The sequence below is a fragment of the Suricata suricatta genome, chromosome X, assembly GCF_006229205.1.
Source record: "Suricata suricatta isolate VVHF042 chromosome X, meerkat_22Aug2017_6uvM2_HiC, whole genome shotgun sequence".
Classification (NCBI taxonomy): Eukaryota; Metazoa; Chordata; class Mammalia; order Carnivora; family Herpestidae; genus Suricata; species Suricata suricatta.
This window is the reverse complement of record NC_043717.1, coordinates 53,666,624-53,738,712: the sequence shown is the minus strand read 5'-3', so window position 1 is coordinate 53,738,712 and position 72,089 is coordinate 53,666,624. Positions and strand designations below refer to the sequence as shown.

At 39.1% G+C, this 72,089-nt stretch overlaps 2 long non-coding RNA genes across 3 annotated transcripts; both read left to right on the top strand.

Annotated features, from left to right (window-relative positions):
• The first annotated feature begins 36,703 nt into the window (after positions 1-36,703).
• On the top strand, positions 36,704-62,536 carry LOC115283304. 2 transcript variants are annotated; one of them, XR_003904999.1, is made up of 7 exons: positions 36,704-50,198; positions 51,624-51,716; positions 56,985-57,028; positions 58,182-58,322; positions 59,695-59,904; positions 60,856-60,984; positions 62,289-62,536. It is a non-coding gene; the product is annotated as an uncharacterized LOC115283304 (long non-coding RNA). The 2 variants fall into 2 exon arrangements; XR_003904998.1 differs by lacking the exon at positions 56,985-57,028.
• Positions 62,537-62,800: 264 nt separating this feature from the next.
• On the top strand, positions 62,801-69,916 carry LOC115283303. Its single transcript, XR_003904997.1, has 2 exons — positions 62,801-64,151; positions 69,482-69,916. It is a non-coding gene; the product is annotated as an uncharacterized LOC115283303 (long non-coding RNA).
• Positions 69,917-72,089: the final 2,173 nt, after the last annotated feature.

The following is a 72,089-nucleotide window of genomic DNA, read 5'->3' as shown; positions in this document are numbered from 1 at the left end:
TTAAGTACCATAGACAATACACATGCAGGTAAGTGTAACTGTATACCAATAAAACTACTTATACACTCTGAAATTTGACCTTCACATGATTTTCATGAGTTAAAGAAACACGATTCTCCTTATAAATTTTTAAACCATTTAAAAATGTGAAACTACTCATAGTTTGCCAGTTATACAAAGTCAGGTAACAGGCCCAATTTCACCCACAAACCATACCTTGAAGAATTTTAGGGCTGAAATCATACTGGGCATATTCTCCAATACAACAGAATTTTGTTTTTAATTTCTTTTTAATGTTTGATTATTTTTTGAGAAACAGAACAAGCAGGGGAGGTGCAGAAAGAGAGGGAGACATAGAATGCAAAGCAGAATTCAGGCTCCAAGATGTCAGCCCAGGGCCTGATGCAGGCTCAAACCCATGAACTCCAAGATCATGACCTGAGCTGAAATCAGATGCCCAGCCAACTGAGCCACCCAGGTACCCCTAACACAATGGAATTTTTAAAAATCAAAATCAAAAGAAAAATTCAAGATTACAAATAGTTGGAAATTAAAAACTCCAATTCTAAATTACCCATGAATCTAAGAAGAAATCACAAGCAAAATTAACGAGTAGAAATTACTGTGAACTGAATTATAATGAAATCACAAATCAAAATGTATGACATGAGAGGATAACACCAAAAATGGTAGAATAGGGAGCTCCTAGGATCCATCCTCCCACTGAAATTACTAACCTGGCAAAAAATATAAGAATCTTTTTTAGAACTCCAGAATCTAATCAGAAACTTCCTATAATCAGGACAGTGGTTAATGAAAAAAAGGGCTGCCATTTTGTCATTTAAAGAAATTTTATCTGGCCACTGCCTGACAACTAAGATAATGGAATGGACACCTTAGTGATCACATATAACAAGGCAAATAGTCTGCAAAAATCATTTAGAAAAGTCATTAAATAAGTGGATGATTGCACCCCACAATAAGGAACAATAAAAACCCTGGGGAGAGGGGAAATACTCTGATTTCCAGAGCCACCATACTACAAAATGCAAAGTACCCACCTTTCAAGAAAATTTTTCATTAAAAAATTATTAGGCATATAAGGAAACAAGTATGGCTCATACACAAAAAGAACAAAAGTTAACAGAAAGAGTCCTTGAAGAAACCCACACATTAGACTTACTAGAAATATTCAACTATCATAAATATGATAAAGAGCTAACAGAAACCGTGGACAAAAACTAAGGGAAACCAGGAAACAGCATAAAATAACAATAAAGAGACAAAAATTACTGGAACACCTGGGTGGCTCAGTCGGTTAGGTGTCCAACTTTGGCTCAGGTCATGATCTCAAAGCTTATGAGTTCTGAGTAAGCCCCATGTCAGGCTCTGTGCTGACAGCTCAGAGCCTGGAGCCTGCTTCAGATTCTGTGTCTCCCTCTCTCTCTGCCCCTTCCCCACTCGCACTATCTCTCTCTCCCCCAAAAATAAATAATAAAAAAAAATTAAAGATGAAAAGAGACAAAAATTACAAAAAGGAAACAAATACAAACCCTGATGCTGAAAAGGACAATAACTGAAATTCAAAATTCACTGAATTTTAGAGGGGTTCAACATAAGATTTCAATAGGCTGAAAAAAAGAATAAAGACCATGAAGATAGGTAAATTAAGATTATCCAATCTGGAGCACCTGGGTGGCTCAGTCAGTTGAGCATCAGACTTCAGCTCAGGTCATGATCTCACAATTCATGAGTTTGGGTCCCACGTCAGGCTCTGTGCTGACAGCTCAGAGGAGCCTAGAGCCCGCTTTGGATTCTGTGTCTCCCTGTCTCTCTGCCCCACCCCCACTCACACTCTGTCTCTTTCCTTTCCCTCCCTCCCTCTCTCTCTCCCCCATCTCAAAAACAGATATTAAAAAAAATTTTTGAAGGTTATCTGGTCTGAGGAGTGGAAAAAGAAAAAAAAATGAAGAAAAATGAAAAGAGTCTAAAAGACAACATCAAGTGTACAAATATATGCAAAATGAGAGGTCCAGAACAAAGTGAAAGATGCATAGAGAATATCTGAACAGGGGCACCTGGGTGGCTCAGTCGGTTAAGCATCAAAGTCTTGATCCTGGCTCAGGTTCTGATCTCAGGGTTTTCAGTTCAAGCCCTGCCTTGGGCCCTGCGCTGGGTTCCACACTGGGCATGAAGCCTACATAAAAAACAAAAACAAAAAAAAATATCTGAACAGTGGCCAATCTACATATCTTAAAAAATTCAATGAACCTCAAAGAGAATAAACCCAGAGAGAAGCACGTCGATATGTAGTATATTCAAACTGTCGAAACTACTCAAAAAAGAAAGAATCCTAAAAGCAAGAAAAGAGAAGTAACCCATCATCAGAAGCCAGAAGGCAGTACAATGACATATTTACAAGTGCTGAAAGAAAAGAGCTGCCAACCAACAAATCTCTGACAAAAATGTCTTTCAAAAAGAAAGGAAAGAGAACAATTTATGGCATGACAGCATGAGGAGCTCAAGTGACCTATTGCTCTCCACTGAAACTGACGAAACCTTCTTTTTTAAAGACATTTAAAGCCTCTGGAAAGTGATCTAAGGACAAAGGGCAAATGAAAAAACCTACATTCAAAACAACTTCAAAAATTCACTAAGAAAGATGAGTCTGTATTTGAACCAAGACCACACCCTCCCTCCCTGTCCCATCCCAGCTCAAGGAAGAGGATTCTCCACTAGAGACTCCTGCAACCAAGAACACAGGATGTGCCCCCGCCCCACACACAGACACACACACACACACACACACACACACACACGTCTCATTCAGAGAGCTTTCTCATCCAACAGAGTTTGTCATCCAACCCCCAGCTGTCATCCAACTTGTCTAGGGCTCAGTCCTAGACAAGTATGGTTGAGAGGAAGGGGTTCCAGCCTTTCCTACCCCCCTGGAAGAATGTATACTTTATTGGGCGCGGTGCATGGAAAAGACTGGGGCCCTATCACCCTTGCCCTGGGTTGTGAGGAGAGAAAAGCAAACCTAGACCACCTATGACTGTACCCTTCCCTCCAAGTACTACTGTCACTCAGAGAAAAACTTACCACTGTTCCTACCCCACCTCAGAGCTTCTGTTTGAAGGAAGAAGCAGACATTAAAACAGATTGCTCTTAATTTCTTCTCAAAGGGACTGACTTCATTTGCAAGAGCTTGGAGAAAGTCAAGCCTAGAAGAGTCCTGAAAAAACACTGAAGTTGTAGCAAAAGCCAAATCGCCCCTTCAAAATATAGAGGCTAAACTGTAGGTAAACTAGTTTGCAGGAGACAACTGGAGACTAAAACAGCTGGGAGGAGCCCTCCTGGGGTCAGAACAAATATCAAACACAAAGCTTAGAAACTATTTCTTCAAAGGACCCACATTTTGACTGGATTTGCTTTCAAAGTAGTTTGTGCCTCAGGGCATTGTGGAAAACAATTAATTAGTTCCCAGTAAGTGGATCTTGGCTGCTGGGTGTAGTCAGGGAAAGACCGTCCAAACAAAACCAGCCATCCCAGGGTGATTGGGGGCATATTCAAATTGCCCCTCCCTAAGGACCAATATCAGAGGACTAACCTTGTGGGAAAGAAGACTACAATGAGACTTCAGGCCCACTAGGATGGCTAGAATTGGATGAAGTCAGATGATGACATGGTTGGTGAGAATGTAGACAAGTTAGAGCCCTCATATACCGCTGCTGTGAATAAAAAACGGTGCAGCCACTTTGGAGAAAAGTCTGGCAGTTTCTCAATTAAACATAGATACCATATGACCCAGCAAAAACACTCTTAAATATAAACCTAGAGAAATGAAAACATATTACCTAGAAAGAACCTTGTGCATGAATATTTCAGCAAAATTATTCTTAATAGCCAAAGGCAGTAACAATCTAAATAGCCATCGATAAATGAATGCATAAACAAAATGAGATATATCCATAACATGGAACATTTTTCAGCCATAAGTGGAATGAAGTATTGATACATGCTACAACATGGATAAACCTTGAAGCATTATGCTAAGTGAAAGAAGTCAATCACAACAGACTACATACTATATGATTCCATCCACAAAGAATGTTCACAACTTGGAAATCTATAGAGATAGAAAGCAGATTAGTGGCTGCCTAGGGCTGAGCAAGTAGGGTTCAAGGGGGCATGGGGTTATGGCTAAAGTGCACAGACTTCCTGGAGGTGATGAAAATATTCTAAAAGAACGTAGTGATGATTGCACATATACTGAAAACCAATGAACTATACACTTTTAAACGGGTAATTGATGTTTGAACTATATTTCAATATACCCATCAAAAGAAATGAAAAGAGAAATTAAGACATTTCCAGATAAAGAAAATATGAAGGAGTTTGTTGCTAATAAATTTACATTAAAGTACTGTCAAAGGGAGTTCTTCAGGCTAAAATGAAAGGATAATAGACTAACTCAAAAGTATATAAAGAAATAAAAGACATGGGTAAAGATAACTACATAGGTAAACATAAAAACCAGTATTATTGAATTTTTGGTTTGCAACTCCTCTTATTTTTTTTTCTATATGACTTAAAAAGAAATGGACAAGCTGATCCTAAAATTCATATGGAATTGCAAGGGGCCCTGAATAGCGAAAACAATCTTGAAAAGGAAGAACAAAGTTGGGAGTGACACTTTGCAATTTTAAAACTTACTGTAATCTATAGTAAGCAAAACAGTGTCGTACTAGCATAAGGAAAGATACAGAGACAAATGGAATAAATATGAAAGACCTGAAATAAGCCTATACATCTATGGCTAATTGATATCAACAAGGGTGCCAATACCATTCAATAGGGAATAAACTAACAGTCTCTTCAACATGTGGTGCTGGGTCAACTGGCTATGTGCATTTAAAAGAATGAAGTTGGACCTCACATCATATACAAAAATTAACTCACTATGGATCAAAGACATAAATACAAGAGCTAAAACCATAGAACATTTAAAAGAATACATAGAGATGTATGACTTCATGACTTTGGATTTGACAAAGAATTCTTAGATTTCACATCAAAAGCACAAACAAGAGAAAAAATAGACAAATTGGACTTTAAATTTTTTTTTTAAATGTACACCAAACGACATTATCAATAAAGTGTGAAAAATACCTATAGAATGGGGGAAATTTTTCAAATTATATATATAACAGTTCAGAATATACAAAGAATTCTTACGACAGCAACAACAACAACAAAATACCAAAATTTAAAAGCGGGCAAAGGACTTGCATAGACATTTCTTCAAAGAAAACATATAAATGTTCAACAAGGACATGAAAACATACCCCAAATCAATCTTTAGAAAACCACAAATCTAATCCATAATGCCATACCACTTCAAACACACTAAGATAGCTGTAATTAAAAAAACAAAACAAAACAAAAAATAACAAGCATTGGCAAGGAAGCACAGTAATTCCATGTTTAACCTAGAGAAATCGCCAATCTATCTTTATTTTCCACAGAGCTGCACCATTTTATATCCCAAAAACAATGTACACCGGTTCCAATTTCTCTACTTCCTTACTAACACTTATTTCCTGTTTTTCTTTTTTTTAAACTAGACTCTACCCTAAACTTAAATTTCAAATGGCCCCTGTTACTGTAATCCAGATAACGAGCACTTTAAAACTCCTCTTTTTTATTGATTTTTCTTTCTAAAATTTCTCTTCAAAATGTATTTAAAAAAACTAATCCATGCTGGAAATTCACATATCACAAAAGTTTAAGAAATTCATGGGAAATATAATCACTGTTTAAATTAATAGTTACCTCTAGGGATGAAGGAAGAGACATTTAGGAATGGGTACACAGAGATCTTCAACTATCATGTTATAATTTTTATGTTTGGATGATAAAAACAGAGGTTCATTGCATTTTTTTTGCATCTCATTGTATTATTCTTTATATGTTTGTATATCTTAAGTATTTCATAACACATGTGGAAAGCCCCCCCAAACAAGACAAAGAAAAGAAAGTTAGTTTTATATTCCCTCATCACCCTTCCAACCAAAAACACAGCATACTAGATATTCTGTAACTTGCTTTTCTCACATAACAATCCATTATAGCATTCTCTAGATCAAAAGTGTGACGAGGTAAATCTGTTTCCACAGCTGCAAAATATTTCATAACATGAATGTCCCACAATTTATTCAAACATTCTATAGATGGATATACAGGTTGTTTTCAGTTACTCCTCATAAAAATAAAGCTGCAGGTGTTTTAGGGTCTTCCCCAAATCCATTACGCTTAACAAACATTTTCACCAAGAGATCTGAACATGAAAAATCTAGCTCTTTTCTTAGTGAATAACCAAGGTAATAATCCACAAAATAATGTTAACAATTCCCCCAAGAGATTACCTATACAAAGATACACACACCTACCTCTGAACAGAAAATGTGCTTCCAGAACAAATGTATGCCCAGAAGTCCTCATCTGAGACCTATACAAAGGAGACAAAAAAATTTTTAATCTAGCCCATAATAAGAATGTTACAAATTGATTAGTTTATCAAAACAACGCTTGCAGGCGAAATACAGCACGAATAAGGAAAGGTAGGTCCAGTAGGTTAGGCTGTTCCAGAAAGCGTTCTGGGGCCGGCGTGGTGTCAATAAAAATCCATGAAAACAAGGAAAAACGAGAAGAAAACGGCTCAGAATCCCTCCCACGAGCTAGTATCAGCAACCGTGTAACTTCGCCAGTGGTGGTAAGGTGTCCAAAGAAAGAGAAATGATTCTCCGATATTTTAAACAGAGGCAAGAGAGTAAAATGAAAAGCAGGCCAGCTCCTCCCCCTCCACTCAGGCAGGCCACGCCATCCCCAAGTGTGCCGCCTTACTAACGGACATTTTTCTGGCTGATGTGAAGCTCAGCACTCACCACAAAACAAAAAAATTAGCGAATATCTGTACTTTCCTTAGTAGATTTGTCCATTGGCCGCTTTCTATACCTGATACTCGAGCAGTACTTCCCATTAGTACGGACGCCGCCATTTTAGGTCTTACATGAGCTCTAGGGGATAGGGCGCTAAAAGCTTGTAGTGGGCGTCCCAGCCAAATAGGTCCCGCGCCAAACCGCGGTGCACTGCTCAAATGGCTCCGCCGGCAACGTGACCTAGCCTCACTGTGGCCCCTCCCCCAGGCTTCCAGACCGCTTGCGAAGCTTCTTCTCTCTCTCTCTCTCTCTCTCTCTCTCTCTCTCTCTCTCTCTCTCTCTCTCTCTCTCTCTCTCTCTCTCTCTCTCTCTCTCTCCCCCCCCCCGCCTTTATCTTCATCGGAATTGCTTCGTTCTTCGTCCTTTTCTTTCTTCTTTTAACTTCCCAGATTTCTTTTACTTTTGCCTCAACTCCTTTCTTCTTTCTGTATTTCTAGATGTCTCGTTTTTCTGGACTTTCAGTTTCCTCACAAGTGTAGGACATTTTATAGTAGACAAAACTGTATTCCTGTTACTTTAACAAATTAGTACAACTGTATAAGGTAAGCTGGGGGACTGAATTTCCCAATTTTATAAATGGGGAAACTAAAGCCCAGACATGGTGAGCCAGTTTACCAAAAGCTGCAACGCCTAGTTAAGAGTAGACAGAACATATTTCTTTTTGCTTCAGTGACCCTCGTGCTACTAGATATCACGGTGTAATTCATCCAACTAATTGAAAAGATGGGAAAATTGAAGACAGAAATGGAAAGGGTTTGGGCCTGAATTCATATATTGAGTCAGTGACAAAACTGGAAGCAACACAACTTGCTTCCTTGTTTAATTCCGTAACAAAACATATTCTTGAAGGGGTTGGAATGCTATTCTCCATCCTAAAAATCCTTCCTCTTCTTTTGACTCAGCTCAAGTGGTTACTCCTTTAAGAAGCCTCACTGTTTATCAAAACCTTTATCTTTTCCTGTCCCTCTCCATGAGGAAAAATACACTAGCTGGATGCCAGCTCCCAAAAATTTTTTTAAAAGGAGGCTAAAGGGGCACCTGGGTGGCTCAGTAGGTTGAGTGTCCAGCTTCAGCACAGGTCATGATCTCACGATTCGTGGGTTTAAGCCCCACGTTGGGATCTGTGCTGACAGCTAGCTCAGAGCCTGGAGCCTGTTTTCAGATTCTATGTCACCCTCTCTCTGTGGCCCTCCCCTGCTCACGCTGTATCTCTCTCTCTCTCTCTCTCTCTCTCTCTCTCTCTCTCTCTCTCAAAAATAAATACAACATTAAAGAAAAGGAGGCTGAAACTTCTTTTGTGAAGCATTGTGTATGAATGGTGTGAAAGGTTAGTAGGAGAAGGTCTGTGCTGCATAAGTAAAGAAAAGACAATTTAGATGTCCTAATCCCTTTCTAAAGGTATAGTTTCTGTCTACATTCTAATGTCATCTCTAGCTTTCTACAAGAATCCAGCATAGAACACCTCTTATTCTATTTATTTGCATCATTACTTTTTCATTCTTCATTTTGATCATTGTTACCTTCAAATAGAGGTTAGTGGTAGAGAATGTGTAAACTTATGGGCCTTGATTTATGGCCATTCTTGTGTAAAACACTATATAGAGCCAATCTGTCTTGTCAGTAATCTGTGTAGTGAAATGAAGAGGTCTTAGCTTAAGCTTACAGTATGTCATTGCCTGGAGTTTAGACAAGTTTGAGCACGTCTTGGAAACTGGTAGGGCAGACACCAGAAGTCAATTGTAGAAGGAGCTGCTGACCTGTTGAGAAATAACTTATTCTAAGAGAGGAGCTAGTCTTGCAGACAACCTAGGGTAAATAGAGAATCAACTCGGAGTATTTCAGGGGATTTGGTTGTACGACAAAGTGTATTTTGAACTAGACACACATCTCTCTGCAGCGACTTAACTGTAAATATAAAAGTAGAAAAAATTGAGTGAAATCTGTTGTAGTTTTGCTCTGATGACTCTCAGGACTTTTTCTGCCTGGAACAAAGGACCATTTCGATTTAGTTTTTTAATAGTTATTTATTTTTGAGAGAGAGAAAGAGAGAGAGCAGGGGAGAGGCAGAGAGGTAGACACAGGATCCGATGCAGACTTCAAGCTCTGAGCTGTCAACACAGAGCCTCACACGGTGCTCGAACTCACGAACCACACAGTGATGACCTGAGCCAAAGTCAGATGCTTAACCTACTGAGCCACCCAAGTGCCCCAGAACCATTTGGGTTGAAAAGAAGTACATATAAATGAATAATCAACAGGAAACACTACTAGAATAATAGGCTTGTGACGTGATAGTCAATTTTAGTAGGAAAAACATAATGAACTGTTTTATTTAGTGGTGTTTCAGATTGAGAGGTGCTGGCCCCGGGGACCTAGGGGGAGAAAAGCTCTATTGACAGCAAAGGTAGAAACTTCACACTCCTGCCTCTACCCCTCACATCTCTCCTAGTCTAGCTGCCTTGATCCCAAGAAAAATGCCTCCAGAAAACACCAGAGACAGAGTTTGGTGGCCAAGCTACAAAATCTGCTCTTCAAGGCTGATCCTGTTGGCTTCCTGGACTCCTGGTCCAGTCAGTACCTGTTCCATTCTCTGTGGGAGCTCACTTTTCCTCTTTCACTGTAATTGTTTCAAAAGCAAGAAAACTGTCTCCTGCAAGAATACAAAATCCAAAGAGGCAAAAGAAGAGTTAGGGCTTCACCATCATTCAGCCATATTTAGCAGACTCTCAGTTGGAGAATTTACAAAGATAATTGCATAAGCAATTATCCCTGGGACAAGAGTTTCTCTTACCTTTGCAGTTACTTTTAAGACAACCAAATGAACCTATAAATGACAGTCCAAATGATAGATGCATGCGTAGTTAGAATACTAGAATGCATTCTTTTGAAACATGAGTTGGGAAAAAGTACAATTTGATGTGGCAAATGGTGGAGCAGATATAACAGAAGTTGTCCATTCATTAAGAACTTACATTTAAATCTATAAAGAATATATCACACTCAACACCCAAAAATAAATAATCCAGTTAAGAAATGGGCAGAAAACATGAATGGACATTTCTCCAGAGACATACAAATGGCTAATAGACACTCATCACTCATCATCAGGGAGATACAAATCCAAACCACAATGAGATACCACCTCACACCTGTCAGAACCTGCTAAAATTAACAACTCAGGAAACATGAGATGTTGGTGAGGATGCAGAGAAAAGGGGAACCCTCTTGTACTGTTGGTGGGGATGCAAACTGGTGCAGTCACTCTGGAAAACAGTATGTAGGTGCCTCAAAAAGTGAAAAATAAAACTACCCCACGGCCCAGCAATTGCATGACTAGGTATTTATCCAAAGGATACAAAAATACTGATTCAAAGGAGCACATATGCCCCAATGTTTATGGCAGCACTACCAACAATAGCCAAATTATGGGAAGAACCCAAATATCCATTGACTGATGAATGGATAAGGAAGAGGTGACATATATGTATATAAAGATATTACCAGCCATCAGAAAGAATGAAATCTTTCCATTTTCAAGGACATTGATGGAACTAGAGTGTATTATGCTAAGTGAAACAAGCCAGAGAAAGACAAATACCATATAATTTGAGTCATATATGGATTTTAAGAAACAAAACGGATTTGGGATGCCTGGGTGTCTCAGTCGGTTAAGCATCCAACTTCAGCTCAAGTCATGATCTTGCAGTTTGTGATTTCGAGTCCCACATTGGGCTCTGTGCTGACAGCTCAGAGCCTGGAGCCTGCTTCAGATTCTGTGTCTCCCTCTCTCTCTCTCTGCCCCTCCCCCGCTTGTGCTCTGTCTCTCTCTCAAACAAAAATAAATATTTTTAAAAATTTAAATAAAAAATGAAATAAAATAAGAATGCTAATTCCTCAAGAAGAAGAGGGAAATATCCCAGTAATTGACATCTTGTAAGTAAAATTATTGGTTATTTTCCCCAGAGAATTTTTTAATAGAAAAAGTGTCAGACAGTAGGGATTTGAAACTGAAAGAAACTGAATTCTGGGAAAAAAAAAATAATTGAGGTCCATAAAAGCAAACTCTACCTTTTTAAATATGAACTTCTTATGATCAACTTAATATTTATTGAATATCTACCTGCCTCGTGTCAGGCTCTGGGCTAGGTGCTGGGGTATAGCAGTGAAAAGGACCAACAAGTTCCATACCTTTACTGACTTCACAATCTGGTAGGTGAGATAGACCAGTAAAGACTTAATTTTGTATAGTGCCAAGTACTATAATAAACACATGAGATAGTGCACAGAGGAGGGGAAGTGTTGAGGTTTGCACAGTGCTTTACAGTTTATAAGCATGTTCGCACCCGTGATTTCATTGGCTGTTCACAACAATCATTTGAGTTTTGTAGAGCAGATATTGGTATTCTCATTTTACACACGAGAAACTAAGGTTATACTAAATGAAAGGACTAGAATCCAGGTTTCGTACTCTTTTCACTACATCCTGCAACCTCTCACATACAGGGGCTTGCCTGGTGTCCTTGGCATACAGTGCTGGAGCAGTAAGGCATAGGTACAATTGGATGGGTTTCATTTTCTGTCTTCCCTCACACCCCTCAAAATCTGCTTTCCTGGATGTTTCCAAAAACACAGTCAACACTCGAAAGGGGTAAAGGAGGCAGGATGCAGGAGGTCCTTCATTAAATGATGTATACACATTGTGCTGGGATATACTAGAGCGTCTTTTCATGAGTTCTTTGCCAGCCTCTTGGTTTTTGTCACGTAGAATAATAGTGCATTATTGGTCACCTCTAAACAAAAACCTCAGTCTATTCAAATGCAAACTGCAGCTCATCGCCTGTTATAGTCTGTGCAATTTCAGGAAATTACAAAACATATGTCTATGATTTATTTGAATTTATCTCATAAAAATGTTTAGAAAAAGCTATATGCTGCGCAATGCCTCTTGTGGCTTCTTTAGCAAACTTTTAAAGTTACCTTTTACTATTTATTTATTTATTTATTTATTTACTTATTTATTTAGATGGGGTGGGGGGAGATCTCACAACTGTGAGATCGTGACCTGAGCTGAAATCAAGAGTCAGATGCTTAACCAACTGAGCCACCCAGGTGCCCCACCTTTTACTATTCTTAAAACTAGGTCCTTCTGTGTCAAGAATGACTATTTGTTTTTGATATTCCAGAGTGTTGCACTTTGGCTCAAATAGGCTGTTATTTTTTTTTTAAGTTTCTTTATTTTGAGAGCGAGAGAGAATGTGAGAGCAAGCGATTGGGGAGGGGCAGAGAGAGAGGGAGAGAATCCCAAGCAGGCTTCGTGCTCTCAGCACAGAGTCCGTGTCGGAGCTCAACACAGGGCTTGACCTCGTAAACTATGAAATCATGACCTGCCAAAACCAAGAGTCGGTCGCTTAACTGATTGGGCCACCCAGGCATCCCTGTGCATTTTGAATTACATTTGAAAGCTTCAACCATGGAGTGAAAAGCAAAATTCTAAATTTAGTCATAATACCTTCACTCAGCTCTCTGGCTTCCCAGTCGGATCACCTTCACACTTTAAATTTTTTTTTAATTTAATGTTTATTTTTGAGAGAGAGAGAGAGAAAGAGAGAGAGAGAGAGAGAGAGAGAGAGAGAGAGAGAGAGAGAGAGAGCACGAGCAGGGGAGTGGCAAAGAGAGAGGGAGACACAGAATCTGAAGCAGGCTTCAGTGTCTGAGTGGTCAGAACAGAGTCCGATGCGGGGCTTGAACTCACAATCCTTGGAGCCATGAAATCATGACCTGAGCTGAAGTCGGCTGCTTCACCAACTGAGCCACCCAGGCGCCCCTCACCTTCACAATTTAAACTTAGATTCTAGGTATACCCTAAAGACTGAGGTCTTAAAAGTCATCTCCAGGTTTGCTCTCCTCACTTTCACACTCTTCTACTTAAAACGAATGAACAAACAAGAATTGCTCTTCTTTGGTGACTTACACAGAAGATATCAGACCTCTACTGAGGTAGATAGGATTTGATTTAGATAAAAGGAACATCCTAACTTGGCCTTAGCTTACAGAAGCTCTAGGTCGACTGGTTTAAAGACAGTCCTAATATTCCAAAACTGTAAATTCCTTGATGCTAAAATAAATAAAGCTTAAAAGATGAACTGATTTAGCTATTTTTATTCCAAGATTTTGTTTTCTCTACACTCAACATGGGACTCGAACTTACAACCTTGAGATCAAGAGCTGCATGCTCCACCCAGGCAGCCCTGAACTTATTTCGATCAACAGGTATGTCTAAAGAAGTTGAGGCAAAAGAGACTATAGAAAAGCTTCTCAGGATTTATAATAGTAATAACTCACATATATGTTGTGTGCTGGATATTAGTCTAAGGGCTTTACATATATCTGCAGACACACGCACACATATACACATATATCCTCCTGGTTTATAGCTTTATATTCTATCAAAATGAGTATAGTTCATTTTTAGAATGAATGAGTTTTGTTCCAAAAACTTGATTTTAAGTTCTTGGGAACTCAGAATGCATTTCCCGGGGTACTTGAGTGGCTCAGTCGGTTATGCATCTGATTCTAGATTTTGGCTCAGGTCAGGATCTCATGGTTTGTGAGTTCAAGCCCTGTGTCCAGCTCTGTGCTAACAGTGTGGAGTCTGCTTGGGATTCTCTCTCTCCCTTTCTCTCTGCCCCTCTTCCGCTTGCATGTGTGTGCGTGCACACGAGTGCTCTCTCTCTCTCTCTCTCTCTCTCTCTCTCTCTCGCTCGCTCGCTCTCTCTGTTTCAAAAAATAAATAAACTTTAAACAGAATGAATTTCCATAGAAACAACATCATACATAGTAATTAAGTTCTTTGGCCAGACTGTAGAAATCTATTTACCTTTTGTAGAACTAAACCATAGTGATAACAGGACTAATCTGAGTCTTGGATCTTAGAAGAAGAAGGTCCTCCTCATGGTATGGAGTACAGATGGAGGGAAGGAAGGGAGTTATCATCCCTTTCTTGAGCTGAAAGCCAGTCCATCAGCAAAATATTCAAATCGGGAAGTTTGCTTTTTGTAGCACATTGCTTTATAGAGCTTCTCTTTCCAGACTCTTAGGTGCCAATATCTTCAGGCTTATCCTAGGAAGATCACATTTGTACCAGTTTCTATTGCTAACATAACAAAAACAACACAAATTTAGTGGCTTAAGGTAGCAGCCATTTATTAGCTCACAGTTCCCATGGATTAGGGGTCTGATATAGCTTAGGTGAATCTTCTGCTCAGGTCTCACAAGGTTAGAATGAAGGTTATTGCCCAGGGCTACAGTTCTCATCGGGGCCTCAGGGTCTTCTTCCAAGTGCAGTCAGGTTGTTAACGAAATTCAGTGCCTTGCATATGTAAAACTGAGGTCCCTATTTTCCTTCAAGCTCAATCAGGGGCCATTCTCCACCCAAGAGGCTGCTCACTTTCTTTTCATTTATCCTCCTCGGTTTTCAAATGAACAACAAAAAACTTCTTATGCATCAAATGCCACTAGTACTTCAAATTTCTGACTTCTTATTCTACCACTAGTTGGAGAAAACTTTCTCCTTTTAAAGAAAGATCTCATTGATTAGATCAGGTGCACTCACATGATCTCTCTATTTTATGGTCAAGCAATTTAGGACTTTAGTTTCATCTGCAAAATCCATTCACAGCAGTACTAGATCAGTGTTTGATCAAATAACTAGGAGAAGGTATTGTGTACACAAGGAACCAAGGAATCTTATGAGGCCATCTTAAATTTCTGCCTACCATACCACTAAAGTCTTCTAGGTCTAACAGAGTGACCTACCCTCTCTATCATAACCCAAACTCCCAGTCCCAGGTATCCTAATATTCATGTGCCATGGGACAAAGTAAGCTAATTATTAGCCTGTAGGCAATGGATCATCATTTGGCATAGTAACACTAATAAGTAAAAGTCTAGTACCCTCTCTAACTCTCCTAGAGGGATTTGTATACACAGAAATAAGGTGCTTATTAATCCAAACATGATTCCATATAGTTTATTTTTAGGCGGTATAACAAATTCATGAAAATAATTCAGGCCATTGATGAAAGATATTTTGGGGATGAAGGCAAGACCTATTTGGGAACTTACTTTAACCTTCTTTATGCCCCCTAAGCTGTTCTTCCTCCCACAGATTTTCTGAACATTCATTTTATTTTCTTCTCAGTGGCTCAACTGGCAGTGGTATCAGGGGCCTTGGAGAAGAGGGAGGTAAGCAATAGTGTGGAAAGGCAGAGATGGCAGTAGATGCATGAAAGTGCCATTTGTTTTTTGCTTTGTTTTTTTTTTAATGTTTGTTTATTCTGAGAGAGAGAGAGAGAAAGCACACGTGCACATGTGTGCACCTGTACACTAGTGGGGAGTGCTGGGAGCTAAACTTCATCACCCACCTGATGGCACGGCCCAGGGAGTTGACAAGAGAAGACCGCAAAGCAGTTCTCCAGAAGTGAAGCTACTGATATCCCTTCTTCTAATCAATCAGCTTATTCAATCAGCTTAAATTTTTCTTACTGAGCCTTTCCCTGTAACTTAGCAGTCAGTTAATCATTAAGGGCACTTTGAAGAAAACATGCCCCTGTAAAATGTTACAGTGATCAGAAACTAAAAAAGCAGTCACGCTCCAATTTCTCTAAAGAATAGGCTCTACCTGTTTCAGTTAAAACAATTGGAGCTATAAATATAAAAAATAACTAGCCCTCTAGCTTGTCAAGCATAGAATTAGTAAGATTAAAGATTAATTCTTTGAAGTAAAAGAGCAGAAACACAAGGAAATAACCAGAAAGTTTTCTCATGGATGAATTCCCTGAGAACTTTCTGAGAGTAAAAACAAAAGCTTGATGCAAACATGTAGAAAGTGTAAAACATATATAAGCTTGCTGAAAAATCAATAAACCATCCAGCTTAGTTCACCTGAGCTGTCTGTGTCCATTCCTTCGTGCTGATGCCAGCTCTCCTTCGGGACACCCCTGGACTGGTCGGAGCGGGACTTCTGCAGGGGAGGGGGCAGAGAGAGAAGGAGAGAGAGAATCCTGAGCAGGCTACACTCAGCACGGAGCCCAGCATGGAGCTCAATCCCATGACAGTGAGATCATGACCTGAGGCGAAATCGAGAGTTGGATGTTCATCCGACTGAGCCACCTGGGCGCCCAAAAGTGTCATTTGTGAATTGAACATTTGTAAGTTAGAGACTGTACAAAATATAATTTTAGAGGTTGTAGGGAGGATACTTACTCTACAAACAACTTTGCATAACAGTTCACAAGTGCTCGAGGAGAACAAATCATTAGACCTCTCTTATTACCTTTAGTTAGGGCCTTGAGAGCAAGAACACTTGCCATTCTCTAAAGAGGCCCTAATTTCATTAAAGGAAGAGGACCTCTTTCTCTCCCTCAAGTTAAACTCAAGTTTTTGGTTGTTTTTTACATATCCTGAATTTTCTTTTCTTTCCCAGTTTTTATTTTTATTTTTAAATATAATTTATTGTCAAATTGGATCCCATACAACACCCAGGGCTCATGCCAACAAGTGCCCTCCACAATGCCCATCACCCATTTTGCCTTCTTCCCAAACCCCATCAATCCTCAGTTTGTTCTCTGTATTTAAGAGTCTCTTCTGGTTTGCCTCCCTCTTTCCTCTCTGTAATATTTCCCCGCCCCTTCCACTCCACATGGTCTTCTGTTAAGTTTCTTAAGATCCACATATGAGTGAAAATATACAGTATCTGTCTTTCTCTAACTGACTTATTTCACTTAGCATAACACCCTCAAGTTCCATCCACATTGCTACAAATGGCCAGATTTCATTCATTCTCATTGCCATGTAGTATTCCATTGGGTGTATAAACCACACCTCTTGATCTATTCATCAGGTGATGGACATGTAAGCTCTTTCCATGATTTGGCTATTGTTGAAAGTGCTGCTATAAACATTGGAGTACATGTGCTCCTATGCATCAGCATTTCTGTCTCTCTTGGGTAAATTCTCAGCAGTGCTATTGCTGGGTCATAGGGAAGTTCTATTGCCACCAACAGTGTAGGAGGGTGTCCATTTCTCCACATCCTCGCCAGCATCTATAGTCTCCTGATTTGTTCATGTTAGCCACTCTGACTGGCGTGAGGTGATGTCTCAGTATGCGTTTGATTTGTATTTCCCTGATGATGAGTGATGCTGAGGATTATTTCATATGTCTGTGGCCATCTGTACGTCTTCTTTGGAAAAGAGTCTATTCATGTCTTCTGTCCATGTCTTCACTGGATTTTTCTTTTTTGGGTGTGGAGTCTGGTGAGTTCCTTATAGATTTTGGATACTAGCCCTTTACCTGATATGTCATTTGCAACTATCTTTTCCCATTCTGTCGGTTGCCTATTCATTTTGTTGATTCTTTTGCAGTGCAAAAGCTTTTTATCCTGATGAGGTTCCAATAGATCATTTTTGTTTTTGTTTCACTTGCGTTTAGAAATGTGTCAAGTAAGAAATTGCTGCAGCTGAGTTTAAAGAGATTGTTTCCTGTTTTCTCCTCTAGCGTTTTGATTTTGATGGTTTTCTGTCTCACATTCAGGTCCTTCATCCATTTTGAGTTTATTTTTGTGTATGATGTAAGAAAGTGGTCTAGATTCATTCTTCTGCATGTTGCTGTCCAGTTCTCCCAGAACCATTTGTTAAAGAGGCAGGTTTTTTTTTTTCCCATTGGATACTCTTTCCTGCTTTGTCAAAGATTAATTTGCCATACATTTGTGGGTCCAATTCTGGGTTCTCTATCCTATTCCATTAGTCTATGTATCTCTTTTTGTACCAATATCATACTGTCTTGATGATTACAGCTTTGTAGTAGAGGCTAAAGTCTGAGCTTGTGATGCCTCCAATTTTGGTTTTCTTCTTCAATATTACTTTGACTCTTCGGGGTCATTTGTGGTTCCATATAAATTTTAGGATTTGACAAAATTCTGTCACAATATTCATTGGGATTGCATTGAATGTGTAGATTACTTTGGGTAGTATTGACATTTTAACAATATTTATTTTTCCGGTCCTTAAGCTTGGAATGTTTTTCCATTTCTTTGTGTCTTCTTCAATTTCCTTCATAAATTTTCATCATACAGATATTTTTCATCATTGTTTAGGTTTATTCCTAGACATTTTATGGTTTTTTGCACAATTGCGAATGAGATGTTTCTTGATTTCTTTCTGTTGCTTCATTATTGGTGTATAAAAATGCAACCAATTTCTGTATGTTGATTTTGTACACTGCAGCTGCGTTGAATTCATGTATCAGTTCTAGCAGACTTGTGGTGGAGTCTCTCAGGTTTTCCATATAGAGAATCATGTTATCTGTGAAAAGTGAAAAATTGACTTCATCTTTGCCAATTCTATGCCTTTCATTTCATTTTGTTGTCTGACTGCTGATGGTAGGACTTCCAACACTATGTTAAATAACAGTGGTGAGGGAGAGTTGGCAAGATGGCGGAGAAGTAGGGAGTTCCATCCTTCCTGTCTGCATCTCTCAAACAAAGAAGGGCTGAAGGCAAAGGATTCTGAAACTGCAAGGGTCTGGGGGAAAAAGAGATGGAGTCCACTAAGAAGACAGCCTCATTGGTGTGTCATTGGGAAATGGGAAAGATAAAAATGAGCCAGGACGTGGAGGCGTGGAGGGGAGGGATCCCCTTCTGTGGAGAGACGAAGGAAAGAGAGAGTGGTTGGGGAATTGTAGAACTGTACCTGGAGAAGAGGAAAACTTAGGCCCCGGATGGAGCGGGATCCTATCATCCCATATCTAACCACAGGGCTTTTGGAGAGAGATCCCATGTCTAACTGTGGAGCTTTCTTTGGGCTGGGTGCCCGGTCACAGAAATTCAAGGTACACAGTTGGCATCAGGAGAAACCGGTCCCCTGCTCGGTCCCTTGCTCCGAGCCCTGCTAGGAAGTGCCCGGGCTTGAGGGATTACATTTCGGGCAGTATCATTAATGCGCAGGGAGTAAGAACTAAAAGTGTGGCTGGGTGTGGGACCTAGAAAGCCGTCCACCTTGGCTGGGCCTGCAGCACAGTGAGATCAGACCCAAAAGAGTGATTTGGAACACCTGATTCGAGAAGGGACTGGGGAGGTCACCATTTTTCTCCCCACATCCACCAAGGTGGGGCCTCAGGGAGTGGCCCCTGGTACCAACAGTGGAGGGGAGACCCACCTACACCAAACCACGCCGAGAACCGACTCCCCTACACCAAACCATGCCAGTCTGCACTGGGGAGCCGCTTTTTTACCGGAGCCAGGATAGATGCTGCAGAAACAGAGAGCCCCTCCCCCAAGACCAGGACTGATGCATTGCTATGATTAAATCTAGATCAGTTCTTGCTATTCAGATATATTCTCCCTTTTCTCATTCTTAGCTTTCCCCTCCTCTGGACTGGTTATTTTGGTTATAGGTTTGTCTTAACAGGCATATTTAATCCATTGTCTTCATGTATGTTCTACACCTCATACATTACCTTCTTTTCTCACTCTCTGAAATAATCGGAGTATACAGTTTCTCAGGGTAACATTATCTTCATTGTTTTTATTTTTTCTTCTCACCTCCTGCCATATTCTGCTTTTTCTCTCTTTGAATTAAGCCTTTTAGTCTCAATGCCTGGTCAATGTTCAATTTCTCTTTCTCCCCACCACTGTCATTTCTCTCTTTGTTGATGCTCTTCTACCAGCACTGCCTCACCCTGCTCTTTATTTGTAGCTGGGATTTCTGGTTTCATGCTTTTAGATTGTCTTTTGTCTTTTACTATTTTTGTTTTGTGGGTTTTTGTTCTTTTTGGATTCCTTGTTTGTTTGGTTTCTTTGTGCATTTGCATGCTTTTGTTCCCCATTTGTCTGTGTCTTTTCCTTTCTAGGGCTACCTCAGGAAACAAACCAAAGTACACATGGTGGAGAGTCCAAAATATCACTACAAATAAGGAAATAAAATGCCAAAGTCTCAACAAGAGAGACCAAGGGACACCATTAAAAGAACAGCTCCTGAATGGACAGGCCCTGGACAGTCTATGACCCTCCTTAAACATAGCAGTATTCACAAGTGCAGAGCACATAACAAACTTTTAAAACATACAAGAAACAGAAAACTAGCCAAAATGACAAAACGGAAGAACAACCCTCAAAGAAAATCCAGGAAGAAGTGAAAGCTTAGGAATTGGCCAAAACAGATATAAGCAACATAACTGACCAAAAATTTAAGACAATAGTCATAAAATTAATCACTGGGCTGTAAAAGGCATAGAAGACAACAGAAACGCTATTGTTACAAAGATTATGGATCTTAAAAATAGTTATGATGAGTTAAAAATGCTATAACTGAGGTGCATAATAAAATGGAAGTGGCCACTGCATGGATTGAAGAGGCAGAGAGAAGAATAGGTGAATTAGAAGTTACAATTACAGAAAAAGAGAAAGCTGAGAAAAAGAGATAAATTGATCCAGGAGCATGAAAGGAGAATTCGAGAACTGAGCGAGGCAATTAAATGGAACAATATCCATATCATAGGAATTCTAGAAGAAGAGAGATAGGGGCTTAAGGAGTACTTGAACAAATTATAGTTGAGAACTTCCCCAATCTGGGGAAGGAAACAGACATTGAAATCCAAGAGGCACAGAAAACTCCCCTCAGATGTAACTTGAATTGATCTTCCACACAAGATATCATAGAGAAACTGAAAAAGTATAAGGATAAAGAGAGAACTCTGAAAGCAGCAGGGATAAAAGTGTCCTAAGATACAAAGGGAGACACATCAGGGTAGTAGCAGACCAATCTACAGAAACGTGGATGGCCAGAAAGGAATGACAGGAAATCTTCGATGTGATGAATAGAAAAAATATGCAGCAAGAATCCTTTATCTAGCAAGCCTGTCATTCATAATAGAAGGAGACATAAAGGTTTTCCCTAATAAACACAAACTGAAGGAATTCAACGCCACTAAACCAGCCCTACAAGAAATCCTAAGGGGGACCCTGTGAGGGAAATGTTACAACAAACACAAAGTACCAGAGAAACCACTACAAGCATGAACCCTACAGAGAACACAGTGACTCTAAACCCATAATTTTCAATAATAACACTGAATGTAAATGGACTAAATGCTCCAATCAAAAGACATAGGGTAGGAGAATGGGCAAAAAACCAAGATCCACATATTTGCTATCTACAAGAGACTCATTTTAGACCTGATGACACCTTCAGATTGAAAGTGAGGGGGTGGAGAATATCTATCATGCTACTGGAAGTCAGAAGAAAGCTGGAGTAGCCATACTTATATTGGACAAACTAGACTTTAAAGACTGTAACAAAAGATGAAGAAAGGGATTATATAATAATTACAGGGTCTATCCATCAGGAAGAGCTAACATTTATAAGTGTCTTTGCACCAAATTCGAGACCACTCAAATATAAAAAATGATTAATCACAAACACAAGCAATCTTATTGATAATGTGCTAATGGCAAGGGACTTTAATACTTCACTTACAGCAATAGATAGATCAACCAGACAGAGAATAACTAAAGAAACAATGGCACTGAATGACATATTGGATCCAATGGACTTGACATATATATTTAGAACTCTACATCCCAAAGCAGTGGAATACCCTTTTGATTTGAGTGCACATTGTATATTCTCCAAGATCACATACTGGGTCATAAAGCAGGTCTCAATAAATATAAAAGAATTGAGACCAAACCATGCACACTTTCAGATCACAATGCTATGAAACTTGAAATCAACCACAGGAAAATGTCTGGAAAACTGCCAAAAGCATGGAGGTTAAAGAATACCCCACTAAAGAACAAATGGGTCAACCAGGTAATTAGAGAAGAAATTAAAAATTATATGGAAACAAATGAAAATGAAAATACAACAATCCACACTCTTTGGGATGCAGCAAAGGCAGTCCTAAGAGGAAAATACATTGCAATCGAGGCCTATTTCAACAAACTAGAATAATCACAAAAACAAAATCTAACAGCACACCTAAAGGAGCAAGGAGGAGACAGCAAGAACACCCCATTCCCAGCAGATGAAGAAAAATAATAAAGATAAGGGCAGAAATAAACAATATATCATCCAAAAAAATAACAGTTGAATAGATCAATAAAGCCAAGAGTTGGTTTTTTGAAAAAATAAACAAAATTGATAAACCTCTAGCCAGGCTTAGCACAAAGAAAAGATAGAGCACCCAAATAGAGAAAATAACGAATGAAAATAAATTTATTACAACCAGTCCCTCAGAAATGCATGCAATTACCAGATAATACTATGAAAAATTATATGCCAACAAACTGGACAACCAAGAAGAAATGGACAAATTCCTAAACACACATGCCCTACCAAAATTCAAATGGGAAGAGATAGAAAATCTGAACAGACCCATAACTTGTGAAGACATTGAATCAGTTATCAAAAGTCTTTCAACAAATAAGAGCCTGGGGCCAGATGGCTTCCCTGGGGAATTCTACTAGACATTTAAACCAGAGTTAATACCCATTCTTCTCAAGCTATTCCAAAGAGTAGAAATGGAAAGAAAACTTCCAAACTCATCCTATGAAGCCAGCATCCCTTTGATTCCCAAATCAGACAGAGACCCAGCAAAAAAGAGAACTACAGGCCAATATCCTTGATGAATACAGATGCAAAAATCCTCAAAAGGATACTAGCAAATCAAATACAACAGCATATAAAAAGAATTATCCACCATGATCAAGTGGGATTCATTCTTGGGTTACATGGCTGGTTCAATATTCACAAATCCACCAATGTGATACATCACATTAACAAAAGAAAGATAAAAACCCTGTTGACAGATGCAGAAAAAGTATTTGACAAAATTCAGCATCTGTTCTCAATAAAAACCCTCGAGAAAGTTGGGATGGAAGGAGCTTACTTAAACATCATAAAAGCCATTTATGAAAAGCCCACAGCTAATAATCATCTCAATGGGGAAAAACTGAGAGCTTTCTCCCTGTGATCAGGAACACGACACCGATGTTCACTCTCATGACTGTTGTTTAACACAGAGCTGGAAGTCCTAGCATCAGTAATCAGACAACAAAAGGAAATAAAAGGCATTAGAATAGGCAAAGATGAAGTCAATCTTTCATTTTCCACAGATGACATGATACTCTACATGGAAAAGCCGACAGACTCCACCAAAAGTCTACTAGAACTGATCCATGAATTCAGCAAAGTTGCAGGATACGAAATCAATGTACAGAAATTGGTTGCATTTTTATACACCAATAATGAAGCAACAGAAAGAGAAATCAAGAACTGATCATATTAACAATTGCACAAAAAACCATAAAATACCTAGGAATAAACCTAAACAAAGATGTAAAAGATTTGTATGCCAAAAACTATAAAAAATTTATGAAGGAAATTGAAGAAGACGCAAAGAAATGGAGAAATATTCCATGCTCATGGATCGGAAAATTAAGTATTGTTAAAATGTCATTGCTACCCAGAACAATCCACACATTCAATGCAATTCCAATCAATATTGCACCAGTATTCTTCTCAAAGGTAGAACAAACAATCTTAAAATTTGTATGGAACCACAAAAGACCCCAAATAACCAAAGAAATATTGAAGAAGAAAACCAAAGGGGCACCTGGATGGTTCAGTCGGTTAAGCTGCCAACTTCAGCTCAGGTCATGAACTCGTGGTTCATTAGTTTGAACCCCGCACTGGGCTCTGTGCTGACAGCTCAGAGCCTGGAGCCTGCTTTGTATTCTGTGTCTCCTTCTCTCTCTGCTCTTCTCCTGTTCATGCTCTGTCTTTCTGTCTCTCAAAATTAAACATTAAAAAAAATTAAAAAAGGAAACCAATATGGGAAGCGTCATCATCCCAGACATTAGCCTCTACTACAAAGCTGTCATCATCAAGACAGTATGGTATTGGGGCGCCTGGGTGGCTCAGTCGGTTGGGCTTCCGGCTTCGGCTCAGGTCAGATCTCACGGTTGTGGGTTCGAGCCCCGCATCGGGCTCTGTGCTGACAGCTAGCTCAGAGCCTGGAGCCTGCTTCCAGTTCTGTGTCTCCTTCCCTCTCTGCCCCTCCCCCTCTCATGCTCTGTCTCTCTCAGTATCAAAAATAAATAAAACAAAAAAAATTTAAAAAAATAAATAAAACAAGACAGTATGGTATTGTCACAAAAACAGAGACAGAGACCAATGGAATAGGATAGAGAACCCAGAACTGGACCCAAAAATGAATAGCCAATTAATCTTTGACAAAGCAGGAAAGAGTATTCAATGGAAAAAAAGACAGCCTCTTTATAGATGGTGCTGGAAGAACTGGACGACAACATGAAGAAGAATAAAACTAGACAACTTTCTTACACCATACACAAAAATAAACTCAAAATGGATGAAGGACCTGAATGTGAGACAGGAAACCATCAAAATTTTAGAGGAGAAAGCTGGAAACAACCTCCTTGACCTCAGCCACAGCAATTTCTTACTTAACACATTTCCAAAGGCAAGGAATCAAAAGCAAAAATGATCTATTGGAAGCTCATTAAGATGAAAAGCTTCTGCACTGCAAAAGAGACAGTCAACAAAATGAATAGGCAAATGACATATTGGATAAAGGGCTAGTATCCAAAATCTATAAGGAACTCACCAAACTCCACACCCGAAAAACAAATAATCCAGCAAAGAAATGGGCAGCAGACATGAATACACACTTCTCTAAAGAGGACATGCAGATGGCCAACAGGCACATGAAACAATGCTCAGCATCACTCATCATTAGGGAAATGCAGATCAAAACCACAATAAGATATCACTGCACACTGGTCAGAGTGGCTAAAATGAACAAATCAGGAGACTATAGATGCTGGTGAGGATGTGGAGAAATGGGCACTCTCTTACACTGTTGGTGGGAATGTAAACTGGTGCAGCCGCTCTGGAAAACAGTGTGAAGGTTCCTCAAAACATTAACAGAACTCCCCTATGACCCAGCAATAGTACTGCTAGAAATTTACCCTAGGGATACAGGAGTGCTGATGCATAGTGGCATATGTACCCCAGTGTTTATAGCAGCAGTTTTTTTTAATGTTTTATTTATTTTTGAGACAGAGAGATTCAGAGCATGAGCAGGGAGGAGCAGAAGAGAGACGGAGGCACAGAATCGGAAGCAGGCTCCAGGCTCTGAGCTAGCTGTCAGCCCAGAGCCTGATGCGAGGTTTGAATCCATGAATGTGAGATCATGACCTGAGCTTTAGTCGGAGGCTTAACCGACTGAGCCACCCATAGCAGCCCCATAGCAGCACTTTCAACAATATTTTCAACAATTTCCATAGCCGAACTATGGAAAGAACCTCAATGTCCATCAACTGATGAATGGATCAGGAAGATGTAGTTTATCTATACAATGGAATACTATACGGCACTGAGAAAGAATGAAATTTGGCCATTTGTAGAAATGTGAGTGAACCTCAAGGGTGTTATGCTAAGTGAAATAAGTCAGGCAGAGAAGGACAGATACCATACATTTGCACTCATATGTAGAACAGGAGAAATTTAACAGAGGACAATGCGGGAGGGGAAGGGGAAGAAACTGTTGGGGAGAGGGAGAGACACAAACCATGAGAGACTCTTGAATACTGAGATGAAACTGAGGGCTGATGGGGGTGGGGGAGAGGGGAAGGTGGGTGATGGGCATGGAGGAAGGCACCTGTACGGATGAGCACTGGGTGTTATATGGAAACCAACTTGACAATAAACTATATATATATAAAAAAAAAGACAAATCAGGTTCAAATGTCAGTCCTTTCCACTTCTAGTTTGTGTGATCCTAGGCAAATCACCTCAGATCTCTGAGATTGATTTCTACATCGGTATGATGAAGACTATTTATATAGCCTTTTGTAAGCATCAAGTAGAATAATATATTTACAGCTTTTGCTTTTACAGCATTTTCAATATATGGTGGTAATTATTATCATTGCAGAGAAAGGAATACAACATCAACAACTTGGAGTAATTCTGATGCTGCTGGTTTGCTGGACCTACTGCTCTTTTGAGAACCACTGACCTAGCCTATTAGCTTATTAGACTGGTAGATATCAACCGCCCCCTTCAAAAAACCCCACAACTATGTGAAACAGTCCAATATCTCAATTTGAATATAATTAATCTGAGAGGTGATGAGAAAGAAACTGTATGTGGCTCTGAGTGACATGTATAGCCATTCTTCTTTTACTACTGATTGCCTATGCAACTCAGAACTGCGACCAGGTCAATTTCTGGTGGGTTATTTTATTCAAGGTTATGCTTAATTGTTGAATTCCTTTCTATGAGGTGAGCTACAATCTCTTCTTATTTCATTCTTTCTGGAGGAGTAAACTTTGATGTGCTGTTGACTCACTTGCAGCTAAGCTATATTTCTATTTTTTTTTGGCTTAAAACATCATCAATTTATTAGTTCTCATGATTCTGTGGGTTGGTTGGGCTTAGCTAGGCTGTTCTGATTTACATGCCACTGTCTGGAGTCACTCATGTAGTTTCTTTCAGCTGGGAGCTTGACTATGGCTGGAAAACCCAAGGTAGCTTTGGTCACTGGTTTGGTACCTTAGCTAGGGTAGCTGGAATGACTGGAAGTAGCTGGATTTCTCTCTACCAGGGTAATCAAACTATTTAAATGGTGGGTCAGGGCCCCAATATCTCCATGACCTCTCCCAGTTTTTTGCCAACATTTTCTTTTTTTGTTGTTATAAAACACATAATGTAAAACTTACCACTTAAGGCATTTGAAGTGTACAAGTCAGTGACAGTACATTTGAATGTTGTGCAACCATGTCCACTATCTAGTTCCAGAACATATTCATGACCTTAAAAGGAAACCTCTTCCATTAAGCAGCTTCCCATCCCTCCCACTCTCTCCAGCCCCTGGCAACCACATATCTCTTTTCTGACTTTATGGATTTGCATTGTCTGGATATTTCATGTAAATAAAATCATACAATACGTGGCCTTTTTGTATGTGGCTTCTTTGACTTAGCATAATGTTTAAAATATTTATTTATTTTTGAAGGGGCAGAGGGGCAGAGAGAGAGGGAGACAGAGGATCTGAAGCAGGGTCTGCACTGATAGTAGAGAGTCCAATGTGAGCTTTGAACTCATGAACCATGAGATCATGAACTGAGCTGAAATTGGATGCTTAACCAACTGAGCCCCCCAGGTACTCCTAGCCTGATATTTTTGAGGTTCATCTATCTTGTAGCATATTTCAGTACTTTATTGGTTTTATTGTTCAATAATATTCCATTGTATGGCCATACCACATTTTGTTTACCCATTCATCAGGTGATGGATATTTGAGTTGTTTCCATCTTTTGGCTATTGCACATAATATTCTTAATTTCCTTTTCAAATTATTCATTGCTAATGTATAGAAATACAACTGATTCGGTATCCTGTACTATTTGCTGAATTCATTTATTGCCCCAATAGTATTTTATAGCATCATGTCATCTATAAATAAAAAGAGTTTTACTTCTACTTTTCCAATTTAGATGCCTTTTATATACTTTTCTTGCCTAATTACTTGGGTGAGATCTTCCAGGACAATGTCGAAAGTAATGGTAAAAGTGGAAGTTCTTGTCTTGCTCTTGGTTTTAGGGGAAAAACTTTCAAGAATTCCATCATCGAGTGTAATATTAGCTGTGGGTTGGTTGTTTTCTTTTTACTAATTTATGATGATAAAATGTTGGATTTTATCAAATGGTTTTTCTATATCAATTAAGATGATCATGTTTCCTTCATTCCATCACTGTGATGCATTACATTGCTTGGTATTTATATGTTGAAATACTCTTGCATTACTAAGATAAATTCTGATTGGTCATGGTGTATAAATGTTTTATATGGTGCTTGGTTTGATTTGTTACTGTTTTGCTGAGAATTTCTGCCTCTATGTATAAAAAGAATATGGGTCTGTAGTTTTCCTTTTTTGTGGTGTTTTTGTCTGACTTTGGTGTCATAGAATGAGTTAGGAGGTGTTTCCTACTCCTTTATTTTTTGGAAAGGTTTGAGAATGACTGGTGTTCATTCTTCCTCAAACTTTTGGTAGATTTCCCAGTAAAGCCCTCTAGTCATGGATTTTTCTTTGTTGGGAGGTGTTTTTTTTTTTTTTTGGTCACTGATTCAATTTCCTTACTTGGTATAGGTTTTGTTTAGATTACTATTTCTTCTTGAGGCAAATTTGGTAGTTTGTGCATTTTTTTGGAATTTGTCCCTTTCATCTAGGTTATCTAAATTCTTGGCCTCCTGGGTGTCTCATTTGGTTAAGCGTGAGTCTCTCAGTTTTGGCCCAGGTCATGGTTTCATGAGTTCAAGCCCCATGTTGGGCTCTGTGCTGATGGTGCGGAGCCTGCTTGGGATTCTCTCTCTTTTCCCTCTCTCTCTCTGCCCCTTCCCCACTACTGCTGTCTCTGTCTCTCTCTAAATAAATAAATAAACTTGAAAAATAAGCAAATTTTTGGTCTTCAGTTGATCATAAGAATCACTTATTATATGTGATCATAGTGGTCACTTATTATTCTGTGATAATAGTAATCACTTTTTACAACCTTAGTAAAACTAAAAAAGGTAAGGTCCCATACACAGGATCTTGAGCTAGTTAGAAGATCCTTACAGGGCATAGGGTCCAACATTTCTGTCTAATGATTCTCCTCATTGCACACCCATGAAATCTGTCATTGGTTTTCCTACCTTCAGGGACTGGCATCTCACAGTTATGGGTATAGTTTGTTCCATCTTTGGATAGCTCAGAGTATTCGGACATCTTTTTTACATAAAGCTACACGCAACAAATCTAATCATTTCTTCCCACTGTAGACAGTCCTTATGAATTTTAAAGAGCTCTTTCCCAAGTATTCTCATGTCGATAATATCTCCAAGTTCCTTTAATTGCTTTTCAGTAATTATGGCTTTCAGTGTCCCCACTAGTCTGCTAATTTGACTCTGAATGCTTTATGAAAGTCCTCTTTAAGTGGCACAGCATTGAAGCAAAGGACAAACTTTTGCTCAGGGGACTGTTTAAATAATTGGGATTTTACTTTTTTTTTTTTTTTGCTCTTTCTTCTGTTACTGAACTTTTATGAATAAGATATTTCCCCCTTCAATTCATACCTTAGTTGGAGTTGATAGAAGAACTTGGCTCCTTTTTTGCAGTTAGGCTCATTATTTCTTTGATAATTTCATGCTGCCATCTGCTGGCTAAATCAGGTAGTTCCTGCCGTTATGTTTTTTTTTTTTTTTGTTTTGTTTTGATTTGATTTATAATAGTTTATTGTCAAATTGGTTTCCATATAACACCCAGTGCTTCTCCCCACAAGTGTCCCCCCTCCATGGCCATCACCCCCTTCTCCCCTCCCCCGACCACTTTAGCCCTCGGTTCGTTTTAAGTATTCAATAGTCTCTCATGGTTTGTGTCCCTCTCTCTCCCCAACTCTCTTTCCCTCTTTCCCTCCCCATGGTCCTCTGTTAGGTTTCTTTTGTTAGACCTATGAGTGCAAACATATGGTATCTGTCCTTCTCCGCCTGACTCACTTAGCATGACACTAATTGAGCAGAGGAGAGAAGTATAGGTTAACAAAATGACAAGACTAGAAGTAGTATAGTTGAACTATTAGAAAGAGGTCTTCATTTATTCTCTCCATATAATTACTATTGTATGCCATGCATTTGGGAGTCCAAAGTAAAAGTAATGTGGACACTATGGGAATATGTATAGTCACAGAAAATGCGACTGGAATATTCCCATTTCGGTTTAACTCTGATGAGCTTATTGCATTTGAGCAAGTCACCCCCTTTTTTTTTTTTAGTGTGTCATTTCCCACACCTGTTATCCCAACAAGTTTATATGATAAAGCCAAATAGTAGTAAAGGCAAAGAAAACACATGAAGGACTGAACTCTCAGGGCGGGGGTTGGGGGTGGGGGAAGAATAAGTAAAGCCCAAAGGTGATAAATGACAGAAGAGAGCAGGGCTTCTCCAAAACATGTGGAAGTTTAGGCAAAAAGTTCAGAGAGTCTCTTTCTATTTAAGTAATTTGATTAAAATATATTATAAAAGGGCCGCCTGGGTGGCTCAGTCAGTTAAGTATCGACTCTTGATTTCGGCTTAGGTCATGATCTCATGGTTCATGAGATTGAGCCCCGAGTTGGGCCCTGCACTGACAGCATGGAGCCTACCTGGGATTTTCTCTCTCTTTCTCTCTGCCCCTCCTCCATCAAAATAAATAAATAAACCTTTAAAAAATAATACAAATTATAATATTCATGAGCCCATATGAGGTGTAGTAATTTAACAATGAAGATTTAGAGAAATGGGTAGTGGGGTGCCTGAGTGGCTCAGTTGGTTAAGTGTCTGACTCTTGATTTCAGCTCTGGTCATGATTTTACAGATCATGAAATTGAGCCCAGGATTGGGCTCTGTGTTGAGCATGGAGGCTGCTTAAGATTCTCTCTCTCTCTCTCTCTCTCTCTCTCTCTCACTCTCTCTCTTGCTCTCTCTTACTCTCTCTCACTCTCACTCTATCACTCTGTCATCCCCCTCTGTCCTTCTCCCCCCCAAAAATAAAATATAAATAGAATAATGGGTAGAAAGAGGTAGTTACAGATTCGTTTATTCAACAATTCATGTGAAAATTCTTCATAATGTCCATGTACCATCTCTTCCTTTCCAGGTCCAGAAACCACTTGTTCAAATTCTTTATCGTCCAATGCACTATATCTGGCTAATTAAAAAAAAATTTTTTTTTTACATTTATTATTTATTTTTGAGAGAGACAGACACAGAGTGTGAGCAGGGTTGGGTCAGAAAGAAAGGGAGACACAGAATCTGAAGCAGGCTCCAGGCTCTGAGCTGTCAGGACAGAGCCCAATGCGGGGCTTGAACCCATGAACTGTGAGATCATGACCTGAGCCGAAGTCAGCCGCCCAACCGACTGAGCCACCCAGGCGCCCCATATCTGGCTAATTTTATACCTCATATTAAAAGAAAAGGTAGCAGTACTGTGCCAACTTTCAATGCAATGATCTGTTTGTGTCAAAATAATACAGTTTCTTTCCTCTGTAGTTCTTTTACCTGCATCAATTGTTCTTAGTAGTCTTGAGCCTGAAAATGTCCTGTGTCTGATGTGAGTGAGAGTCATCCAGAATCATTATGTTTTCACCATTTTGGCAGCCTAATTTCATCAAATCCCATGAAATAAATGACTATGAGAGCACATGGCAGTAATTTGCTAGCCTGGCTGCTCTCCCAGAACCAGGGCGTGTCTGCAGAACTCCGGGATAACCAGTTTGTTTGTCTTTTTACATTGTAAGGCGTTTATGTGAAATAAAACATTTTAATTTCAGAAAGTCAAATTTATCAGTCTTTTGTAGTTGATGATCTGACTCTTGTTTAAGAAAAATTTCTTTATTCCAAGGTCTAAAAAGTATAGAATATTACCACAATTGTAGTAAATTCTATCAGACAGAGCCGTATTAGGCAGGCCTAGTTACCCTTATGATTGGTATCCTATGCTGAAGACAAAACAAACTGAAACAGGTAAATTCTAGAGTGGAGTCAGATTCCTGGTGATACTATTAATTCATGGCCTATATAGAAGGAGTTTAAGATTTGTCCAGGTGACCTTATAGCACTGCTGCTGATGGTAGTTGGCTTGCTTTTTATGTCTCACTTGTTAGTCTAGGCTGAGAGCCCAGGTGTTAAGGGAATACTATTCTTATAATTACCTTTTGTCTCTGATGACTGGGTGATACCAAGTGGATGTAGCTACTGACTTTTATAGGTATGGCTCTTATTTTTCAAATATACCATGCTCATTAAAGTGATTTAGAACTCCACACAAATTCCACAATTCTCACTAGAGAGATCTAATACACAAGGCAGTCTTGTCAACAGAATTGTTTTACTAAAGTGCCACCAACGCCATGAGTCTAAGGACCTCTACTCTGGGATCCTCATGCTGTCACTATCTTTTAAACCAAATGCAAAGAAATCAGCATCCCTCAATGTCAATATACTAACCTATAAAATAAGACTCCTTTCCCCCTGTTCCTTTCACTAGAAACTTGTGAAAGCTTAAATTAGAATGAAATCTTAAATACATTCAAAATTATAATCCCACTTCCTGTCTGAAATATGGAAAGCACAGCAGGTTGTGCTTGTAGGCGTTTGCTCCATAGTTAATTTTTGGGTGTCCAGGAAGGATCCTGTGGAAAATTATCTTTCAGACTGAAATTCTGTTACTAGATTCTCTTTGTGTTAAGCATTGTCTTCTCAAGGGTACCACACCTACGATGCAATTTCCCTCATTTTGAGTGACAAGTCAGATACATTTTTGTGTGTGAACCAAGAGCACTTAGAGGATGGAGTATATCCTTTAAGGAAGAAAATTTTACATACTTTATCATTTATCTGGAGACTGGAGGACATGCTTACCTGACAGTATTTGTTTTAATAGTTATCCTTTGACTTTCTAGGACTTATTGTGTGATACTTAGTTTTCATTGTCTCCCTCTGGTTCTCCATTGTTTCTTTGTTAAACAATATAGGAGAGTTTATGAGATTAAATGATTCTCACTGCAATAGCCAGGTTTCTGGGGGCAGCTTTGGCTTTTATACCAACTTTTGCATATCAGATACTGCCAGTGGGTGAACTTCACTTCTGTGCCCTTATCATTGATTCAATGTTAGGGGTCATCAAATTCACGGAAGAAGTAGGAAAATACTAAAGATTAAGGACTCACATTTGAAAAATTACAAACAGATCACAAATAGTATAGCGTCTTGATTAATTAGGGGCCAAAATGACTTTCTGTGAATTACTTTCTATTCTTTCCTTTCTTTTGCTCACCAATTGACTTAAAACTACTTCTAATCTCTATGATCAAGGGCCATACAAAGGCAAGGCCAAGTGCTGGAGCAGAAAATACACTGGCTCAAAATCGTGCTGTGAGCTCATGCATTATGTAACAGCTTCATTATCTATAAAACAGGAAAAAACCGGTATTATCTCATTAGATAATGGAAGGGAAAGTCCCTTGGAGAGGGTTCTAACCTTAATGTAGTGCTCTTCCTAGCTTCCTTGGTTCAAAAGTTTGGTGGGGTAGTTATACATCCTGGCTGAAAGAGGTATTGGGATTCTTTATCAACATATCAAAGCTTTACTTCCTCCTTCTTCCCATTTCAAAAAGAAGTAAACTAAAATCCTTTCATTTGCTATGCTTTTTGTGGAGAATTTTAGCATCAGTTACCTAATTTGATTTACTTAACGTCCCTAATTATAGATAAGAACCCATTGAAAACCCATTGAAGTTGTGGTCAGGAAATGAAGCCTACTTCCAACCTAGTGTTCTTTCTAATAGGTTGTTGTTTTCTCTAAATCTCCCTTTTTTTTCTTGTTACTGGTTAAATTTTGAACCAGTTAAACCACAAAGATGTCTGTCTTTCAATCTTCTAGGCCACTCCTCTTCTACTTCCTCCGCCCCCAGGTCCCCTCCCCCTCACTTCTTAAAGCACTGCAATTTGCTGCTGCCGCCATATTTCTTCCTTTCCCGGGGTGGAAGCTTGCTAACAGTGGATGTCTTTGCCCGTGTGGTTCTTTCTGGAACATTTTCCAGCCCCAACCACCCCTTATGGCGTATTTCTTTTAAAAAATTCACAAAAATTCCATAAAATATTTTAACAATTCTAAACTTTCCCTGAGTGTTCTCTTGACACCTCCTCCCTATTTTTCAGGTATTTGGAATATTTTTAGGTAATTTTCCACTTTAAGGGAATTTTTCACTGGAATGGTTTTTGGTTGATGTCTCTGCTTTTTCGTGGTTTAATTTTTGACTCCTTCTCTTTTCTATATTTTGCCCATCGGGGCTGCGGATACCTGGTTTTATTATCATTATTTTCACCCAACGGGGCTGTGGATACCTGCATTTTAACTATTTTCTTTTCTTTTTTTTAATTTGCCCATCGGGGCTGCGGATACCTGCTTTTAATTTTTTTTTTTTCACTTTAGCCCATCGGGGCCTCGGATACCTGCTGTGTCCCTCTCCCTCTCCCTAACCCTCTGGCCCATCGGGGCTATGGATACCTGCTTTAAAAAAAAAAAGTTAATTTATGGCTCATCGGGGCCTCGGATACCTGCTTTATTTATTTTTTTCCCCCTTGCCCATCGGGGCCTCGGATACCTGCTTTAATTTTTTTTTCCTTGCCCATCGGGGCTGTGGATACCTGCTTAGATTTTTTTTTTCTCATGGCCCATCGGGGCCTTTTATGGATGGAAATGTTGGCTTTTGTGGTTCGTTGTACTATCTGGAATGTCTGCAAATTTATGCTGCTAATCAATCGTTTGGTGTTGTGTGAGTGGACCTACGGCTTTGGCTGGGAGATGACTTAGCAGTTAGGCTAAGGGGTTAGGCTGGGGAGGAAAGATGGCGGCCACTTCAGCTGCTTGCCTGAGGGTTAGTTGTGCCAAGTATAAATTAGGGAGCTAAGATGGATAGCGGGACAGGCAGAGGTAGTCACATGTGTTGCATTAGCTACATGTTTTCAATGAGAGCTGATTTGGGGCTTGTTAGGAGCTTTACATGAACTATGGTATCATGAGGTATAATAACAGGATGGTCTTCTGTCATGTTACAAGAGGGTGGTCGAAAATGAGAGGGAGAAGGTTTAGGCACGGGGTTCAAAATGGCGATTTTGGGTTTGTGGTATTGCTCAGCATGGCTCTCTGCTTTGTTAGAGTGTCCAAAATGGCGGACCCAATTTTGCCGCAGTGTTCATGAGGCGGGAAGGCCACATCATGGTGGTGTCTTTGTTCTAGTGCACAGCATGGCGGCGCAATATTCTGTTACACAGGAAAAGATGGCGGCTGGAGTACTTGCCGCAGTGTAAAAGATGGCGGGCTTTTGTCTTTGCAGTGTGCATTTCCTAACAGGTTTTGCTTCAGGGACAATATGGCAGATCTTGTCATTTGGATATCATGGCAGTTTGTCACGTGGTCGTCTTTGCGGGGATTTTTGCTCGGTACATTCTTGGCGGGCTTTGCACTAGGTGGACCTGCCGCATTGTTAAAGATGGCGGGCTTTGTCGTGTTTGCCGCGAAAAGTGAGAGAAAGGTGGGATGGACAATGTTGGATTGCCGCATGACCCACCCAATCAGAAAGGGTGGAAGGATTTGGCACAGCCAATTACTGGAGGATGGAATTAGACTCTGTGAGTTAGCATAGCACTTCATCGCGGTCTTTATTCAGCCAGTCAGGAGGAAGCTGAGGAGCCATGTTTGTACGTCTTCTCCCAGTGGGTGGTACCCAAGGTCTTTCCAAGGACACTTCCCTTTTACACTTCCCTCCCCTCTGACTTGCTCCCTCCCCTCGAATTTGCTCCCTCCCCTCCAGCATTGCCTCTTGCTGTGTTGGGTATTTGGATCTGTAGGCTGAACCTAACCTCCATTTCTCTGCATTGGCGCCATGGCCTAAGGCTAGGCTACTGCCTCCCCCCCCCCCCCCCCCCCCCCCCCCCCCCCCCCCCCCCCCCCCCCCCCCCCCCCCCCCCCCCCCCCCCCCCCCCCCCCGCGCTCGCCCCAGGCTTTGATCTTTTGCAATTTGGCCAGGGGCAGTGCTCCATGCCTGCCGGGTGTGAACATGGTGGTGAGTCTTGGCAAGAACCAGAATGGATCACAGATGATCATTGGCCAACAGGTGGCAGAAGAGGAATCCTTGCCTTCCTCAAGAGGAACACCTACCCCGTGGCTAACGCTGGGGTCGGATTTTGGTTTATATTTATTTCTTGGATGTCAGTCTTAACAAAGTTTGATTATGTGGTCTGCTAGCATTAGTTTTAAGCGTTAAGTGACTATTTTGGAAATGTCTTTAGGGGCTTTGCTTATTTGTAGAATTCAATTACATTTAGTGAATTTTTATTTTCATGTTCCTTAAAATTTAAGGTAGAGTTTTCAATTTGTCTTACAAATTGTTTAGTTTTTTTTTTCTGGCTTTAGAGATGCAAAGTCAAATTGGCATTAAAAATATTTTTACTACTTTTTTACTTTGAAATTGACTTAATAAACTACATCCTTTTGGATTTTGGAAGAGTCTTATAGCACAGAAGTAGTTAATTAAAATCTTAACTTTATGATCAAATAAAATAAGAATATTTGAAGGTCCACTCCAGTCCAGGCTTTGCTTTGTTCCCATCCTAAATGCTGCATAATTGAGTAAAAACCTATCATGCAGGAAACTTGACTTAACTGTGGACTTGTTTCCTCTAGTGAAACGTTATATTTGAGTGTCAGTGCCCACAGTTTCAATTTTCTGTGGTGCCTTGCCTCCATAGCTCCCAGCTCCTCCCAGCCCTGCTCCCAGCAACTGCCCTCCCCCCAGCAGCCACCCTTCCCGACTCCATCTAGCACAAGTCCTTCCCCTGCCCGGTGTCCAGCTCTGCCCCTGCCCTGTGTTCAGCCCTGCCCCAGCCCTAGCTCCAGCTGCCCAGTCCTAGCCCCAGCCCCAGCCCCAGCCCCAGCCCCAGCCCCAGCCCCAGTCCTAGCCCCAGCCCCAGCCCCAGCCCCAGCCCGAGCTCCAGCCCCAGCCCCAGCCCCAGCCCCAGCCCCAGCCCCAACCCCAGCCCCAGACCCAGGCCTAGCCCCAGCCCCAGGCCCAGACGAAGTCCCAGCCCCAGCCCCAGCCCCAGCCATCACCCCAGCCCTGCTTCTCCCTAAAGTCACTCCAGTCTGCATCGATTTGGTGCTAAAAGTTGTCCATTGCTCATCCATAAGACTGGAATGCCCACCCTGTGTGCCTCTAGCATTGCTGACTTTCTGAGTTGACTACCTGAGTCATCATTTTCAACTAAATGTACACAATCCCATTTGTCCACTGTCCCATGTTAGAACAATCAATCCATGCGCCTTTGTGTCAATGTTAGAAAATGTTAGTTGAGTTTCATATCAGATAACTATTGTTCAGAATTTTAGTTACTCATCATCTTCTGTATCCCCTGCCCTTAAGGAAGAGAAACCATTCTTCTGTCATTGCTGCAGTAGTCACAGTCCCAGTTTTCTGGGCAGTGTTCATATATTGTGCTGGTCACCTGAACTCTACCCTGAGTGAAATTTTAATTGTCCATTATCTTGCCCACTGGGATTAGATCCCAGTCCAAAACCCTTTTGCTGAATTCAGGACTGGGTGCAGAAAACACAAATATTTTGTTCAATAGTTAACATGCTCAGTCCCAATTGTATTAGCCTTGTCCGTTAAACAAAGGCACCCTACCATTTTTGCCCTGCTTCTGGGATGGCCTGCTGTTCTTTGACAATTAAGGTACCAAATTGTAATTATACATTGTCTTGCCCCAGAATCGATGACCCTTCATCCCCTTTGCTTTGCCACTAGGCAGTGCTGACTACCTGGGACCATGTTCCTTGAATGATTAATGAGTATAATCCCAATTTTCCACCCCCCTGTTCATTACACAAGTCCTTGCAACTTCTTTGCACTATAGCAAAGGGGCTCATCTTCAAAGTCCTTTACTTTTGGATATTAATTAAATACAATCATTAATGTTCAAGATCCTACCTAAAAGGTAAGACCCACCCATGCTCTTGTCTTTACTTCTAAGTAGTGCAGACTACTTACTACCTTGCATTAATATGTAAAATCCTCATTGCGCACTGTCCCAACAGTTAGTCTAGGATATAACCTTATCTTTATGCCATTGCTTATGAGGAGTTCTGATTACCCAAGGTCACTTAAACAGTTGATGTGCATAATTGCATATGTCCATGGTGCTGTGCAATAAAAAATGGAATCCCACCCTATCCTACCCTTTTTGGGATATTGCTAGGGAGCGCAGATTATTCAAGAACTCATGCACAGTTGAAATTGTACAGAATCCTGTCCATTTGAAAGGGCCACTATATCCCACTTGCATACTATAATGTGGGCTGATCACTCAAGGACACTTCCCCAATGTCTCCTATTGTTAACCTAAAATCCCATTCCCCCTTAACTCCCTTTGCATTATTGCAGAGGGTCCTTCTGGCCCTTTAAGGTGCTTAAGGCAGTTATGGCCCCTTCTGTTAGTCTGGGATTCAATCACCTCCTACTTTTTCTGCATTACTGCAGAGAATACTTGGAAATGTTAATGTCCTTAACTGTAGCTATAATCCCTTTTGTTAGTCTAGGATCCTATACCCCCTGTAGTCATTTTGCATTAGTACATAATGTACATGGGATTGTTAATGTGTTTACATGCAGCTCTGTCTGTTCTGTTAATGTAGGATTCCATCTTCTTTAACTCCCTATGCATTACAGCAGAGGGTGGTTCAGATCTTTAAGGTCCTCAAAGGCAGCTGTGGTGTCTTCTGTTAGTCTAGTGATCCCATTCCTTCCTACTTCCTTTGCATTTCTGCAGAGGATACTTGGGACTGCAATGTGCTTAATGCTTCCAGAGTCCTCTCAGTTTTTTTAGGATCCCAATCCCCTCCCTCTTACTGAGTTTGCATTTCACAGAATACAAGGGACTGTTAATGTGCTTAAATGGCAGCTATGGTCTCCATTAACCTAGGATCCCATCCCCATGTAAATTCCCTTGCATTATTACAGAGGGCATTTAGGACTGTTAATGTATGTAATTGTAGCTACAGTCCCTTCTGTTAGATCCTATCCTCACCTACTCTTTGCATTATCATGAAGGATACAATGGGACTATTAATGAGCTTAATTTCAGCTCTAGTTCCTTTTGTTAATCTAGTTTCCCACATACTCCTACTTTTGCATTATAGCAAAGGGTACTTGAGACCTTTAAGGTGCTTAAATGCAGCTATGACCCCTTCTGTTTTTACTTTGCATTACTGCAGAGGATACTTGGGACTTTTAATGTGCCTAATTACCACTATAGTCCCTTTCCTTTGTTTGGGATCCCACCTGCTCCCACAGAGTTTGTATTATCATAGAAGGTACAAGGGACCATTAATGTGCTCAGAGGCAGCTATGGTTTCTTCTGTTAACATGGGATCCTATCACCACTTAACTTCCTTTTGCATTATTGCAAAGGGTACTTGGGACTGTTAATGTGCTCTAAAGGCAGCTGTGTGGTTCCTTATGTTACTGTAGGATTCCATTATCTCCAACTCCCTATGCATTACAGCACAGGGTACTTGGACCCTTTAAGGTGCTTCTGTTAGTTTATGTTCCCATCCCGTCCAATTTCCTTTGCATTACTGCAGTGGCTACTTGGGACTGTTAATGTGCTTAATTGCAGCTACAATCCCTTCGGTTGGTCTAGGATCCCATCCCCTATCTAGTCGCTTTACATTAGCACACAATAATGTACATGGGACTGTTACTGTGCTTAAGTGCAGATCTGTCCCCTGTGTTAATGTAGCATTCCATCTAACTCCCTGTGCATTAGAACAGAGGGTCCTTGGCACCTTTAAGGTGCTTAGACATGCTGTGGTGCCTTCTGTTAGTCTAGGATCCCATCCCCCTTCTACTCCCTTTACATTATATGGCAGGGTATTTGGGACTGTGCTTAATTGCAGTTACAATCCCTTCTGTTAGTCAGTCTAGTTATCCTATGCCTTCTCACTTCCTTTGCATTAGAGCAAATGGGCTATTTGGGACTGTTAATGAGTTTAATGCTACTATGGTCCCTTCTGTTAATCTAGTTTCCCATGCACTCCTCCTTCCTTTGCATTACAGCAGAGGGTACTTCAGACCTTTAAGATGTTTAATTGCAGCCATGGTCCCTTCTGTTAGTCTAGGATCTCACATATTTCAACTCCCTTTGTATTACCTGGTGTTATCTTTGGGACTGTTAGAGTGCTTAGTTGCAGCTCTGGTCCCTTTTCTTAGTCTAGCGTCCCATCCTTCCCTACTCACTGCATTTCTTGGGAGTGGATTTGGGATAGTAATGTGCTCATTTGCAACTGTGGTCCCTTTTGTTAATCTGGGGTCCCATGTCCTCCCACTATTCCTTTGCATACAGCAGAGGCTATTTGGGACTCTTAATATGTTTAATTTTAGCTGTGGTCCCTACCAATACTCTAGGATCCCATACCCTTCTATTCACTTTGCATTAGGACACAGTGTATATGGGACTGTTACTGTGCTTATAGGTAGTTCGGTCCCTTATGCTAATGTAAGATTCCATTCTCTCCAACTCTATATGCATTAGAACAGAGGCTACTTGGCACCTTAAGGTGCTTAAATATAGCTGTGGTCCCTTCAGTTAGTCTAGGATCCCATCTTTCTTCTACTCCCTTTACATGGGAGGGCATTTGGGACTATTATTGTGCATAATTGCACTTACAGTCCCTTCTGTTAGTCTAAGATCGTATGTCTTTCCATTTCCTTTGCATTAGAGCAGATGGTATTTGGGACTGTTAATGAGCTTAACTGCAGTGATAGTCCCTTCTGTTAATCTAGTTTCCCATGCACTCCTCCTTCCTTTATGTTATAGTAGAGTGTACTTGAGACCTTTAAGGTGCTTAGGAGCAGGTATGGCCCCTTCTATTAGTGTAGGTTCCCATCTCCTCCTACTTCCTTTGCATTACTGCAGAGGCTGCCTGGGACTGTTAATATGCCTAATTGTCACTATTGTCCCTTCTGTTTGTCTAGATTTTCACACTTTCCTGCATGGATTGCATTAGCACAGAGGATATAAGGGACTATTAAGGTACTTAAATGCAGCTACTGTCTTTTCTGTTAACTCACGTTCTCATCCCCACCTAATTCCCTTTGCATTATTGCAGAAGGTACTTGAGACGTTAATGAACTATTGTAGCAATGGTCCCTTGTAGGCTGGGAACCCACCCTCACAAACTCCCTTAACATTACTACAGAGAGTACACCGGGACTGTTAATGTGCTTAAATGCATCCACAGACCCTTACATTAATGTAGGATTCCATCCTTGCCAAACCCTCTGTGCACTGCAGAAGAGGGTAGTTTCAACCTTCAAGGTGCTTAAATGCAGCTATGGCCCCTTCTGTTAGTTTGTGTTCCTGTGCTCTCCTACTTTGCATTACTGCAGAGGATAGTTGGGATGTTAGTATGCCTAATTGCTGCTACAATCCCTTCTGTTAATCTAGGATCCCATTCCATTCCACACTGTTTGCGTTACCACTAAGTGTACAAAGGATTGGTAATGTGCTCAAATGCAGCTAAGATCTCTTCTGTTAATCTAGGACGCCATCTCCACTTAACTCTGTTGGCATTATTGCAGAGGCTACTTGGGACTGTTCATGTGCTCTAATGTAGCTATGGTCTCTGCTATACAAGGATCCCAACCCTACATGCTCTCTTTGCATTATCATGAAGGGTACATGGGACTGTTAATATAAATGAAGCCATGGTCCCTTAAGTTAGTGTAGGATTCCATCCTCTCCAACTCCCTGTGCATTACAGCAAAAGGTAGTTGAGACCTTTAAGGTGCTTAAATGTAGCTGGGGTACTTTCTGTTAGCCTAGGATCCCATCACCACCTAACTCCCTTTCAAGTACTGCAGAAGGTACTCGAAACCTTTAAGATGCTTAAATGCAGCTACGACCCCTCTGTGAGTTTGTGTTCCCAGCCCCTCCTACTTACACTTTACTTTATTGCAGAGGATACTTGGTACTGTTAATGTGCCTAATTGCCACTACAGTCCCATCTGTTTGTCTATAATCCTATCCCCTCCTAAATGTTTGCATTTCTACAGAAGGCACAAGGGACAATTAAGTGCTTAAATCCAGCTAAGGTGTCTTCTGTTAATCTAGGATCCTATCCTCTTACTTGGTTTCCATTACCATAGAAGGTGCAAGGTACTGTTAATGTGGGTAAGTGCTGCTATAGTCCCTTCTGTTTGTCTAGGATCCTGTTGCCTCCTACAGGGTTTGCAATACCACAAAAAGTACAAGGGGACTGTTATATGCTTAAAGGCAGCTAAGGTCTCTTTAACCTATGATTCCATCCCCACCCAATGTATCTGCATAATTGCAGAGAGTACTTGGGACTGTTAATGTGCTTAAATGCATCTGGGATCCCTTATGTTAATGTAGGATTCTATTCTCTCCAACTCCCTCTGCTTCATAGCAGATGGGACCTTCAAGGTGCCATAGCTATAGTGCTTTCTATTAGTCTGGGATCTCATCCCCACCTAACTCCCTTTGCATTACAGCAGAGAGTAATTGAGATCTTTAAGATGCAGCCATGCCCCCTTCTGTTAGTTTATGTTCTCATCCCCTCCTACTTTGTATTACTGCAGAGTATACTTGGGACTGTAAATGTGCCTAATGACTGCTGTAGTCCCTTCTGTTTGTCTAGGATCCCCTCCCCTCCTAGAGTTTGCATTACCACAGAGGGTATAAAGGGCTGTTAATATGCTTAATTGTATAGTCCCTTCTGTTAGACTAGGATTCCATCTCCACCTACTCTGTTGCATTATCATGGAGGGTACATGGGACTGTTAGTGTGCTTAAGTGCAGCTACAGCCCATATGTTAGCATAGGGATTTCATCCTCTCCAACTTCCTATGTATTATAGTATAGGGCATTTGGGATCTTAAAGGTGAGAAAATGCAGCTATGGCCCCTCTATTAGCTTATGTTCCCATTCCCTCCTACTTCCTTTGCATTACTGCAGAGGATACTTGGGACTTTTAATGTAGGTAATTGGTACTACAGTTGCTTTTGTTAATCTAAGATCTCACTCCCTCCTACTTGCTTTGCATTACCACAGAGGGTAAAAGGGACTGTAAATGTGCTTCAATGCAGCTCCTGTCCCTTACCTTAGTGTAGGATTCCATCCTCGCCAATTCCCTATAGAAGAGGGTAGTTGGGATCTTTAAGGTCCTTAAAGGCAGCATAGCTGCCTTCTGTTAGTCTAGGATCCCATTCCTTCCTACTGACTTTGCATTACTGCAGTGGCTACTTGGGACTGTTAATGTGCTTAATTGCAGCTACAATCCCTTCGGTTGGTCTAGGATCCCATCCCCTATCTAGTCGCTTTACATTAGCACACAATAATGTACATGGGACTGTTACTGTGCTTAAGTGCAGATCTGTCCCCTGTGTTAATGTAGCATTCCATCTAACTCCCTGTGCATTAGAACAGAGGGTCCTTGGCACCTTTAAGGTGCTTAGACATGCTGTGGTGCCTTCTGTTAGTCTAGGATCCCATCCCCCTTCTACTCCCTTTACATTATATGGCAGGGTATTTGGGACTGTGCTTAATTGCAGTTACAATCCCTTCTGTTAGTCAGTCCAGTTATCCTATGCCTTCTCACTTCCTTTGCATTAGAGCAAATGGGCTATTTGGGACTGTTAATGAGTTTAATGCTACTATGGTCCCTTCTGTTAATCTAGTTTCCCATGCACTCCTCCTTCCTTTGCATTACAGCAGAGGGTACTTCAGACCTTTAAGATGTTTAATTGCAGCCATGGTCCCTTCTGTTAGTCTAGGATCTCACATATTTCAACTCCCTTTGTATTACCTGGTGTTATCTTTGGGACTGTTAGAGTGCTTAGTTGCAGCTCTGGTCCCTTTTCTTAGTCTAGCGTCCCATCCTTCCCTACTCACTGCATTTCTTGGGAGTGGATTTGGGATAGTAATGTGCTCATTTGCAACTGTGGTCCCTTTTGTTAATCTGGGGTCCCATGTCCTCCCACTCTTCCTTTGCATACAGCAGAGGCTATTTGGGACTCTTAATATAGTAGTTTAGGATCCTTTGTATTACCTTTGTATTATCAGGTGATATTTGGGACTAAAAAGTGCTTAATTGCATTTCTGGTCTCTTCTGGTATAGGATTCCAATGTTCTGCAACTCCCTATGCATTATAGCAGAGGGCATTGGGACTGTTAGGGGGCTTAAATATAGCTGTAGTCCCTTCTGTTAGTCTAGTATCCCAAGCGCTCCGACTGCCTTTGCTTTACCTGGGAGTGTATTTGGGACTCTTAAGTTGCTGAATTGCAGCTGTTGTCTCTTTTATTAGTAGTTTCCTATGCCTTTTTATTCTCTTTACATTACAACAGAGGGTCCTTGGGATTGTTAAAGTGCTTAATTGCTGCTGTGGTCCCTTTTGTAATTCTGGGATCCCATCCCTGGCTACTCTGTTTACATTACCTGGGAGGATTTTGGGGACTGTTAAAAGAAACCATATAACTAAATTAGTATGGTTTCCCATGCCCTCCTATTCTCTTTGCATTACAACTAATGGTACTTGGGACTGTTGAAGTGCTTAAATACAGATGCAGTCCCCTCTGTTAGTCTAGGATCTCCTGCCTTTCTCCCTTTACATTATCGAAAGCAGATTGGGGAATGTTAATGTGCTTACTAATTACAGTTGTAATCCATTCTATTAATCTAGTTTTCAGTCCCTTCCAGCCTCCTTCGCATTACCTAGGAGCAGATTTGGGACTATTAATGTGCTCCTTTGCAGCTGTGGCCCCTTCTGTTAGCCTAGCATCCCATGCCGTCTAACTCCCTTTCCATTGCAGCAGAGGATATTTGGGACTTTTAATGGCTTAATTGCAGCCCTGGTCCCTTCTGTTAGTCTAGGATCCCAGGTCCTCCAACTCACTTTGCATTACCTCAGAATGTATTTGGGACTATTTAATTGCTCAATTGGAGCTGTTGTCCCTTTTTGTGTGTCTAGTTTCCCATGCCCTCCTGCTCTTTTGCATTGTAGCAGTGGGTACTTGGGACTGTTAGTGTACTTAATTGCTGGCGTAGTCACTTTTGCTGATTTAGGATCCCATCCCCCTTCTCCCTTTATCAGGGAGGATTTGGGGTTGTTAAAGTACTTATTTGCACCTGCAGATAGTCTAGGCTTTGCTATAGGATCTGCTATAATGCAGATAGTACTTGGGCCTGTTAATGTGCATTAAATACAGGCGTGGTCCATTTGCTGGTGATGACCACCTCCTCCCTTTATATTACCTGGGAGCAGATTTAGTACTGAAAGGTGATTAATTGCAGCTTGTGTTCCCTTCTGATTAGGGTCCCGCATCTCCATCTCTTTGCATTAGAGCAGAGAGTACTTGGGCCTGTTAAATGCTCTATTGCAGCTGTGGTACCTTCTGTTTTGTAGGATCCCATGCCCACCATCTCCCTTTACATCATCTGGGAGTGTATTTGGAACTGATAAATTGCTTAATTGTAGCTGTCGTTCCTTCTGTTAATATACTTTTCCATGCCTTCCTACTGTGTTTCTACTATAGCAGAGGATACTTGAACTGTTAAAGTGCAGCTGTGTCCCTTTGTAGTTTAGGATCCCATGACTTCCCACTCCCTTCACATTACCTGGAAAGGCATTTGGGACTGTTAAGGTGCTAATTGCAGCTGTGGTTCCTTCTGTTAGTCTAGGATCCCATTCTCACTCCCTTTTCATTACTTGGGAAGGTTTTTGGGGACCCTTAAAGAGCCTGTTGCAGGTGTGGTCCTTTCTGCTAGACTGGGATCCATGCCCTTCAACTTCGTTTGGGTTACTGCTAAGGGTACTTGGGACTGTGAATGTGCTCAAATGCAGGTTTGGTCCCTTTTAGTCTCAGATCTCATGCCCTCCAACTCCTTTTACATTATCCAAGAGGGTACTTGGGACAGTTTTTGTGCTCATTTACAACAGTGGTCCCTTTTTTAGTCTATGATCTCATCCCTTGCTACCCCCACTCCCAACTCCCTTTGCATTACCACAGAAGGTACTTGAGACTGTTCAGTGTATCCCATTTTCTCACACCCTGTTAACATTATAGTAGGGGGTGCTGAATACCAAGGCCTCCCTTTTTTGTATTGTTAATGTGCATGATTGCATTTGTTCATCTTTCTCTGCAGTAGATAAGATTTCACTAACTTCCCTTGTATTCAGCAGTGGATGCCCTTTATTCAAGACCTTTATACTAGGATAAAGTGAACCATGGTAATTGATCACACTGTCATTTATTTTCGTCCCCTGTACTCTCTGTATTAATTACTCAAGTTACTTTTTTGGGGGGTTATTTGTATACAAATGTATTCCAATGTTTATGGTCCTTCTCTTTAATTTCCCACCCTTTTTATATTACATAAGGGGATGTTAGTATTTCAAAGTACTTCTCTTGGGACTCTAAATGTGAATATGGCCTCTTGATAAGCTAATATCCTTATTTCTTAGTATTCTATCAGGGGGTACTGATCATCTAAGGTCTTTCTTTTGGACAGTTAATGTGCCAAATTGCACATCCCCAAGTTGGAGATCCCATCCCCATCACACCTTCTCTGAGTCAGGGGTGCTGACCAACTATAACTGCTTCTTCTGTATAGTTTAAATGTGCATAATTACAGTAACCAGTGGTGCCTTATGTTAGATTGGGATCTCATTTCCTTCCCCATTTACATACTTCAGGCGCTTCTGACTAGCCAAGAGTAACTCTCTTGGACTGTTAATGTGCATACTTAAATTCACTCTTATACCTGTACACTAGATAAGGATTCTCCACATACTATTTATATCCCAGCAGGAGGTGCCTACTACTCAAGATTTTACACACTAATGCAGTTAATGTGCACTGCCTTCGTTGTCTTGTGCATACTCAGTTGTTCACGACTGTACCTTTTAGTTCCTGGGGCTCCTGCAATTACTGAAGCAGGAGTGACTGACCCCCCCCAAAACCTTTCTTTTGGGACTATGGATGTGTGTAGTCTCAGTTGTCCACTGTCCTTTGAGTTAACTTGGGTCTCTGAGTCTTCTCACAACCTCTAAGCATTACCGCATGGGGTACTGTCCATTTAAGGCCTCTTTCTTAAACTGTTAATGTGAATAATGACAATTACATTAGGATTCTTCCATTTTACACTCCCTTTGAAGTATTGCAGGGAATTCTTACCAATAAGGTCCCATTTCGTGGCCTGCTGTGATGCATGATTATATTTATCTGGGTTCCTGTGTACTAGGGAAGAAAACCTCTCCACACTCTCTGTATCTTCAAGCAGGGAGTGCCCCCTCTAACTTGGACTGTTAAACTTGAGCAGTCAAAGGACACAATTGTAACTGACCACAGTCATGCACCATGGACATTAATGTGCATAATTGCACATGGCTCATCCCATTTGAATAAGATACTACCTTCTCAGACCCCTTTTATAGTACAGCAGGGGTACTGATCACTAAGGCCTTTTTTCATGCCTTGTGATTATGCATGATTGCATGTATACATTTTCCTATACACCAAATAAAGATACCCTGCTCTCTACTTCCTTTATCTTTTAGCAAGGAGTGACCATTACTTTAAGATCCTTGTATCTGTGTAAGATACATGGTTTTAATTGCCCATGCCCTATCCCTTGGACATTAATATACATAATTGCAACTTACGTCATCCTACCCTGTTGTATGTTATTTGCAGTATGCCAGGGTTGCTAATCCCTAAATTGTCCTGTTAATATGCATAATTGCATTAGTCTGGGTTCTTGTGCATTAGATGAGGACATCCTCTACCCTTACTTCTATGCCTTCCAGTGGATGGTGCTCACTGCTAGCACATTTACATTTGGATGGTTAATGTGCAGAATTGTAGTTTCCACAACGCTATCTTTTCCAAAACTATCATAGCTGCTTTGCAGCACTGCAGGGGATACTGTTTTCTCACAAAGTTCCTTCTAGTAAATTGTTAATATTCATAATTGAAATAGTTATATACCCTCAGCTTCTGTTTGCAGTACAACAGTGTACTGACCAATCAAGGCCCTCTGTTGGACTGGCAATATGTGCAATTGCATTTTTTCCCATTTTGTACACTCAGTAGGACCATGCCTACTTCCTTACCAGGTTCAGCAGGTAAGGTCCACTATTTAAGAAGACTCTTTCACTTGGAAAGTTCATGTGTACAAATGCTTTGCTAAGTATGTGTTCTATTAGAATTCTTTGCTTTGGAGTAAGGAGATGTTATTTACCTAATGCCCATTCTTTTAGACTCTAATGTGTATAATTGCAATTGTCCACCTTTTTTGTTGGACTATGATTGCATTCCTTCAAACCCCCTTTGTATCAGAGGCGTGTTAACCATAAATGAGCTCTTCTCTTGAGATTATTATTATACAGACTTGTATTTGTCTGTGGATTTGTGCAGTGTGAAAGGATGCCCTATGTGCCTACCACTGCCTTTGGATTGCTGCTGAGGAGTGCTATCATGATCTCAGCTCTTGTACAATTAATATGCACCGCTAGCAATGATGGGACCTCTGTACCCACTTTGTATACATCAGGGGTACTAAGGACCCCTTCGTGGACTGTCAATGTGCAATTATCTATGCCCCCTTCTGTTAGATTTAGGTAACATTCCCTTAAAAATCCCTGTGCATTAATGCAGGGGTTGGTGACCACACAAAACTCCTGGGACTGTTAATGGGCACAATGGCAATTAGCAATGGGTTTTTACTCCCTGGCCTTGTTAGGCAAACACTCCCAGCTCCAATTTCCCATGGCATAATAAAGTATAAACATTGCAGTATGCTGTGAACTTGTCCGTCAAATAGCACCCCATACTCCCTCTCCTTTTGTGTTGTTTCCATGTATAAAATTCAAAGTAGTCATGATCTTCCCGTTACCTTCCCTCTTCTCACCCGTTGCTTACCCTTGGACCCTTCCTATGCACCATTCTCACAATTTCAGTTGTTCATGTATTGGGCCACTAAATAAGATTGTGTTCCTTCTTCCCTCCCAACCCCACCCTGCCCCTTTTGCATTATTGCTGGGGAATGTTGACTGGGCAAGGCTCTTTCTCTTGGACTTAAAACATTAATAATCCCGGATGTCATTGCATTACCCACTTTGTATTGCTGTAATGCCTCAATTGCACTTTCCTTGGTCCCACCCATCAGACATGGACTCCCCCACTTTGCATTGCTTCTGAGTAGTGCTGAGTACCCAAAGTCCTTTCTGTGTTATTAACACAGTAGTGATTGTCCCATTTTTCAGCCCAAGATTTTCCTACCATTTTGATGTGTTTGTGCAGTGTTGACTATCCAACGCAGGCCTGAATTAAGTGGATGGACCTTCACTCCTTTAGTGCATTTGTTAATGATCCCAATTCCAGTTGTCACATTCTGGGACAGGAACTGTCCCTGCCCATATCTGTTACTGCTTTCTTGGGCAAAATGCTCAAGGCAAATCAGACCTAGAAAGCTGGATTGCCACTCTTTATTTTGGATTTTCAGTATAAGTATCAGGTGAAAATTGTCTCCCCAGAAAGAGGTTAGCATTGTCTGTATTCTTCCTTCCAGAGCAGATTGCCTGGCCAAGAATCTTGCTTCTCCTCTTATATATTGCTATTGTACTATACCAGTTGCCAGGTATAATTAAAAAATGCTGTTTGTAAGGTAGAATTGTAAACCTGATCATTGAATTTTTGAGGTTCAAAAACCCATTTATATCATGTACCTGATGACCAGTGCCTCTCATTTTACTAAGGGTGGTGGGTCTGTGGAAAGACCACTGTGACTCTTTGCTATTTTAGTATTCCCAAAAGTGTTCTAAGAGTGGAACTCTTAAGACCAATCTTTGGGCTCTACCGCCATTTAAAAACCCCATTCCTTATTTGGGCTTTACCACTGTTCACTTTTAGAAAAACTACCTAGACATTCTAATCCTTAAATTTCTTCATCTGAAGCATCCACCATCCCTTCCTTATTTTAAGAAGATTACTGTAAAAGAATGAAATGAAAGAACATATTCTGAGGCACTTTCGAAAACTGTAGAATTACAGTTGATTAATCTATTATATAAATAAAATGCACAGTTTAATTCTGCTAACTTAAAGTAGCCGGAAGCACTGCACTGGAGTGATGGCTTAGAAATGATGGGACCAATTTCCCTGTTTTATATTGATAAATAAGCCACGATCTAATCATTCTTCTGGACATGAATCAACAGTGAGATGGCTGCTTGGTAAAATGAATAATATCCTAATCTCTAGTGTGCAGGGTGTGGCAGAGAAGTATTTGATATGGAACTGCTGAAGCAAATAACTAGTCGTCACAACAGCAGTTCTTTGTAATCACTGAAAAAGGATTTTTTGACAAGGATGTCAAAAGATCGGCGCAGCTCAGGGTGCAGTATGCACTACTGGCTCCTTGGACAGCTGTAAGAAGAGTCTCTGGCTCTTTAGAATACTGTAAGTACTACTTTGTAGCTATTAAGTAATCTTTACCCTGTTCTATTTTCTTTCTCTTAAATGCTACTTATAGAAAAGTCAGAAGGATCGCTTCTCGGCCTTTTGGCTAAGATCACGTGTAGAAAAATCAGAAGGCCTCCATCCTTGTTCCTATTTCATCTGCAAATATATATATAAAATCTCATTCCTGCGATGGTTATATTGCCAAGGAGCAATATATAAGCACACTTGAAATACCTTTAGGGAATGATAAATGATATTTAAGTGCTGTGTTGTGTGCATTATAAGTTATAGATTTTTAAAAAGGGAGTCCACTAGTCTTTGAAGTTACTTAGATAAACGTAAAGAAGGAAGTAGGTTTACTTTTTCTTTTTTGTACACAATATGATTAATATTGCAGCCATATGTGTAGTTTAGTTGGTTTATTTTAATGTCATTTGGTTTTTACCTCTTTTGAAGGTATGAAAAGTGATTAAAGAGATAAGGCCTAGATTGTTGTGATTGGCTGTACGCCAAGGCTGGGGAATTGTTGATTGTCAAATCTCATTATAAGCCTTAGCTTTTCAAGGTTCAGGGATTGGGGGTATAAATCGGATACGTTGGCATTTTGTACCTTTTTATTCTATCTCTGCCCCAAAACATGAAGTAGTTATGCCTTTTTAGTTTGAGATATTTGTAGAACCTATTTGGCAACAAGGCAATGGAGAAATGTAACTTATAAGAAAACCATGACATTGCCCACTTTATGAAGTTAAATTTTCCTTTTCTCCTTCCCCATTTTCAGCAGATGACTTGATAAACTAAAAAGCTTAGCCCCCCTGATATAAAACAAACTAAAAAAAGTCCAGCTGAAAAAAATATTAACATCAAATTTGAAACTTTTGTGCATACCCATGCATCCTGTCAAGAGCAAGAACCATATTAATGAGTGGAGCTTCTCTTACTGCTCATTTTAATTCATATCCATATTTCCTCATGGCTTGTTTTCCACCAATGCCTAAAGACATCCCCCAGGCTGACTGATTGGGAGTAGTATACAAATGGTTCTGAGCCATCTTGGAAATATGGTCTATGCCATGTTTCTCAAACTGAAGTAATTTGTCAGGAAAAAACGCCTTTTAAAGGAACAAAATTTCTTGAGATCCTAAAGAATATATGTTTTGAGGAACAGTGACTTAACAAAGTTATTTGAAATGTAAACATGTTTTCCAATTTTAAGATATCTTTATTAAAGATATTATGATGGTTTATATAATTTATGTAGGATTTGGGGATCCATGAGAATATATCCACAAATCTCCAGGGTTCTTATCACCCTAGATTGAGAAACACTGGTCTATGCTTATGAGGTCTTTTATTGTTACTAATAAAATTATTCAACATTGATATACAACTATAACTATTTATTGGAATTTGTTTTTAAAGGGATGAATTCTGAGCTGGTTCTGTCCTCCCACTGAAGAGGAAGGATGGATCAATTTTAAGTGGATTGAAGCCTGCACTAGACAGCATCCAAAGGTGAATCTTGGAGTTATATTTCAATTCATTGCTTGAAATAAAGTCTCTAGCATTTGTAAAATGGAATGCTCTGGAAATGTGGGCATCTTCAAAATTGATATAATCTTTATGTTAACTCAACAAATACCTATTGGGTCATACACTGGGATAAATAAAACCAAAGACATGATTCCTGTCAATGAGGATGCTAAAACAGGCAAATCATTATGGTGTTGGGCCATTTGATGTGTACTATAAACATGTTGGAAAGTTCTGTGAGGCACAGGGGAAGAGTGGAAGAAACACCCTTACTGAGCAAGTGATGGCAAGGGGAAAATGCAAAGTGTGACTAAAGAGCACTTTGGTCAGTTTACTCAGGATATGTAAACTGAAGGCTTATAGACACTACTGCAGTATTGCTTGCTTTGGCAAATGCATTTTAATGAAGCACATGTTTTCTTAGATAGAGTCACTTTTTTTTCATGGGTTTGGGGGCAAAATGCATGAGATGCTGGCAATATTATGAAAAAGTTCAAAAGTGGGATTAAGAACATCTAGCCTTTGGTCCTTGTCCTTGGACCAAATCACCATCTGTCTTAACTTTATTGTCTAGGGATGGCTGATGAATTACGACAGACTTGAATAGAATATCTCAATCCCTGAAAATGACATTTTGTCATTTGGAAAATTGAAGGCACTTGAGGGTTTTTTTGGGCATTTCTCTAAGTGGTTATTGTGATTTTATTTCTGACTTTCTTCTAGAACGTTAATATATAGGTGGAGGAAGTTTTCTGATCCTGGTTTTGTGCATATTTTCCCAAATGCCTCTTTAGTTTTTCTACCTATCTTTCTGTGATTTATGTGCCCATTTCTTTAACCACCTCCCTAAATTGTAGAAAACCATAAGACCTAGGGCTGCTATGATTAAGCATTCATAATTTTTTTAAGGATATCTGGGCCCTGGTTAGCAAATGTACATCTGCATGGGAATTTGACTTCTAAGTAAATAATTTAAAATCTGTGGTGTCTTCTAAAATATTCTTATTTATGAAAATGTCCTGGGAATTTACCAGATTAAAGAGAAGAAAACTGATATCTGACCTGAGGTAACTGTTCCCCCAAACCTTATAAGCTTGGTTGATGACAGAGTATTGATAGTGTATGGTTAAACAGAGCTAATGCCTTCCTCTGCCTCAAGTCTTCCAAATGGTATTGGAAGAAAACTTGATTTTCTCACTGCCATAGTTTTGACTATAGACAAAAAGCACTTAACAACTTATCGAACTCAAGTTGGATCTTAAGTATTTGCGACTTAGCTGACCCATTGAATTTAACAAGTTAAACCTCAGTGGCCATGCACAGTTATATATCGTTGTACTGATGATATTGAGTTGGCTGTTTTTATTGGTGATTTAGGCTTTACTTGGTTACTTTTCCTTGATCTCCCCAAATTAGAGTACTGAGACATTGAATGGTAGGCTTCTTGTGCTCCTTGGGCAAATGAGTTTGGTTAAAAAAAAAACAAAAAACAAAAAACCTCTATTCTTCATTTTGATGCCTACTTTGAAAATGAACTTTTGATTTCTTCATGATAGGATGAGAGATTGAAGCAAATTTTGAATTTGGCCAGTGCTAGATTTCTTAGATGTTGGGTAGACTTAAAGTATTATTTTGTTTGACCAACTAGAATGCTATTCTAGTTTCTTCAGAAATATTAGAGGCTATGCAGCAGACCCAAGTAATACCTTCTTATTGCATAAAATATGTAACTGAATGCTTGTAACAGTTTGAAAATAAGGTTATGGCTGGGAGACAAGTTTCCTTTACCACCTCTCATAAAATATCTAGGTTACCTTATCCATAGCTGTGAAAACTTTTGGCATGCTCTATTTTTACATTACTGGACTCATTATCAAATACCTAGCTTACTTTAGTTGGTAGCTTTGAAAATTTATGGCATACTATATTTTTTTTGTTTGTTAATATGCTTGCCATTGTGTGGTGTTGGTTTGTAATTATTCTACGATCTATATACCATTAGAATTTTCTAGCCTTACATGTTTCCCCAACTGAAAACTGTCTATAACTCACTGTCTTCATTTTATAATGGATTCACTAGGTCATTCCATAAAGTCTGATGAACAAGAACAGGAGTTTAATTGCTAATTTTAATAACTTTGATGTTATGGATTATTGATATTTGGGCCTCATATGTTTCAACTTTAAAACTAACTACAATTAAATCCCTATAAACAGAAAAGAAAAAACAAGTTTTTAGGCCAGTTTGCTAACAATGATGGTATCTACTGTAGCAAAATCTGAAACACAGAATTACCAGTTCTTAAGTTCCATTTTGCATTTGCTTTAAAAAAATACTCTGCAATTTTTAAGCCTTCAGCATCTGGTTGGCAGATTTAAAAGGAAAAAAACGACTTTCTTATTTTAGAGGTTTACAGAATAGTTCTGAAGATAGTACAGAGGGAGTTTCTGTATACCCCAAACTCCACCCATTTCCCTTTATTATTAATATGTTACAATGCTATGATACATTTGTCACAATTAGTGAACCAATACTGATACATTATTATTAACTAAAGTCCATACCTTACTTACATTTACTCAGTTTTTCTTTAGTGATTTTTTAATGTTCCAGGGTCCCATCCAAGATATTACATTGCATCTAGTATCATGTCTTCTTTAGGCTCCTCTTAGTTATGTTTATCAGACTTTATTTTTTGATGGCCTTGACAATTTTGAGGACTAATGGTCAAGTATTCTGTAGAATGTCTCTTTATTGGCATTCGTCTGGTTTTCCTCTCATGACAAGACTCAGCATGAGTTTTTGGGAGAAAGACCACAGAAATAGTCTGTCATTTTTACTTTTCAGGTATATATACTATCAATATGACATATCATTGTTCATGTTGACCCTTATCATTTGGCTAAGGAACTGTTTGCCAAATTTCTCCACTTAACATATAAAATTATATTTTCCCTGGGGCTCCTGAGTGGCTCAGTTGGTTGAATGTCTAACTCTTGGTATTAGCTCATGTCTTGATCTCAAGGTCATGGGATTGAGCCCCACATTGGGCTCAGTGCTTGCGTGTGGAACCTCTTTGGGATTTTCTGCCTCTCCCCTATTCAACACTTATGTTCTCACACATGCTGTCTCTCACAAAGTAAATAAACATTTAAAAAAAATTACTTTTTCCCTTACCATAGTGTATTTGAAAAGAAGCCACTATATTCTTTTAAGAATGGGGAGTTTTGCTCCACTTCTTTGATGGTCAAGTATCAACTAAATTATTTGTAATTCTTCTGCATAGGAAATGTATCTTTTCTTCCCCAATTTATGTATTTACTAAATTTAATAATTCACTCATATCAATATGGGCTCATGAATATTTATTATATGCTGGATAATGATTCACTACTACTTATTTTTTTGTTTATATTGTTCCAGCTTTGGCCAGTGGGAGTTCTTTCAGTTGGCTTCTTGAACATAAACCCATCCTTGTGGGTTTTTTTGTTTGAGCTCTTTTCTTTCTGGCACTACATGATGCTCCAGGCTTATGTGTATTTCTCCTATCCCAGAATCTACCATTTCTTCAACGAGTTCTATATTTATTGGAGAACAGTATTAGAAATTGAGATGTGGGTACTATGTGGGGTGTTATGCTTCAATACCTTCTGAATTGATTAGAGAGCGAAAAGATATATGTATGCATATTATCTCATGTATATGCACATATCTATCAGTATTTATATATGTGATAATCGCCTAGTTTCAGCTAAATATGGGTTTATACAGAGATTTCTAACTTTAACCCATTATCCCATGAATCATTGTAGTCTCTTTTTGTTCATTTGTTACTTTCTGCTCTGACAGGTTGGCTTGGTTGGGAGATTTTTTTAATGCTCGTTAGGGTAGATAAATACACTGACAGTTGCCTCTATGGTTGAGTTTAGGGAGAGTTTAGCTGTAGGTTGATTAAAAGTTTCTGAAACTAAATATGACTGTTCTACCCTAAATGTTTCTCTGAATTTTGAAACATAATTGGTTACAGAAACAAACCTTTCTTACAGACTAAGATCTATCCCAATTTCTACATTTTGCACCTCATTTTCAGATTAAATTACTCTAATAAAGGTAGGTAATCTGTTCCTTGGGTATGCATTTATTTTCTCAGTTTTTTTTCTGATAGCTATAGTACCTTGAGAACATTGGAGGTGGGGAGGGAAGAGAAGGGCATATTCCTATGTGAGGTAAGGAAAATCCATTTAGTAATCTCCAGCTAATTGTCCAAAGTACCTACATAAGACCCAAGGAGTAGATTTCTTTTTTGGCAAATGTAATCCAAATGCAATTTTCAACATTTTAATCTTATTGGATTTTATTCTAGCTAATTGGTGTGCAAATTTTTAAATGTTCTGACTAATATCTCACATGTATTGCATATGGAGTAGTAACATGTTAGTTTATATTGGGCATAGTTTTAATATTTTATGTTAGATATTTGAGACACTTTCTGAAATCTGTATAACAAGTTTGACAGTAGGGAGTTCTTGTCTCAAATGTGTTCTTTTTTCCCTCCAACATTTATTATGAACATTTTCAGAATTTAAGGGGTGCCTGGGTGGCTCAGTCAGTTAAGTTCCGGCTTCAGCTCAGATCATGATCTCGCCGTTCTTGGGTTTGAACACCACATCGGGCTCTGTGCTGACAGCTAGCTCAGAGCCTGGAGCCTGCTTCAGATTCTGTATCTCTCTCTCTCTTTGACCCCCCTTGCTCACACTGTCTCTCTCTGTCTCTCAAAAATAAATAAAACACATTAATAAAATTTAAAAAAAAGTTAAAAAATTTGTTTAGTTAACCCAAAAACTCACCACTTATATTCTACAATTACCATTTTGCTGTAGTTGATTAAACTTTTCCTTAAAATAATTCTTATGTCCCTTCTGAATTCATGGAAATAATTTCTAATCTAAAGAGCATGAAAAAATAAGAATAAAGTTTTTGTGTTTAGATCTATAATACAACTAAAACACAGCAAGTATGCAAAATAATAGTAAATAAATGGGTAATAAAATGTGAAAAGGGTACTATTATCATATTACTTCTTTGCAGCATGGCATGTCTTTTCTCTCATGTGCTGTGTTAATATCCTTATCCAAATTATTACCCTTTATAAGCTGCTGCAGGATCTTATTATAGCACATAGCAGTGCTATTTCTTTCATTTGGCACAATACTCATATTGTTTTCCTCTGTTCTTTCTTTAAACTCCAGGCAACAAGGTAGTACCACTTGCCACTGGAATTCTCCATTTAAAGGTAGTCATTTAAATGATCTAGTCTATTTTTATGGTGAAATATAAATGTGGCAAAAAAAATTTCATAGAAACGTCCTATACCCCTGAGTATCCTTGCCCATACCTCACAGGCAAAAGACTTCTGAATTGAGAAATAACCTGGGTTTAAGTACCACTTGACCACCTACTTACTAGATGTATAACATTGATGGAATCTCATCTTCAGGGCTCCCAGTGTCTTGATCTAGGGAATGATCACGTCCAATTACGTGATCAATAATACCCCTTCTGGCTGTGATGATTCTGTGACTTGGCTAGTGTTAGAATACTTGAACTAGCTGGCTAACTATGCCACTAGGGTTTTGGGTCTAAAGTACATTGACATTTTGTTGAGCTATGAGATGACAGACTGAGAGTCTCAAAATTCTTGTCAATGAGTATTGAACCCTAAAATATTTTATTTTACAAGTTCCAAAATGTAACCACTTTCTCTGGCTTTAGCTTCCCTTTAAGGGAAGGGGACTGCTTCTTGAATATGGCATCAGTATAATAACAAAACTGGAAGGCTTTGATCTAATGCAGCCATACTCAGTAAATATGGTTCAGAGTGGCTCAGAAGATCTGGAGAGATTGGATTAGTCATTTCCTTTTAGCTATCTTAACTGGAATGTGTATAAGTCAATTTGTACTTTGATCCATTGATTTAAAAATTCTTTGAGTAAATTTGCTTGTACATGGAATGCCGACTTACCATCATTGATGAGGTTTCAAGAAGGAGCAGAATAAATATGTATAAATATGCATGAATTGTCATGTTTAACTGGAGGCCTGTATTTGGGGATAAAGTATCTAATCTTAAATAAAGATGGGAAAGGATGTTGCCAAGACATTTTGAAGCCTATTCTGCTCATATTGAGAACATCATAAAACACTGGTTTGGTTTCACTGGATATCTTGAGTATAGAGTTGAATAAGTGATCTTTCACATACTACTGTTAGAACATGTTTGATATTGATATAAAGGTAATTATTGTATAGTAATTCCTGATTAGGAATCTGGATGCCATACCTGGCGCTTTCCACACCATACCATACAAAACGAAGTGCTTTGTTTCTGTTGTTGAGGATTTCTTAACAATTTTGGTATCTTCCTGAGCCCTGTCTTTCTTTTCAAGGACATTCCGAGCATGTGAAACCTGAGGACCGCAAGTAGCTCTAATCAGCTTCACATTCGGCAGATCTTTCTTTTTGAGAATCTGGATAAGCTCCAAATAATCTAAGATGATGGCTTGCAGGCCACCTGGGAAAAAAATAAGGTAGTTTGGGGAGCTCATCATTGTGGGAATTCTGTCTTTGGCTTTATGGACTTGAATTTCTTGCAACTTTACTTTTTAAAACACAACATGAGCCGGTTTTTATCAATTCTTACTTTTTTTTGGTCATATACACATATATATTTTGACTTTACAGATGAGTTTGGCCTATTATTCCATTTATCCTTCAGCTAATCTCCAGTGAGGTCTAAAAGGGCAAGCATACTCGATCCCCATTTCAAAAACAAAGAAAGAGAGATGCAAAACAATAAATTACTTCCTTTCACATCTCATAGCTACTTAGTAGGAAAGATAGAACAAACCTGCACATTCTGATTAGCAGGCCTTGAAATAGAAATTATTTCCACCTTCCTTTGGCAGACTAGTAGTTAAGTGTTGAGAATTTGTTGATGCATAGTACTAACTTGATATGTGTCATAGTCCCAATCCCATTGTCATTGTCATTCCCTTGTTTTAAAAAGTTGAGAATTTGTTAACTTGAAGAACCATAAAATTGCTGAGAGGTAGAATAACAGAGACCCAAGGGCCTGTGTAAGCTATTTACTGGATTCATTGCTTTCTGTATGTTATTTTTCCTTTTGCATAGATTTGCTTAGCTGTTGTAATAAGTGGTGTTTTAGATGCCTGTAACCATTCTTGATTTCTCTGAATATCCTGGGATTCTGTTGGTGCTCCATTTATATTAGCTGTTCAGGAAAATGTACCATGTGGATTGAGTAGAAAACAGTTTTGTTTATCTTGGCAGTGTTACAGCATCTTAATACTTGATATAAAAATTAAGAGGGCAATACTATATAAAACTAGATGGAGAGGCACTTTGATTGAGGTAGATTGCTCAGTTCTTAAAATAATGCTTTCGAAATGAAGCCTGAAGCAATGTGAAAATTCTTAAAGAACTCAGAGTCAAATCTCATGGGAGCTTTTCTAAGTGACTTGATGGCTCACTTGTTGAGAAAACTTTACTTCTATTATTTTCAACCCCTTGATTTCTTGAACCCCACCATATTTTATGATGAGAACAATAGGGTATTAATAATACACCCTAGAGAAATGCTCATCAATGGATACTGTAGAATAAAGCATGATATGGGAATTTAGGTAATTGTTCAGTTCTAAATTGCTCTTCAAGATGAAGGGAAATGCAAGGAATAGAACTGGAATGAATAAAAGAATTTGCATGTTGTTAGGCTGGTAGGTTGGATATAGAGCACTACAGAGTTTTAAATTTTCACCCCTCAATCCATCTGAAGGAAAGGGCAGACATGGTTTAATTTAATGACTAATTGCTAATTGGGACAGACTTTTCCAGTGCTCTGCATTTTAGTAACTTATTTTTCCTTTATTTCTTCTTCAGATCTTCCTCTGAAGAATAGGCTTGTTGCTCTACAGTGTTAGTGACCCATTCCCTTTGACGATCCCTAGGTGGAGATGGGGCATGAGGATCCTCCAGGGGAAAAGCTCACTATCACTGGGCAACAACCCTAGGCTAGGAGGGTCTACCAAGATTCTTTCTAGGACCTACATAGGAAGATGAAGTTTTAAAACAACCGCCACACATCAAGAGGTGAGTAAGTTGTCCCTAAAAGCATAGTAAGTACCTTTTAATTTGATCTGGTTTTATGTTGCACTTAGTTTTCCATTGAGATTGCTTCCATCATTATCGACTATGTACGTTTTGGTAAAAACAGATTCCTAACTATCCTGGGATGCAACTGAGTGTGAGGTTGGTGAAAATAATGTGAAGACAGTAGCAGACTGCATTGAGTTAAGATGTTTAGGGTAGGACTAGTGTATGCTAGAGGCTTACAGCTAAATTGTTTTTTCTTTAAGGAGAACATGGGCAACAACTGCTGCATCTGCACCATTTATTGTGGACATATCATCATTTTGGACCCTCTGGTCCCCAGAGTCTTTCTTGAGGCCCTGTTGGGAAATTTTGACAATCATTTACATACTTCAAGATGCCTTGGGATGTCTTTGAGATAAAATGCAAAACAAACTGTTTGCAAAGATAAATATTGCCTGTATTTTATGCCATACTTGCTGGTTGATTGAACCCAATCAGAAATGGCAAAAAGTTATCTGTGATCAGGTAGGATCTAAAGAACTAGGACCTTGCATACTCTAGGTGGGTGATAAGAGAGGCTGATTAAGGGGATGTAGGTTGGGAGATGGAGGTAAGCATTCAGTAAGCAGTAAGCCCTGATCATATAGGTTTTGTACAGATTGTTCAACCAAAAGAATATGACTGGGATTATTGGTGTTTGCAGAGGTTCAATGACTGTTATTAGGTACAATATTTTCCTATTTTTGCCATAGTTTCCTATTCTGTTGAATGAAGAACGTGTGTTAGTTTTATCTCTAAAGAAATAAAAGCCTCAACTTTATAGGTTTCTAAGCTTTGTGGAGACTGTTTCTGTAGCTCATTAATTTGATTTTCCCATAACTTTTGCATAGTACTCAGTCAATACTTCTTTATGGCATTTACATTGTTTCCCTCCCATTTTTTTTATAGCTCCTGACTGTTCCCTTCTTATCTGCCAAATCATTGTCTCCCTAAAGCAAAGCAGATGGCAAGAAATTTGAACACATCAAAGGAAGATCAACATGCCTGGCATGCTAACATTATAAATAGCAGAATGAAGTAAGTTGTTAGTGTTGTAATCCTGTGAGGATCACTTTAGAGCTAATAGTTATTTGTTCTAGGTTTGTATAGGATGAAGTATGATGGTCTAACATGCAGGGGTGCCAAATGTCAAATTCAAGGATTACCAGTAACCTGTACTACTAACTAGGTTCACTGAAGCAATTCAAAGATATTACAGTCTGCATACCAGTTGTGTCAGAGTAATTGAGTCTTACCTTGTCTTTTCTTTATCTTCACTGCATACATTTTTTGCTACTCTTAGAGACATGAACTATAGAAGCCTAAAACAAAAAGACTGTTTTTTCCCCCTGAAAGCATGGTTCTTTCTTACCTTCTCTTGTAAAAGCATCTACTGCAGTTAAGATTTAGTGTTAAAGGAAACCAAGTCCCTGAAGCTACCATTCTAATTGTGAAGGGTATGAGAATGAAATCAGTTTTTTTTAAAGGGATGGGGAAAAGTGAAGAAATAAAATGAGGCGATTGACTAGATGCTCCCTAAGGGCCCTTTATTATATTCACTCACTTGTGGCATCTTGTTTGGCTCTTTTGGGAATCCTTATAAACAGTTGAAGCAGAATATTAAAAGGTACACATTCTGTGTTTAAATCTTCTGCTACTCAATAGGTGTATGTCCTTTGTCAATTTAGAGTTTCTGGTTAGATTTGTATGTGAAGCTTAAGTGAAATCATGTATGTAAAGTGTTTAGTACAGTGTCTGGCACATGATAAGTAAAAGCTAACCCCAGAAGTTTCTTAAGTTCATTTGACATAACACAGGTGACCAATAATACTATTTAGTGGCGGGCAGAGTTGGCATGTTTCGATTTTGTGTAAGAAATTTGTAAGGCATTAGGGAGAGGGAGGGAGGCAAATCATGAGAGACTCTTGAATACTGAAAACAAACTGAGGGCAGAAGGGGAAAAGGGAAGGGAGTGATGGTCATGGAGGAGGGCACTTGGGAAGAGCACTGGGTGTTATATGGAAACCAGCTTGACAATAAACTATAAAGAAAAAAAAAGAATGCTATAAGAAATAAAATTTTTTTAAGGTAAAAGTTTATATAAATAGAAGACTGCCTATATTGGTGGTGGTTGTTATAATAATAATTATTGTTAGTCATATAAGTAGTATTGGAACTGATGATAGCTTATTGTAATTATTAATGCACTTTTTTATTTTCTTTTGTTGTCTTCTTTTTGTAATGCTTCTCATATGCCTGTTTTGCCCCTTACTTTATCTTGTCTTTACTTCTTACCGTCTTCCTCTGAATGTCTGCCTTTGCTTATCTCTTTCATTCATAAGTGTGTATTTCTTGGTCTATTTCTTTCTTGAATCTATTTGGTCTTTCTTCTCTATCTAAAGTGTGTCTCAGCCATTCCATGATTCTCTGCAGTTTCTTCTTGTGTATCTTTGTCTAGTTTTCTTGTTTGTTCCTAAGAGATGTCTGTGCCTTGTCTTGGATGACTCTATAGTTTTTTCATTCTGTTTCTGATTCTCTTTTCTCTCCTAGATCTGGTTCTTTTTTCACTTTTCTTCCCTTTGTGTCTCTGTGTCACACGATGTGTACTTTTTGTTCATTTTTTGTTCTGCCTATACGTCTCTTTTTGTTCTGTTGTGAACTGGTTTGTTTTGTCTTCCCTTCCCCTTGTTGTTGGTTTGACATTTCACCTTTTTCTCATTCTACCTTCCCTTCTGCTTTTTCTACTCATTATCTCACATGTCTCTTTTATATATATATATTTTGCCTCTCTTGCAAGGCCATTTTCTATTTTGTCCTGCTTTGTCTCAGTGTCTCTTTTTCTTTATTTTTTTTCCTACTCTGTCTCAGTGTCTCTTTTTCTTTCTGTTTTTTTCTCCTGCTCTGTTTCAGTGTCTCTTTGCTCTTTGTTACTTTCCATTTGAGCATTCATCTCTGTTTTATTTCTTCTCTGCTTTTCCCCTTCTACTCAGCTTTGAGTATTTTAGCTTCTTTGTGAGCCTATATTTTCCCCACTTTGACTTTATGCAGTCCTCTCTCCTTGCATATTTTTGTGCATTTGTATGGTCATGTGTGTGTGTTTGTGACAAAGGGGCTTCCTCACCCCTTCCCAATAGGTACAGTGTGTCTGCTATCAAAATACACATTGCAGAGCTGTTCATTATGCCAGGACACCTGTGAGATGATCTAAGTCCTATGATGGATGGAAAGTGGAAAGCTTATAATGGACAGAAGGCCCAAAGTAAAAGATGTTTTGAGACTTGAGACCTGAAGACAAAGATGGAAAACCTGTCTCAAGATAGATGGAAACTTCAGACTTGATACCATTCAAAGTCCTGATAGCCATGATGTAACAAGGTGGCCCTTGTTGGATAGAAGACCTGAGTTGTATGGGAAGTTCAAGATTTGAGTTAGATGTACGTCCAAAGACCCAGTGTAGGAGACCAAAGACCTAAAAATGGGGACCCCTCGAAAGCCCAAGACATAAGACACAATGTATAAGACCTGAGATAAAAACTTCAGCTTGAAGATCTAAGATCTGAGGATGGAAGGTCCCAGACACACATAAAGACCCAGGACTCAAGCTTCTCTAGAAGGATAGAAGGCCAAAGAGAGAAATCTATCTCAAGGCTAAATTAGGTGGGGAGCTAGAAGCCCATGACACAGAATCTGAAAAGGATGGAAGCCCCAAGACCAAAGGACATTTTAAGATGAGAACACTAAACTCCAGTTTTTTTCTATTGCTATCCTTCCTACTCTTGGACATTTTCAGTTCTCCCTTGCCAGTTAGTATGTTTTCATTTAAGCCCACTTTTTTGAGATGCCCTTTATTTTAGGGAAACATATTTTTAGATTGGCAATATTATGCTTGGTCCAGACTTAAGCCAGTTTTTATCACGGTTTTGGGCCATTTCTTGTTTGTTTCTTAAGTTTTCATTTATCTTTCCTCCAAACCACTTGAGAGAGACATATAGGTAACATTGTATTTCAGTCCTCCTTTTTCTTTAGAAGCTATAGGCTGATGAGCAAAGGCAAGCATCAGTCTATCGTGGGGAAAAAAGGTGCCAGGCTATCTAGAGAAAATGTGAAGAGATGTTCCAGGCCAATGAGAAGAACTAGACAAGAAATATCCAGATTTGCCAGCCTGTTGAAGCACCAGCCAGCAACACCTTACTTCTTTGAGCTTGGTGAGCAGGATTCCTGGGGTTTGGGATTCCTAGTGATGGTTAAACAAACAGATAATTGGGCCTGGAACAGAGTGAGGACCCAAGGAGGCAGTTTGAACTCCCTGCTCATAGTAGTGGCCTAATAATTTAGTAGACTGTGCCGGTACTGCCCCTGGGTTTAATACCCGCCTCTAGGCTTAAAAGTGAGAGAATTTGGGAATATTTAGCAGGTTTAATCCTTTCCTTGATTTTTCCCTCTGACCATGAGAGAAGATAATTTAAACAATTGGGAATATATGTGAAAGCACTGCAAAGCACAGAAAAAAAGTGCAAGGCATTCTCATCAATAGTGTATCGGCAGTGATGCACAGCTAACATTTAAAGTGCACTGTCCGGTGTGAAACATTGTGTAAATCAGGGGTCATCACACTCTTTTTAAAGAGTCAGATGGTAAATATTTTAGGTTTTGTGAGTCATATGATCTCTGACACATTCTTTAAAAAATAACCCTTTACAAAGGAAAAACTATTCTTAGCCTGTGAACCAAGTAGATTTGGTCTGTGGGCCATACTATCATCCCTGATGTACATACCAGGGACTCTGTGCTGAATAATATGATTTGTGTGCACCTCTCCCTGTGCTAGGCACTAAGGATGCAGTAATTACTAATGATTACATCCAGGTGACCTGAAGAAAAATATGTGAATGTGCTTTATAAACTGTAAAGCACTTAAATATTTATGAATATCAGAGTATATACACTCTACTGTACATTATATCAGACACTGTGAATACAAAGATTAAAAGAAACCTGAATAAAGTACTTTGTCAGAAGTATGTAACAATATGCAGATATTAGAAATTGTTTATTAAATGAGTAACTTATATTTGTGGCCATCATGCTTCTGCTGCTCTGATAATTTTAAGGAAAAATACAGTATTACAAGTAGCAGAAAGGTAAACACATGGAAACTGCTTTAAAGCATAAAATATACTATAAATATAAAGGATTAAGCTATTGTGAGAACCTATAACATGTCACATACCACGCTAAATGCTACAGATGTCAAAGGGAACAATGTTCTCATTATGGAACTAAAAAATTTCAGATTATGAGGTGTATATTAAAGTGCTTTGTAAACTAAAGCACTGTATAGATACCAGTGTGTTACATGTTTATAAATGAATGCTATTTGCCTTTTATGGGCCAGGTATTGTTTGAGTACTCTGAAATCTAAGATAATGTTCCCAAGCAATAAGAAGGCTTATGTCTTAGACTACTTAAATATATTAAATTAGATATTGCTTGTTTTAGTCAGTCAAGACTTTAATGGTCATGTCAAACTAAATTATCACTAGTATATTTTCCCAGGTAACAGGGCAGTGTAATGATTGAGATTGCACTTGCACTTTTTAAAGTGTTATATAAGTATAAGACATTAGCTGTTTTCTGTGTGAACAAAACTTTCTGTGAGATTGGCATTGTCTCTACAAAATTCTCATTGTGTGCCTGACATCCACTATGATAAAGGTAGTATAAATGGTTATAGAAACTGAGGGTTTAAACACTTGTTGAATGAATGAATGAATATCAGTTGCTTAGTATGTGGACTCACTATTATAGGCACTAAAGAGGTACACAGATTTATCATTTCATTGTGCCTACAGCTGAGAATAAACCAATTCATGTGTCAGCATTTTGGGAACTCTAAAGCACCATATAAGTGTAACTACTGATTTTCTGATTTGGTGCTGAGTACTGGGCTTATAAAATTATATCACAGTTATCATTGTACTATGAAAAAAGTTGGAAAAATCTGAGGAAGAGTTCTTAACTATTGAACACGCTGAATATAATATGCAAAGGATTAAATATCTGATAAGTGCAAAACTGGATAATAATTGTCTATTATGTGCCAATATTCTTGCTAGGCATTAGAGATCTGAAGATAAAGCATCTTTAGTGTCCTGGGTAACATTAGATAATATATAAAATCAATTTATAAGTCTTAAACCACCATACATATATAAGCAATATCTGCTGAATGAAAATTGATTATTACTCTCTCTTATCTGTGGAGAAACAAATGGGGATGCAGAAATTCATTATCATTATTATTGAACTTACAACAGAGATCTCTGTAAATTTACAAAGCCTGCTGTTCTATACAGATATAAGGAAATAACTTGGCTTAATGAATGATTACTTTCTATGAGGCTCAGAACTGTGCATGCCCTAAGATATAAAAATGATTTTATCCTTATGAGATCTTCATAGGAAGAAATATGAAATAGGTGTGAGATCCAGACTAAAAGTTACTTAGGTACTACTAAGCTTATTTAATGAAAACATGGGAAAAATGGAATTGTGCCAGGCAGTATGCTAAATGCTGAGCTCTGCTGAAAGATAATATCTGAATCAGAGGGTGTACTTGCTCTCTGGCCAAACTGAAGAGATGGGAAAAAGTAAGATGTTACAGTTCTCTATCCGTCTTTAAAATGTTGAATGCTGAAGATAGAGGTGAATTAGATCCATCCTGGCCTGGCTTAAAGATATTAAGAGCAAAACTAAATGACTCAGGTTTTATTTTAGATTCATATGATAAACCTAGAGCATCTTTTATGTGTAATACATCATTCTAATCCCTAAGAAAAGTGAAATGTCTAAGTCAAAAGGGCATCAGAATACAGATTATAGATGGAGATAAAACATCATTGATTTTTAAGTAGATATTTGAGTGCTTGTTTTCTGGACTGTATTATGCTAGATAAATTAGTTGAGTTGGCCTGGTCCAGAAAACCGATCAACATGCCTTAGAGATTAAAAAAATACAAAAATAAGGCATGATTCTTTTAATGTTAAATGAAAACATTATTCCTAATTCTAGAAAATTCCAATGTCACTTGACCTAGTTTGAAGCCAGAAGCCTGATATAAGGGAGCTTAGGGTTTGTCCTTATTTTAATGGATACATTCTGACACATTTTAACATTTTGTTTTGATTATAGATGAATGGTTTAAGATGAGAATTAAGATAAAACAACTGATTTTAAAAATATTTGCTCATTGGCCTGGCATAGAGTCAGGAAGCCACTTGAGCAATAAAGATTTTTTTCTAGATTTTCCATATTTTGTAAAAATATATTTACCCTGTATAAAGTACTATTCTCAAATACTGAGAATAAAGAGATTTAAAAGACCTAGACCAAAATGTGCTTTAATCTCACTAGTTTATGATGGAAACACGGGAACTAATTTAATAAGAGAGTGCAGTTCTTTCATTAGCTGAAAAAAGTTTATTGAGCAGCTGTGATGTAAGACACTGAAAAGAAATGATCAGTTTATGATGGAAACACGGGAACTAATTTAATAAGAGAGTGCAGTTCTTTCATTAGCTGAAAAAAGTTTATTGAGCAGCTGTGATGTAAGACACTGAAAAGAAATGATCACCTTCTCTTTGGCATGTTTTGTGGAGTGGGAATAAAAGAGAGCTTTTTATTTACACAAACCTTGAAGAAGGTTAGTTAAACTGGAACAGATCTGGTAAGAAAGGCACTTATTTTGTCTTAGAGATGCAATAGAACAAAACAAAACCAAAAAAATGGAATGAAATTCTTCCTTAAATGGAAGTGTCTATTTCAGGGCATTGTGTTAATTCCTAGACAGAAAACAAAAAGCATCTTAACTGAAAGACACTTGCTTTTTAATTAGCTTGGAGAGTACAATTTAAGAGGTTACTGTTCTTCATTTATTCATTCTACAAGTACATTTGAATGCCTATAATGTATAAAGCTCTTTGCTATGTTCCTAGTTAGCCCCAGAGACCTGAAAAAAATGAATGCTTTGCTAGAGAACTTTTAAAGATTTCCTTTTAGCCTGTTTTCTGGGTAGGGGCATGGCCTAGTCCCTAAGTAACACTGCAGGTTTTAATTTCTATTCCATGTTTCTTCTACCACTCTGGCCACTACAATAAGCAGGTTTTTCTATTGAGCTTGTTCTTTGAGTTGCAGGAACTTTCCTTATAATAGACAATAATAGACACTTTATTTTTTCTGGCCCATCCCTAATGAAAAATGGCTGTGACCACTGCTGGGAAGAAGGAGGGATGACAAACAACTAATTCCCAAACTCCAGTCTCATTGGTACCAGCCTTGGGGAAACACTCATACTCTAACCACATTTGGTTTTAAAATACATTTACCATTTTGTCTGTTTGTAATTCTTCTTTTTTTTTTTAACATTTTATTTTATTTTTTGAGAGTCAGAGACAGAGCATGAGCAGGGAATGAGCAGAGAGAGAGAGGGAGACAATCTGAAGGAGGCTCCAGGCTCTGAGCTGAAGTCGGACATTCAACCGACTGAGCCACCCAGGCGCCTCTGTTTGTAATTCTTTACATTTTTACATTCTGACAAATGTGTGCTGCCTAAATACATCTCTTTAAAATCCATAACATAATTGGTGATAGAGACATGATTTCTCTTTTGCTATAGTATCTCAACTTAAACTTTAGAAATCTCACCATCAAAACATGTTCAAGAAAGGACTTCTTAGTAGTGGAATAATGTCAGTGAATTAAAGTAGCTTAACAATTTTTACCATGTTTAAAATTTCAGAATAATAGAAATTGGAAGCAATTGGCAAAAAATGGAGGGAAACAACAACAATCCTCAATCTAGGTCCAACTGGATTTTGACCTTTTCTATTTTTAAATCACTCACAGAGGGTGGGATAGGAGGAAGAGTGAAAGAAAAGGTCAAACCAGTTTCTAAGGGCAGCCTGCCTGTGTTTTGGATTGGTTTTAAGAACATTACTACCTCCAAGTCTAACTAGGGGATTGCTTTTTTCTAGTTTAATGCCATTCTGATAAGTAGCCTTTTTTGAGATGAAGACAGTTTTTTGTCCCCACTAGTTTCTAAGTTTTTGAGAAACAATTTTGAGCTAAATAGTTATCAACTAAACCTTGGGTTGGATAATTATGGGATTTGTGAATTAAATCAATGTGACCTCCAACAGAAGGTCATCATAAAGTCAACATTCACCCCAAGAGGACTTTATTGTTCACTGTAATTTATATAACTTTTAGTTTACATCTGTAAGTGAAGAAGGAAATAGTTGAATGGCAAAAGATAATTGGTGGAGGGAATAAAGTTGAAGACAAATTGGGTGTAATGTTTCTTGTTTTCACTTTATACATTTTTATTTAGTCATCAGATACATCTGAAATACTGTTTGGCCTTTAACAATGTGGTATCAGATGGATTCTGTAACACCTCTATTTTCAGGTTGGGGTTGGGCAGTACATTATTGGAAATTGGACAGGAGAAAGTAACTAAAAGCCTTCCTTTCACAGTTCCTGGCATCCTAAGACTACTGCTACTGATAAGAATAAGAACGTGTTATCATCTGAATTTTTATGGCATAAATGAAATTATGAACAAATACATTTTTAAATGAAATGACTTCATCTCTACCCTTCTACGTAAAAGAGAATCGATGCCAAGTGCTCCAATAAATGGAAAGATTACCATTGACTTTTGAACTGATGTGAAAATGCAGAATCTTTGATCTTTGAGTGTTTTGAAGATTGAAAAATCTTGCTTAGCATGGGTGACCACCAAAAGCAATCTAAAACCATCTGCATGTCACAACAGACAAATTGGGAAATGTGTTGTCTACTGTCAAATAAAATGTACTGCTTTGAAAATTTTGTATTTGCAACAAGTTACCTCACTGTACCTAGGTACACTTATTTTTTTTATTACTTAAATTACCCAGTTTAGATAAATGGTTTGAGGTCTTATTTCTTTATTCCTTCAGTTGCTTTGGTCAGCGACACTGAGAAGTAGAAACCCAATAAGAAAATGTGAGAAGCAAAAAAATATTGAGGTACAGGGTGGTATAAGAGTAAGGCATAACAAAACTTTTTGTAAGGATGTGGGAAGTAGGATGTATTCATGATGGAAATCACTATAATTATAGAAGTTACAGTCCTAATCCCTGAGTAGGTGAAGGGATCTTTGGTGTTCCTAGAATTTTGAATGATTAAATACTTAAATGTTAGATTGGTGACTCCATAGGTATATGACTCCTTGCAGTGCTTACAAGCAATAAATACTGTTTCAAGAAAGTCTTAAGTTCTTATAGGCTAAGTGACTTCAGTACATGTGCTTTTAATACCGATGCCTGGAAAACTCATATAACCTTATAAATGAGTATGATGTCAGGTCATAAAATGGGAAAGGAATGTACCTAGGTAGCCCTTCCTGTTTATTTTCATTTCCCTGCAAGGCTAGGTGTGTGGGACAGGGAGAAAGCTGGTGGGAAAATTGGAGAGATTAGGAAAGAGTTCCCTGAAGTTATTCTTGGGTGTCATCCAAGGCTCTGTTTCCCTTGGTAGCTCTGATTCCCTCCGGGGATGACTTACCAGTCTTCTTGTCATTTTGCTCTGTTTTCTCCTGGGTTCGTGGAACCATTGGTCTTCAAAGTTCTCAGTTACAATCCTCCGATGGAGTGGAAATGAAAAGCATCATGTTGTTCTTAATGAAAAAAAGGTCAGATATGTCAGGTTTAAAGAGGCAACAGCAATATGTAGAAAATGACAAAGCATTTGGTATTATTTTCCACCTTTTGTATTTTCTGTGGGGTAAGGAAGAGGTGATCACTGTTTGCTCCTCTACTGTTTTGTTCCAGACCAAAGCTACCCCCGCAGAATAATTTGTGCCTCCTGTCAGGTTACTATTTTACCCTTGGTTATGAGAAGTTTTCCTCAGTTATTTCCTTGGAAAAAGTAGTATTACTGGGACTAGTAGACTTAGGAAAACTACCACTTCAATTTGAACATTGTATAGCTTAAGTAGGGTCTAAAACAACCAGCCATTCTGTTCACAATGAGTGGGAGTAAAAACTGCTAGTTATAGGTGCAACTTTTAAAAAGATGATGGAAAAGTAGGCGGACTAGGGTTTTCCTTGTCCTTCAAACAGCTATATTGGGGTCAGATCACTTGGAACACCCAGGAAATCCATCTGCGGAGGCAGAAGGATCGCCACAGTTGGAGGGAGACAGCTTGGCAGGATCGAGGTGCGTATATGTGAATTGCAGATAAAATGGCATAAGCACGGAGGGGAGGGAACCCTTTCTGTACAGAGTTAAAAGGGAGGTCTTATAAAAGTTGGCGTCTAGTTAACCCAAGAGGGAAACCTCTCTGGACCAGGCCTGGGAGACAAGAAAGAATTCGAAGAGTGCCAGTTTCTATTTCGCAAACAACCTTTAATCTTCATCAGTGAGGGCGAGTTAAAAACTTAATTTAGTATGTAGCTACTGGTCTAGAGAATACATTTATTTTGCAAACAATCTTAGGGAGCGAAGCATTGAGCAACCATTCTGGGCAGGGGGGAGCCTTCCCCAGAACACCAGACATGGTGTAGCGTTTATTAGGGGCGCACTGGGAGAGAACAATCCCCTACCTCAAATACTGTGGGGCGAGGGTTTATTGCCTCCCCAAGGACAAAAGACCCTGTAGGTGCCAGCCCAAGGCTTCTTTATCAGCAGGGTGGAGTGGGTCTACATCAGAACAGGGTCCACATGACACTGGGTTTTAAAAAAAGATGGAGGAGGCCAGGAAAATCAATTGAAGGACCTTGATACAGTTCTTAGGAATTATGCCAAATAATGGGGCATTAAGACAGTTACATGGTAAACGAGGAAACCTATGAACAGTTTCCGTACCTTTAACCTCTTAACTATATTGCTTCACTTGGCTTGATCAAGGAGATTTAAAAATATTTGAGTGTAGTTCACCCACAGTATTACATTCATTTCAGGTGTAAAACATGATTATTCAACTTCTCTATACATTATGTTATGCTAACAACAAGGATACCATATATCATCATATAATGTGATAACAATAGTATTGACTATGTTACCTATCCCTATGATTTACTTATTCTGTAATGAA